This window comes from Ailuropoda melanoleuca, chromosome 3 (assembly GCF_002007445.2).
Source record: "Ailuropoda melanoleuca isolate Jingjing chromosome 3, ASM200744v2, whole genome shotgun sequence".
Lineage (NCBI taxonomy): Eukaryota > Metazoa > Chordata > Mammalia > Carnivora > Ursidae > Ailuropoda > Ailuropoda melanoleuca.
The window spans coordinates 24,640,879-24,707,675 of NC_048220.1; the positions used below are offsets into that span (position 1 = coordinate 24,640,879).

The following is a 66,797-nucleotide window of genomic DNA, read 5'->3' on the forward strand; positions in this document are numbered from 1 at the left end:
TTCCACGATTTAGCTATTGTGGACAATGCTGCTATGGAACATTGGGGTGCATATGGCCCTTCTCTTCACTACGTCTGTATCTTTGGGGTAAATACCCAGTAGTGCAATGGCTGGGAAGACTCAATATTTTTAAGTCAGTTTTCCTCATATAGATTTTAGATTCCAGGCCATCTCTAGCAAATTCCCAGCAAGATTTTTTGTAGATATTGACAAGATGATTCTAAAATTCATATAGAATGAAAATAGTAACCAAAACGACTTTGAAAAAAGGACAACTTGGAGGGCAAAAATTACCTGATTTTAATAATTAATATAAAGTTATAAAAATCAAGACAACATGATAATAGCATAAAGATAGGCAAATATATCAAACCAAATAAATAGTCTAAAAATAGATCCACACATACATGAACAATGGATTTTCCACAAAGGTGCAAGGGCAATTACATGGAAAAAAGAAGTCTCTTCAAAAGCTGGAGATGGAATTAATTAGATAGACATAGACAAAAAAAGCGAACTTTGGTTCACACCTTGTACCACACACAAATAATTAACTCAAATGACTCATATGCCTAAATGTAAAATGTAAAATAATAAACTGCATAGGAGAAAATATTTGTGAACTTGGCTTAGGAAAGGATTTCTTAGATTTGACATCATGATGCATAAAAGAACAAACTGATAAACTGAACTTTATCAAAATGAAAACTTACACTCTTCAAAAGAAGAGGAGAAAGAAAAACCAAAGACTGGGAAGAAAAATAGTTATAAGTCATATGTAGGAGCCAACACTACTGACTCCATCTCTCCATCTTTACCGCTCTGTTAGTTCTGAGTCTGATCACTAACAGTCCCCTTCCCCCTCCCACCACTAGGCCAGGATGGGGGGAGGCTTGCTTTGGCTCTCCGTAAATTTGTAAAAGATAACATAGTCTCTCTCCTTCCTGGCACAGGTGGTGCCACAAGATCTGATGGAATGTTTGATGTCAAGTAGGTGCACATGAACCCTTCTATCTCACTACACTGCCCTTCTGCCAGTCCCCTTGCACTATAAAATCTGTAGACTAAGGTCTATACTTTCTTTTTTTTTTTTAATATTTATTTATTTATTTATTTGATAGCACAAGCAGGGGGAGCAGCAGGCAGAGGGAGAGGGAGAAGCAGGCTCCTTGCTGAGCAGGGAGTCTGATGCGGGACTTGATCCCAGGACACCGGGATCATGACCTGAGCCAAAGGCAGCCGCTTAACCGACTGAGCCATCCAGGTGCCCCTAAGGTCCAGACTTGATGGAGAATAATTGCACAGCTGCTTTGTCACCCACCAGATCTTCCTTGTCAGGTTACCCTGAAAGTAACTCTGTGTTCAAACTGTGTGGAGTGGCCTGCTTTGTTTTTCAGTCTCCAAGTGCCTTCTTGATTTGGGGGATACTTTCTAGTCCCTCCCCCACCTGCTAACAGTCGTATATCTGATAGAGGAATTGTATCTAGAATATATAAAGAATTTTCCAAACAGAATGAGAAAAACCAGCCAATTAAAATTAGGCAAAAGATTTAAACAGACTCTTCACCAAAGAAGATGTACAGATAGTAAATACATGAAAAAAATGTTTAGTTTCATTATTCATTAGGGAAATGTAAATTAAAACTGCACTGTGATACCCCTAGATACCTATTACATTAAAAAGTGTGGGTGAGGTTGTGGAAGAAATGGATCTCCAGTAAACTGCTGGCAGGAATGTAAAATAGCCTCCTTGGAAATACATTGGCAGTCTTCTCTAGAAGATAGACCTATGCCTTATATGCAATGCAGCTATTGCAGTCCTGGGTATGTAACCAAGGGAAATGAAAGCATAATTGTATATAATGATGTGTATAGTAATGCTCACAGCACCTTTATTTTGCAATAGCCCCAAACTAGAAATAACCTTAGTGTCCATCTTCAGGTGAATGGATACACAAACTGCGGTGTATCCATACAATGGAATACTATGCAGCAATAAAAAGAAATGAGCTATGTATGATCCATCCAGTAACCTGGATGGATCTCAGTACAATTATGTTGAGTGAAAATAGCCAGATTAAAAAAGAGTACTACTCTGTGATTCAATTGATTCAATTTACTTAAAATTTGAGAAAATGCCGACTAATGTATAGCAGTGTCAGAAAGCTGATGCGGGAGGAGTTGAAGGAGGGATTCCAGAAGGACATAAAACTTTTGGAAGATGTGCATATATTCATTATCTTGATTGTAGTGATTGTTTCAAGGGTGTCAAAAATTACCAAATTCTGCTTTGTGTGCAGTTTGTTCATTATACCTCAAAAAAGCATTTGAAAAAAAAATGTCTGGGGGAAACTGTGGGTCGATCTGGAACTATGTCCATGATAAGCAAAAACAGAAGTTCCAAAACATTACATATCTGACCTCAGGTTTTAAAAGAACTAATGATTCAAAAGTAATAAAACCCGTACCTCTGTGTACTTCTTTTGCGTGTACGTATTGAAGGTCTGGTAGTTTACACAATAAACTATAGCAGTGGTTAGCCCCAGGGAATGAGATGTGGCACAGGACAGAGAGGTAATATATATGTATTTCACACTGACCTGTTACCGCTTTTGATATTTTAAGTTTCAACTATTTGTATATTAATAAAGGGGGTGTCCTTTCCCCGGGGAGGCTTATTTCTAGAAACTGGAACTGTAAGTTCACTGTCAGTTGGTTGGCCATCAGTTTTATGGCACAGGTGGTTACAGAGGTGTAGCTGAAGACCAGCAGGCGGAAGACCGCCCACCCAGCGCCGAAGGAGGCTGCCCGGGGACCTGGGAGCAGGTGCGCACCCGCGCGCGTGGACCTCCAGCGGGAGGGGGAGCTGGGCGCATGCGAGGGGGGCAGGGCCAAGGCGAGGCCGGGCGGAGGGACGCCGGCCGCCTCAGGGTCGCGCCTCCAGCTTCGGGGCAGCCAGTGGAGCGCCGTCGGTGTGGGCGGCCGCTGCCGAGCAGCTCCGGCCGCGGACGCAGGGACGCGCGCGGAACCTCCCGCGCTTACAGGTGTGAAGGTAGCAGTTCCTTGGGGGGGGGGCGGGTCGCGGTGGTCTTCGAGGGGTGCACCTCCGCAGACTTTGAGGGAGCCGCGGGCCGGAGCCGGGTTCTGGCTCAGGCGGCTGGCGATGTGGGGACGAGAGGCTCCGGCCGTCCCCGCGCCTGCTCCGGGCACGAGGACGTGGCCGCCCCGCGGGGCCGCTGCCGACCCCGACGCCGCTCGAGGCTGGGGGTGAGGGAAGCCCTGAGGAGCGACCCCACCCCAGACTCCCGGCCCGGCCGCCTGGCAATGCTGGCATTTGATTTGAGGGGGGCGGGGAGGGTGTCTTCTGGCAGGTGTTGCAGCCTCGCGCGGTTCGCGCCTCACCGTGTTTTTCCACAGGGGCCTGCGCGGGACCCGCGACCCCGAATTCGGTCGTTTTCTTCGTCTTGGAGGTAAGCTTTGAGAGGATTGTCTTCGCCCTAACGCGGCCTTCAAGCGCGCCCTCGGGGGTATTTTGAATACGGGTAGTTGCGGAAAATGAGCAGTGGCCACTGATAGACGTGGCCGCTTTTGCAGGACAGCTGGAAGGGTTTTAGGTAGCAGGAGGGTAGCGGGCGAGAGTTTGCGCCTGCCACAAAGAAATGGCCGAGAGAGGTAGACTCCAGCCTTTCCAGTGGCCTGGGAGAGTGCGCTCAAAGGCGGGCTGGTTTTGCCTTGGCACCCGTGCCCAGAGACTTTTCCCAAAATGTGAAGTTGAACGAATTGATTATGTTCTCAGAAAAACGTTGCAGAATGCTTTCTTGAATCCCTTGTATTAATTGTTAGATTCCTTAATGTGCCCAACGCTAGGATGGGACCCTCCCCAGTTCCCAAGGCTTCCCTGTAGAGGGCCTTTATTGTTTTTCAGAGTCTGGCTGGGGAGGTTGGAGGGGGGACAAGCGATGCAAAAGCTGCTAACAGCCTCCCCTCCCCAGTTCAGGGATTCTAAGGGCTTGCCTGGTTCAGGTTCTCCTAACCCTCGCTTTGCATCTCAAAAAGTGTTTTGAATCTATACATATTTTGAAAACTTGTTTTCCTATGAGTCATTTAAAAGGAAATGTGCCTCTTTAAAATTTAAAGTTTTTTCCTTTTTTTTTAAAATAAGTATGTCTTAATACCACAGAGAGGCTTAGGAGACAGTATAGAAAATTACTACATCAGTGGTGAAATATGAGAACACCAAAACGCTGGAAATCAGTGCTTTAGGAAAGATTAATTTGACATAATACTTATTCTGTTTGTCTTGTTGAACCCTTGGTGATACTGTCATTTGACTTTTGTATTTTTAAAAAATTGCAGTTTTTAGATTTAGAAGGCAACTAAGGTCATGTGGGCTGCAAAGAATGTAAATGTTTTTACAACACCTCTGAAAAACATCTTTTGTTCTGTGCTTGGTGGTGTTTATTGGGAGGAGGTGTTGGCCCTTAGCATAATTGGCTCTTTTATTAGAAAGTTGTGGGCTTGAAAGCTGTATTTTGAAGCAGATCTTCAGCTCCCCTGTCCAGGCCACACCTTCTGATTTGTGGTAATAGCAATAAGATTTCTAGTGTGCTGCTTTAAAAAGCAACTTAAGTAAAGGACATTTGGTAATTATTTCTGTTCATTTTCATCTTGGTGCTTCCAACAAATTTGTCTAGCCTTTTAGGTAGCTTTGAATCTTTATTCTGTTATCTGTAATATTTAGACAACATTTCTAGCATTGTGAGGATTGAAAACTTGGAACTTTTCAGAGTACTTGCTTTGTCTTCGTTTAACCAATCTAAGAATGTGATGACGCTGCAAAAGATGGTTGTTTCCACTGCTGCCCCCAGATTGGCTTTGGATATTCAGTCTTTCATTTAATCTGTCTTTGAAAACGTTCTTCTCAAGAATACTGTTGGAAGTTTCTTAGATACGCAGAGGATCCAATTCACATGGTCACCTGTTCCACCAAATTAGTAAACATAACAAAAAAGGAAATTGAGTTAGGATGGTCAGTGAAGCCACTAAGTGGACTTTGTTCCCAAGTGCTAATAAACCTTTTTCAAGCTCTAGAATTGCACTGAAGATCAGTGTCAGGCTCTCCTTTTTTCTAAGTTTGGCTTATCACTTGATGGGGTCCTATATCCTGGTTTTATGTTCTCCTGTCACTCAGAATTCCAGATAGTGACTCTGAAACAGCAATCAAGTTCCTTCGGTACCCAGGGAAGTAGTTCATCTGACTCTGAGGACTCCAGTGAGTTGATCTGAGATAGGTAGTTGCTTGTCATCTTCCTAGGGGTCTAGTGATTCACTGTTTATGTACCCTTACTAGATTACTGCTATATTCTCCAGCATACAGTATGGCCTGCAAACACAGAGTTAACTGTCTCGATAACTCAGTAGAAAAGTTTCCACAGTAAGTAAAATTGTGTGTGACATTGGATGAGGGGAATACAAGTCATTTGACTTGTTCCTTCCCTTATTTGTGATGTTCCTTTGAAAATGTGCCTTTTTACCTACTTCTGGAGTAGAATATAAAGTAGGAGAACCAACCTTGACATGACCTTGTAAATAGTGGTTTGGATAAGAGTGGAACATCAGGTAGTGGAGGAGGACATTAAACTGTGGATGTTGAGCTCAAGTACATTCTCCCTATGTGATCTCCAAAGCTCTGTGTTAGGAGTAGGATTCAGAGAGAAGTTGAGAGCTGGCTGGTAGTAGACATCAGTTAAGAGAAGTTTTTAGTGGCTTAATGGGTTATCTCCTCCACCTCCCCTATACTGCTGAATTTGGCTTATGAAGGTAGTAGAATGCATTTATTTATTTACTTTGACTTTACAACATTTTATTGGTGATGCCAAAGCAGTGAGTTTTATCATAGACCCGTTACTATTTTCTTCCATGTCCATAGACTGCTCCCAACTCTGGCAAGTTACTTTGCCTAAAATTGGTGAGGCCTCAAAGACAGTATGAATGAGTTGATTATGAATGAATCGATTATATCAGCATAAGTGAAAAACTTAAAAAAATCACAAAAAATCTAGTTAATAGATTAGTGAAACAATATTCAATAAAATTTATATGTCATATTTAATTATAACTGTAGTGGCATTATGTGCTCCTAAAACCTGGAATGGAATGATTGACACAGCCTACAGATAAATACAGTCTTAGACTACACAGACTTTTTGTAATATCTCTCCATACATGTTCATTAAAATAGAAATTTTCAGAGCCCTTTGACTGTTTGAGCCACACCTTTCTTAGTAGCTCTTCTAGCCTGGTTCCTGGCCAGGGTGACCATATTCCCACTAACCAGGCTAGTTGTTTTTATGGACCAGTTTCCTCCCCAGTAGAAAACAATTGTCTGGGAATCAGTAATTTCCTAACAAAATCCTTCAACATAATGGGATGACAGGTAAATATCCTAAGCATAAAAGTTATTGGGATTTTTTTACTTATCCATTCTGATGAATGTGTTCTTGTGGTATTTTGCCAAGCTAGGAAGTGAGATCAAATGGATGTTGGTGAGTACCCCCTGGCAACAGTGCGTCCGTTCAGAGTGAACTATAACTTGGAAGCCTTCTTTAGGTAAGAAAGTTGGCAGTTTGAAAAAGCAATCTTCAGTTTTTTTTTTTAAATGATCGTGTATGTTTAGGTTGGAATTTTTATATAAAGGTTTTAAACTAATAAAAATCAATTTGCCTTGCATTCTGAAATATATTTAACTGATGCTTATTGCTGTTGACTTATATATAAAATTTATGATTTGTGGATAAGTCTTAGACTCTTAAAATGAATGTACACAAAGAAAAAATTAAAATGTTATTTTTCATAGGATGACTGGTATTCATTTAATTAATGTCTGTTGTTTATGGTGATTCTGTCAGTGAACTGGCAATTTAATATTTTACTGAATAAGCAATTAAAACAATCTGTCCATGTTACATAGTCACTTTAATGTACAGCACATTCCTTTCATTTACAACTGCAAGGTAGTTTGCTAACCTGACATTTGGTAGAAATCTTATTTTACTTTCAGCTGTGCTGCTTTTCCAGTGAGGGATTATATTAGGGATAACTCTTTTTGTGATCATTTAGTGAAATTTTAACAATCCATTCTGTAAGGTTACCAGATAAAACATGAACAAGCAAAATGTCCATAGATATGCTCCATATCAGAATTTAGGATCCGTTGTTCATTCTTTTACTTTACCTGGGCCAACATATTTCATTTTAGGGAATTAAAATTAAAGAGTAGGGCAGCCCTTTCAAAATAAGCATATTTTGGGGAAAAAAACCAAAATAAGCATATTTAAAATATGCTTTGAATTATTGGTGTCAGCAGTTTGATATATTCTGTGTCTGGGCCAGTTCTCAGTTATGCATATAACTGGTTGAGTCAGACTAAGTGTGTGTGGTAGCTCTTTTGCCTAGTGCTTGAGATACAGCTTTGCACCTATTTTTGTTTTCCATTTTAGTTTTCCAAACCCTAAAGATGACCTTTCATTTTGTTCAGCAACTTTATAGGTCAGCCCTGCTTTGGGATCCAACTCTCTATTATGGCTAAGAAGTGTTTCATGTCAGGCAGGGATAATATACACTTCTAATATTCAGGGATGAAAAGAGGGTTAAGAGTCAACCAAAGTTAAATAAGGTTGAGAACACTCTTACCATTATCTTGTCTCTCAAATAATTGTATACTTCAAACACTTTGGATTCTTATGTAGAAAATGTGTACAAGATAACCCTATATACTTGGGTATATCTGGACCTGAAGCTTGTTGTAACGTAGTTGCGTCTCAGGCTGGCTCCTACCTGGAGATTCAGCATGCCTTTTTGTTGGGGAAGAATGCTCATCCCTTTGCTAGTTGCTACATCCAGCTTCTCTAGGGCTGCCGTGTCCTGGGTGTCACCTGAAAATTTTGCTTCCAATTAAGTAATGAAATTAGTTAAGAAAAATGTATTGGACAATTTAATACAACAAGAATGACTGCAGCATTCATTAAGCCGTTACTATACTCTGGTACTTATGTACTTTAGTCCTCACAACTCCCTTAACGAGATTAGCTACTGCTGTTTTCCCTGGTTTTCAGATGAGGAGGCTGAGGCTTAAATTTATTCAGACAAGCTCGCATGGTTAGTAAATGGCTGAGCTGGGGCTTTTCCAGGCCTCTGCTTTTGATAATGTTTTACTGTATTTCAGGACCCCAGGAGTTGTTAGCACAATTGCATTGTGATGCTTTCTTCTCTGTAGGAGATAGTAAGAATACAGTAATTGACCAGGAATAAACCTGTGAGACACACTGCTTCTATGGACATTCCCTTTTGGCAGCCTCCCCATCCATTCCCTCCCATACACAAACTCAATCACATGTCATTGCTTTATTCTTCCAGTCCAACTTGTCCCAATGTCAGGGATGGCATGTATCTTGGTATTTTACCGTTTGACCATGGCTCTGGGAGAGCAAGTTCCCTCTTACTTACCTCTGTATCCCTAGCATGCAGCAGTCCCTATCAATGCATGACAGTGGAAGATTTCCACTAGAATTTGTTTAACTGTTTTTCTTTCTAATGTTACTCTGTGAAATTAGAGTACAGATGTCTGATGGATATGTGGAAAATACTATCACAGAATCTCTTAATGTTTACAGAATGAAGAGGAACAATTTATCTGTCGTGAATAAAATTGTCCGGTCTTCACCAGCAATGAAAAAACCAAAAGTTGGGTTCTACTCTTCTCTCAACCACACCCATATGCACACTGTCCTTCTAGACTGGGGGAGTTTGCCTCACTGTGTAGTATTACACATTTTTCAGTATCTTCCTTTAATAGATCGGGCCCGGGCGTCTTCAGTATGTAGGAAATGGAATGAAGTTTTTCATATTCCTGAACTTTGGAGAAAGTTTGAATTCGAACTGAACCAATCAGCGACTTCATATTTTAAGTCCACCCATCCTGATCTCATTCAGCAGATCATTAAAAAGCATGCTACCCATCTCCAGTACGTCAGCTTTAAGGTAAGAAAAATAAGCATTAAATAGAAATGTGACGTTACATTACATTTAAGCATTACTTTTTGTTATTGTCATTTTTATGTATCTAGGTCCTTATGCTGCAGCAGTGAGTTTTGCGCAATTTTTACTCCGAGCTGTGTCCTATTTTTCGGTAATTGTTTGCATAGATTGAGGCGTAGAACTTGAGCTGTAACTTAAACCTCACTTTCCATCACCTGGATGGTACTACTGAAATTCTGGTCATTGCAAACAATTTCAAAGTATGGAGCACATAGAAAGTTACTTTGTCATCAGGTCTCTTTCTCACTTTTTGTCTGAGACCTTTTGTATAAAAGAAGAAATACTAATTTGTTGTATAGCTTGATGGGATAAATATAGTTTTGCAGTTGAATTCTGTTACATAGTTATATTGCCAGTAAGTTTCTGATAACTCACCTTCAGGAAATAAAGATTTAAAACTGTCTTTGTAGGTTGATAGTAGTACTGAGTCAGCAGAAGCTGCCTGCGATCTACTTTCTCAGCTGGTAAACTGTTCTATCCAGACCTTGGGCTTGATTTCAACGGCGAAGCCAAGTTTTATGAATGTATCAAAGGTAAAGATGCCGGGCTTTTTTGTGAGGGACAGAAAAAAATCTCAAATATTTCAATCTAGGCAAAAAGGATTCTTCTCCTAAAAACAGACCACATCCTCCTTTTGTCAAAGAATGACTTAAAGCAGTTTTCTATTGACTAGCCCTTGCTGTTGCTGAAATGGCTTATGCATCGTTTCATCCTTTAGTTATATTTTGTAATTTTAATCATCGTTTCTACAGTAGCTATCATTAATGTAAAATGTAGATATTATACTTAGAATTTTCAAGTGTTGGTTAGTTTCTTTGAATGTAGAGCGTGTATGGCCAATAGTGGGTGTTTTTCTTGTAATTCTGTAGCCTCTCCATTGAGGGTAGAACAACATAATAGCACTAAATGAACTATACCAGTTAGGATGATGTTGGATTCTGTGTAATAGAAACTCCGAAACAATTGTAGCTTAATGCAGCTGAAGTTTCTTTCTCTTGCATTAAAGAAATCTATGCATGAGCATAGCTGGTATGAAGTTGTTAGAACCCCGAGCTCCTTCCAGGCATCCCATGTTCTTATAGGCATTTCAGATGGCTTTCTGAGCTCCAGCAGTCACTCCTATTCTAGGCAGGAGGGTGGAGGAAATGGGGAAAGAAGGGTATGCCTCCTGCTTTTCAAGGACCCTAGCCATGAGTACCACATAATGCTTCTGTTGATCTCACACTGGCCAGCACTTAAGTGTGTGGTCACACCAGGTTTCTGGGAGATGAGGAACATTTTTAAGCTGCCTGGTAATGTGCCCAGCTCAAAATTGAGACCTGATTACCAAAGAAAGAAAGGATGAATGGGTGTTAGGAAGCCACCAGCAGTCTCTGCCACATATACTAATAACTGTCTTCATTCAGGCTTCATCTTGGATCCCATCTCCTCAGACAGGCCTTCCTTGATCAGTTTTGCTAAACCAGTGCCCCTTCCTCCAGTTATACTCTGCTATGTTACAGTATTTTCTTTATGTCATTCATGAGTACTTGAAATTACCTTAATTATTTAACATGTTTATTCTCCTCCCCAAGAACAAAACATACACTCTTTGAAGGAAGGAATTCTGTATCGTTTATTACCATCACTGACCCAGAGTTAGAGTAGTGCCTGATATATAATAAACTCTAAGTTATGATTGTCGGTAAAACTGGCTGTGGAAGAGAATAGGGGAATAGTGGCATCTTCTGTCCCATAAACTGGGTCATGTCTCTTGAGCATTTCCACTAGCCTGTTTATCTTTTTAAGAGATAGGGAAAATGGGTCATTTGGGGATTAGAGTAATATAAGCAATCAGATGAAAACTTACTACTTCTCAATAGTTATTTCCTTGTGTGTGAGTGATGGAGTCAGTTTAGCCTGAAATTCTTAAGAGTCTCAGCTGTCTCAAATGTCACACACCAGCTGTAGTTCTGGGTTAGCTGATGCAGTCACCGGGGTGAGGTACCAGTGATTAGCAGACTTCCTTGCAAACTCTGTCTCTACAGTAAGATGAGGTGAGTGGCTTTTGGCAAAGTCGTGCATCTCTCTGAGTGTCAGTTGTTTCACTTGTAAACTGAGAAAGATAGGATAAAAGTACAGTATTTGGCTAGGCGTTAAGAGTGCTAAAGGAATATATGGATACCATTATGAGGTATGTCCTCTGATGCTGACGTATATCCTTCAGGACTAAGAGCCCAATGAGAGTTGATTTAAGGGAAAGTATATGTTCTATTTTTTTAAGGAAAAAGTGATGCATTTCTCTAATAATTTTTGGCACAATAAAATTTAATAAAGAGATCTAGCCATCCACCATATAAAAATTTATATTAATCAGTTTACAATTAGTATAAACCAGTATGTTTTTTAATAAATGCACTGAGAGTTACATGCAATTCGGTCATTGTCATAGGAGTAATAGAACCTTTGGTACAATCCAGACTGACTTTGAAAAAGGAAAAATGATCATGCCTGGATTTGGTTTCAGATTTTCTATCTGTGTCAAAAAATACTGGATCTGAAAACTTGTGAAATTGTACCCATTTTAGAGTCAATCTGTAAATAAGCTTTTGTTTGTCAGTCTTCAAAACATAGAAAGTTTTTAAAACGTATCTTTATCGGGATGCCTGGATGGCTCAGTCAGTTAAACATCTGCCATCATCTTAGGTCATGATCTTAGGGTCCTGGGATCAAGCCCCAGGTCGGGCTCCCTGCTCAGCAGGGAGTCTTCTTCTCCCTCTCCCTTTGCCTCTCCCCGCTGTTCGTGCTCTCTCTCAAATGAATAAATAAAAAAAATCTTAAAAAAATTAAAACATATCTTTATTTAGATAACTTTCTAGCAAAAAGCGTATCACTGAAGAATAAGGTCATTTATGTATTCATCAACAAGTATTTATTGATCTCTTACTGTGTGCCAGATATTATTTTAGATGCTAGAAACATAGGAGTGAACAAAACATGAAAATTCAGCTTATTTTATGGAAGGGGCTGAAAAGGGTCAGATAGTAAGTATTATGGGCTTCCCAGGCTGTAGTTCGGAACTCCTCCACTCCATCATCGTAGTGTGAAAGCAGACATAGTACGTAAATGAAGGAGCACGGCTGCGTGCCAGTCAAACTTTAATTGTGGACACTGGAAGTTTCTCGTAATTTTCACATGTCACAAAATATCGCTCTGGACAAAATTTTTTCAACTAAAAACAGAAAAACCATTCTGAATTCCAGAGCCAAGACTAGGTTGGATTTGATCAGCAGATCATAATTTGCCAACCCCTATTCTATGAAATAAATATAATTATATCCTTTTAATATTGAAAATCAGATCCTTAGGATCAAAAATTATTGGAAGGTGTGTGTATGAAATCTTTGAGAAGTGTCTTTGACAGGCTAATGGGGTCATGAAAAATGCTAATATGTTGATTGCTTTTACTGTGTTATTGTTAGTATATGTTGATATGGTTTCAATGAACTATGTGATTGATGATGTAGATTTTTAAATAACATTTTCATAATTTTTTTCTTATTGCCATGCAAGTCTCATTTTGTGTCAGCACTCACTGTTGTCTTTGTCAACTCAAAATCATTATCATCCATCAAAATTGAAGACACACCAGTGGATGATCCTTCATTGAAAATTCTCGTGGCCAACAATAGTGACACTCTAAGACTCCTAAAAATGAGTAGCTGTCCTCACGTTTCCTCTGATGGTAGGTTATGTCTTTTTAAGCTTGCATGATGTTTTTTATATAGTATTAGTGTAATATATATTATAATATTATATATACTGTTAATGTATATAATATATAGTATAATAGTATATTTGTATGTGTATTATACTATATATAACATGTATATATGTATGTATACTATATATAATATATAGTATATATTATATATTATACTGTATGTGACAATGCAGTTTCATATTGAAAACTACATGCTTATGAAAAAACATAGTTGAAAAAAGTAATCTTTTTTTGAAAAGAAGTCTTAATCCATAAGGTAGACATAGTTTAAATTGCTTCTGAAAGTATTTTAGTTATATGTATGTTTTATTATGCTTGTGTTTTTTATTATTATATATATTTTTATCTATCTATCTATTTATATATATATCTTGACATCGTAAGAGAGAGAGATCTGGAGAGAGAGCTAGTGAGCAGGGGGGAAGGGCAGAAGGAGAGGGAGAGAGAATCCTCAAGCAGACTCCCTGCTGAGCACAGAGCCCAATGCAGGGCCCAATCCCAGGACCCTGAGATCATGATCTAAGCTGAAATCAGGACTCGGCCACTTAACCAGCCAAGCCACCCAGGCACCCCGTTTGATGTCTATTTTAGTAATTAATGAATAACTGATATCAAATTTAAGTTTATAAAATGTTGTATTAGTATCAGGGTGATTCTTTGTTCTTAAGAATTTTTCCCCATTTCCTGCAGGAATCCTTTGTGTAGCTGACCGCTGTCAAGGCCTTAGAGAATTGGCATTGAATTATTACATTCTAAGTGATGAACTTCTCCTAGCACTTTCGAGTGAAACTCATGTTAACCTAGAGCATCTTCGAATTGATGTTGTGAGTGAAAATCCTGGACAAATTGAATTTCATTCTATTAAAAAACAAAGTTGGGATGCACTTATTAAACACTCCCCTGGAGTGAATGTTGTTATGTATTTCTTCTTATATGAAGAAGAATTTGAGGCATTCTTCAAAGAAGAAACCCCTGTTACTCACCTTTATTTTGGTCGCTCAGCAAGCAAAACAGTTCTAGGACGGATAGGTCTTAACTGTTCACGACTAATTGAGTTAGTGGTATGTGCTAATGGTCTTCAGACTCTTGATACTGAACTTATTTGTATTGCTGAACACTGTAAAAACTTAACAGCCTTGGGCCTCAGTCAATGTGAAGTTAGCTGCAGAGCATTCATTGAATTTGTAAGACTGTGTGGGAAAAGACTAACCCAGCTCTCTGTAATGGAAGACGTTTTGATCCCCGATGATGAGTATAGCCTAGATAAAGTTCATACTGAAGTCTCCAAACACCTGGGAAGAATGTGGTTCCCTGATGTCCTGCCTGTCTGGTAATTGGTTACCAAAGATTCTTAATTTTTTTTTTAAATCATTAAGATTAGCTTCTTTCTTTCTATGCAAATATAAATTTTAAGATATATTGCTGAGCTATTTTAGGTAAAATATCTTATTTGCAAACTGTCTTAGTGGATTGCAGCAGAAACATTTGAAAAAATATGAGAAAGACAAAAAGCCAGAAATTTCCATAGATAGGATATAGACACTGTATTGTGGATTAAGTAGTTGGTAGGCTAAAAAGCACACATGGTTTGTAGATGAGTTCCTCAGCCTTTGTTGAAGGCACATTTTAGCTTGCTAAATAAATTTATAATATTGAGCTTTGGATCCCTAAATTATGACATGTATAACTTTATACTTCTTTAATTGCTTCTCTTTCATCTTAGTATTAATATATTTTACAAGATATGTAGTATTAAAATCTAAGAGTAAAATGAAAGTATAGACACAGAGGCTGACTTAATTGTACTTAATTTTTAGCACTATATAAGATCATAATATAACTCAATAAACAATTTCTTCTTTCTAACACTTTGAATTCTTTCTTACATTAACTTGGGAGAAAGTGGGCGTTAGATTAAAATTAAAGCTGATCATTTTATAAAGATACTGTGATTGTTAGTTGACTTGGCTAAGATCAAGTGAAAAAAGTACATTTTGCAGAGTGTCTTTGGGAGGGAATCTGCATGTACTGACCTACTAGTTTGTGTCTGGAACCGTGCTAGAGATCCTTTGCAGAAGTGATCTCATAATTTAATTAGTAATACAGCTAAGACTCCTTAGTAGTTATGGATTGCCTTTAGGGTGAAGATATATCCTTAAAATGAGCTACAAGACCCTACGTGGTCTGGCATCTCCCTGCTTCTTTGCCCTCATTGCTCACGGACCTTCTCTTTGCCCCTCTGCTCCGTTCTCTTGCATCCTTGCATCCTTAAGACTGCCATGTGCCCTGTAGTCAGAGTGCATGAGGATATAATCTCTTTCTGCTTACATCACTCTCTTTGCTCCCTCAGATCTTTCCTTAAGATGTCATTTCCTCAGGGAAGGCTCTGACTCTCTGCGCTCTCTGACCTCCATCTGTGGCACTTAGCCCCACTGTAATTTGCTATTTACTTGTATGATTATTCTCTGCTAATTCCACTGTACGCTGAGCTTTATCCATGCAAGATCACTGTCAGGTGTTGCTCACTGTTGAATCCTCAGCATCTAGCATGATATTTAGCGAATAGTAGACGCACCCAGTAAATTTTACTTAGGTACGTTCATTTCCAGAGTTGTTCCCTTATGTCTTCCCCCAATATCTTCATTTTCTTTCTAAGAAAGCAATTGAACTTAAAAAAAAAGTTCATTATTTTCCAGTTTTAAACGTTTTTTAAGTAGGAAAAAATTTTAAATATTATCAACTGTTAATAAAATTAGAATTAGGATACCTCATGATTTGTAAGTGGTAATTTTTTAAAAAGAGCGTATTTTATATCTCTTTTTTTTAGAGAGTTACTTGTGCAAGCATTCTCCACACTGTACCACATCCTTTTTCACAGTGAGCTCTGTAAGAACGGGCATCTTCCCTCCTTCACTTTTGTGATAGAGACTCTCAGACGGCTCTGTGGCACATTAGTATACCCTCAATAAACGTGAGTGGAGCTAAAGTACCAGTTAAAAAATCAGATTCTCGGGGCGCCTGGGTGGCACAGCGGTTAAGCGTCTGCCTTCAGCTCAGGGCGTGATCCCAGCGTTAAGGGATCGAGCCCCACATCAGGCTCCTCCGCTATGAGCCTGCTTCTTCCTCCCACTCCCCCCTGCTTGTGTTCCCTCTGTCGCTGGCTGTCTCTGTCAAATAAATAAATAAAATCTTTAAAAAAAAAAAAAGATTCTCAAAGACATTTTTTACTATTGCAGATCATGTCATTTATACCTTAAGATTTCAGGAGAGAACAGAAGCAGTATATCATAGGGCACTCAAGGTCTGGTTAGGATAACAGGACAGACATAAAGGACATGGCATAACTGAGATGGAGGGTCAGGCTGGTTGGAGGTCAGAGTAATGGTGGAAATACTGAAGAGGTGAACTCCGGTCTCACTGGGTAGCGTGACGTGTGATGGAGGAGTAGGGTGGAAGTATATATACCTGAGCGGTAAGGTGGTGGGATGCCAGTGGAGGTTTCACTAAAGAGCAAAATAGAGAGGGCCTAAGGAAGGGAGATCAAGGTGGAGTTTCTCCCTGTTGCCTGCTAGCACAGAGCAATAATGAGTCCCCGTGGCCTCTTGTGCATTGAAAGAGAAGTTGCCACGCTAAATGGTGGTCTTTAGGTGGTCTTCAGTAGTGGTCTTTAGTAGTCAGACCTAGTGAACTAAGCACTATAATAGCTCTTAAAAACGCAGTAAAATTGATCAGCTCAATTACGTGACCCTGGTTAGTCTAACTTACTAGCTAACTTGGGTAGCAAAAGTCTAACTTGAATAGCAAACATTTTTAGCTTAGCCAAAATCAAGACAAGAAAATAGAGAGTATTTTTGGTGCTTTATCTAATGAAAATGTCTCCATTTACTTTGGAAGTCTATGAAAAGTACTGTTTACATAAGATTAGAGGATTCTAGATTAAAATGGCCACTTACCTTGTTCTTCCATTAAATTACTCTCCTGCAGAAAACTCAAAATATTTTATAAGTAAAAATTAATTTTGTTTGCATTATTAACTTACAGGCATCAAACCTAGTATCTGTCACAGTTTTTAAAGTATATAGTCATTTGCACTAAGGAAAAATATGTGGTTTAGTGCTATCACATGTATGTCATTTGAACCTTAACAGTACTTTAAACTGAACTTTTTGACATTCGAATCTAAAAAGAAAAGGAAATTAAAAACAACCCCAAAAAACCCTCTGATGAAACACACCAGAGGGCGCTGTATTCTGGTTCTTCTTAAGAGCAGTCCTTGAGTCTAAAGTTTGCATTTCCATTCAACAGATATGAGAGTGCTTATGGAGTGCTAGGCAGAAGGCACCGATCTTGCTCTACCTTGGGGAAGCTCTCCGTTCCAGGTAACGAGTCTGGTTTTTAAAACAATCACTTAAGAAGGTTGATTACTTATTGTTCAAACATTTTAGAACTCCTTCTATAAATTGTTTTCAGAGTCTCTGTGCTAATTCCTATTTTGTGTTCTGAATGGGAGCATAGCCTTTGTCCTTTGAAAGAAAATTTAATTTCTGGAAACAACTGAAAGTGATTTGGTACCAAGGAGATTAATAAGGTAGATGATCAAACCAGACAGTGTTGGTTATAGTTTTTTTTTTAAACTAAAAATTAAATTCTTAATTTGCTAGCCATACATGAGATGTTATGATATGGTAGAGAATAATATGTAATTGGATATGAGACTGTACCAGTTGTGTTGTAGAGACTCTGAACTGAGAGTCACCATTAACTCTTTGTTCTTCCTGACCACCCGCCAGCAAGTCTTGTTACTACTATAACCTACTATCATAAAACATACTCATGAAATCACCTCCCAGCTGTAAAATGACGACACTGACATGACAATAACTTAAATTTTCCTGTGTGGCTTCCCTTACTTACTCCTGAGGTAACTAGTGTTCATTTTTTGATTGATTTCCTTTTCATATACTTTTATTGCATATATATGTTCCTAAAAGTTAAGTTTCGATTTTCATTGTTTTGACTTTATAAAAAGAGTATCCTGCTATATATAATCTTTAGCCCTTTTTTAAAAACTCAAAATTATATTGCTATGATTCATCCATTTTGTTATGTTTAGCTGAAGCTCATTTATTGTGACCACTCTATACTATTCCATTCTGTGATTAAATCACAGTTCGTTTGTTCATACCAACTGTAGATATGCATTTAAGTGGCTCCAGGGTTTGCCGTGACAAATAGCGATATCATGAACGTTCTTATACCTATGTCCTAGCATACAAATGCAGCTACTTCTCCAGTAATAAAGGTCACTTAATTATATTTTCCTCTAGTACATCTGTGCTAAGAAGGGAATATTTCTGCTTTAGTTTTCTACATTCCAAAAGGATATAGGTAAAAATTCATGAAAAGTTTCCAGAATAATAAATTCAACTTACTCATTTCTCAGTAACTAAAATCTAGGGAGCCCCTTATTTCTGGTCCTTCGAACATTTTATGGTCTTACTTCCCCTTACTACCTGTTGTCAACATAACTAAGAAAGAATAATCTAGATTAAAAATGGTGTGTAGATGTAAGTGGCTGTGGTATGCATTTGGCTAGATGAGGCTGAGTTTCCATGAGATACTTGGTTTTATGAGATACTTCAGGTTAAAATAGACCTCTTTCTCATCGTAGTAGCTTTTGTAGTGCAGTCCTTCTGAAATTGAGAATACTGATGTCTTTTCTTGGACTGCCATCATTTATGATTTAGAAAATGTTCTGCTCATAGAGTGTGGGGAAGTGTGGATGTGAAGAGGAGCAAATTCTGTCTTATCCATGCCAGCAGCTCACCCTTTGACCAGTTTGACAGACCTGAGGCTATTGCCGAAACTCTTCCCTCCCTTTACTCAAAGTTTAACTCCAGTTCGTTCACTTAATATTTATGAAGTATGTACGTGTGTCTAGTATTGTGCAACACTCTATTCTTGTACCAGGAAAGAGCTTCAGGCTGTTTCTTATTATTAGACAGAAAGGTAGCTAGTCTTAGAGTGTCAAAAACGCAGTCTGGAGAGGCTGGAATTCGTTTGTTTGTTTATCCTGTGTATTCAGGACTGAGGAACTTTTAAAAACAAATAAGTAAAACCCCTCAGATCCCATAAGTGACCGAAAAATCAGAGAACTCTCAGAAATTAGTTGACAATCAAACATTCAAGTGGCAGTGAGTTGAAATAAAAGTGCTCTTTTCTTTCTTGCATTCATCATGTTTTTATTTGGACACGAATTTCTTGAAAAGTAGGATATGCATCCAGGTTTTTAAGAAGATGATTCTCTTTAGAAGATCTGGTCATTTGTCTTCTACTTAGAGGTACACGGTAGGATCACTCAAGTCACAGTTTTCAATATGTATGTGGGATTGTATGCCTGGATAGACTTTCTGCAAGGGTAGTAGAGTTCCCAGTTTTTCTCCCTTCTTGATAGAGCCTTTATATTTAATTGGCTTAATGTAGAACATTTTAATACAGAAACCTAAAAGAAAAGAAGTTAAATTAGTTCTATTATCTGGGTTTCAGTAGCCTTGAATCAGAAATTCAAAAAATAAGAACAGAAATGAAAGAGAAGACAAAAAGAAATGAGACTTGATTGAACCCAGGGAGGGAGCAGAGGAAGATGACAAAATCGTATCAGAAGTGAAGACTAGGGGCGCCTGGGTGGCAGAGCGGTTAAGCGTCTGCNTCTCTGTCTTATAAAAAAAAAAAAAATCTTTAAAAAAAAAAAAAAAAAAAAAGAAGTGAAGACTAAACCTGCAAGATGCCCAAGGGAGAGTAGATTCAAATGAAGTAGTTTAATGAAGGCATTGAGGGATAGCAGAAAAACACTAGGCCACTGAGAAAAATCAAGACTTTTAACATATTTTCTTGTTCTCACCCAGAATAGTTTCAACTCTAAGACCTATTCTAATAAAATGATTAGACTTTAAAGAGAAAGAAAAATGGACATAACTGGCACAAGAATGCAAATCTTACTAAAAACTAAAAGGAAAAAAAATTAAAAACAAAGACCCACCAAATAGAGAAGTAGAATTAATTTAATACTATAATTATAATGCAGTACAACAATGTTGGGACCACATGCATGAGGTATATCTATAAATGTTAACTCGTCTGTTAAAAAAAATTTCTTACCTTGAAAAGCAAAACCCAGTTCTATGCTGTATCCAATAAAACACAATACAAGGGGCACCTGGGTGGCTCAGTGGGTTAAGCGTTTGCCTTAGGCTCAGGTCATGATCCTGGGATCCTGGGATCGAGCCCCACATTCAATGGGCTCCCTGCTCAGCGGGAAATCTGCTTCTCCCTCTCCCTCTGCCCTGCCCACCCGCTTGTGCTCTCTCTGTCTCTTGGTTACTCTCTCAAATAAATAAATAAATGGAATCTTTAAATAAAAAAAGAAAAAGGCAAAAAATTAAGGGCTGGATCAAGATTTGTCAAGCAAATGGAAATAATAAGTCAAGTAAGGGTTATGATTCTGTTATCAGAGACTAGAACTCAAGCTGAAAATCACAGAAACAAGACAAAGGAGGACAATTTATACCGCGAAATACAATGAAGATACAGCAGTTGCAACTGTCCGTGCACCAGATAACACAGAAACCATGTATAGAAAGCAGAGACTATCTGAAATATAGGGAGAAATAGGAACCCACTAGTAATAGAAGATTTTAACACACATCAGTGAAAACAGGGCAAGTGGACAGAAACAAGAAACACCTTAGAATTGTGCCGTCCACTATGGACGGCACATGGTGGCCACTAGCCACACATGGCTAGTCTGCACTTGAAATGTCGCTAATCTGAGTTAGATGTACTTTAAGTATAAGGTGCGTGCTGGATTTTGAAAGACGGTACAAAAAAGATAAAATATTAGTAATTTTTATGTTGCATTTTGAAATGGTAGTATTTTAAAGATATGGAGCTAAATATATCATTAAAATTAATTTTCCCTGTTTTTTAACTTTCTTAATGTAACTACTAGAAAATTTTGAATTATATTGACTTCTGTTAGTACTGCTATCGACAATCTAAACAAAATCAATACACTATGTCTTAGGTACATGTTAAACAGAATACGTGCACAGCCTCAACACTGAAAACCAATATGGCAACTAATATAACAGTGCAGGAAGACCTAAATAAATGGAGGATATAACATGCTTATTCATTGGAAGACTCATTACTTTTAAGATATCAGTTCTTCTTGATTTGATCTATATAATCACTGCAAACCCAATCAAAGTCCCAACAGAATTTTTGGTGGAAATTGATAAACTGAGTCTTTGGCGTATCTGGAAATGCAAGTGACCAAGAATTGTCAAGGCAATCTGAAAGGACAAAAGTTGAAAGATTTATACTCTCAGATATCAAGGTGTATTTTAAAGTTTCAGTAATTAAGACAGTGTGGTATTTGTGCAAGATTGACACACTGATCAATGAAACACAACAGAAAGACCAGAAACAGACCTGTGTATATTCAGACCGTGATTTATGACAAAAGATAACTACGCTTCAATACAGTGGGGGAGGAAACGGTCTTGTCAAGTTAATGGTACTGAGTCAGATAGCAGTGTGAGAAAAATGATCCCTATCTCATTCCTTACACAAAACCCAATCCCAAATGGATTGTAAATTGAAATATGAAAGATGAAACAACAGAGTTTACAGATGAAAACAGTATTTTTATGACTTTAGGGGGAGAAATGGGTCTTAAAGAGGTAAAAACTGTGTTAACAATAAAGGAAAATACCTAATTGGACTGCAGTAAAAATAAGAATTTTGTTTATTAAAAGACAGCATAAAGAAAGTGAAAGGTAGGGGCACCCGGGTGGCTCAGTCAGCTAACTGCCTGCCTTTCAGCTTAGGTCACGACCTCAGGGTCCTGGGATCAAGCCCACGTGTCCGGCTTCTTGCTCAGCAGGGAGCCTGCTTCTCCCTCTCCCTCTGTCTGCCCCTCTGCCTACTTGTGATCCCCCTCTCTCTCTCTGTCAAATAAATACAATCTTGAAAACAAAAGTGAAAGTGAAAGGTAACTTATGAAGTGGGAGAAGATATTTATAACACACAGATCTGACAGAGGACTCGTATCTGCAATATACAAAAAAACTCCTACCTACAAATAAAGAAAAAGGCAGAAAATACAGGGCAAGATACTTGAATAGGCACCTTGCAAAAGATAATATCCATGTTATCAATAAATATGAAAAGGTGCTCAGTTGCATTTGCCATTGGGGAAATGCACATCAAAGCGATGAGGTACCACTACGTGCTCATCAGAATGGCTGAAATGAAAAAGGTAGGTAGATAGCACCAAGTACTGTGCATGGAGCAGCTGGGACTTTTATCCACTCCTGGTCAGCATGTAAAATGGATGTGCTGCTCTGGGACACTGTGGCAGTGGCTGCTAACGCCAAAGGAGAACATAGACCAAGTGACCCAGCACGCCCCCTCCTATAGTATTCTGCCCTCACGGAGTGTGTCGATTCCAACTATGCGTGCTGGAACTGGGGAGATGGCCCCAGAGCGCATTTGTGGATGTCCTGGAACCACTGTCAGATGGACTGTGATGAAAGACGACATTGATCTCCTGACCCAGGAAGCCTCTAGTCTGACTGGCTGACCATGGCAGCCTTTTGTACGTCCAGGATTAGTGTCGTCTTAGAGTCAGTGTCCAATATTCTCTGAGAAGCCCAATTCTTTCTTCCCCAATGTACAGCCATCCTGCTAAATGGCTGCAGGTCCCTTTGAGGATAGCTCGAAGTAAGGTTTATGGTATAAATTTTTGGCCATGTGACAGAGCCCTTCCTCAGAGGGACTCAGCCCTGGTTTCTTCCAAGGGGCTCTGGGGTTGTGAACTGGCTCAAGTCTGGGAGTTGGTGGGGGTTAGGGGGAGATTTTGTGACCCACTCTTGGGATGGTTGAAGTCACAGTTTTGTTCATCAGAGTGTACCCATTTATACAAATAAATAAGTCTGTAGTAGGCTGCCCATTTATTCAGCTCTCGGGTCACCGTGATTAACTAGACAATGCCACAGGTCTCTGTGCTTCAGATGAATCTATGACTGCTTCAGTTCTGTTGCCTGTTGGATAACCATGCCAACCTTGGCCTTGCCTACTAAGTGGACCCTGTCCAGTGGCAGCAGTTTCTCTTGTCATTTCGGGTCTACAGAGAACGGCCACCATAGAGCTCCTCGAGGACCTGAGGTCCCTCACAAAGGGTTTCTTTCTCATGGCCGGGGTGAGGGGAATGTCCTCCAGGCCCACTCCCAATAGGAATGTACAATTATGTTCATTACAAGACACATGCAGGGAGGCTCATAGCATTTTCATAGTCACCTAAAACTGGATGCTACCGAAATGTCTATCTAGAGAAGGATAATTACATAGGTGAAGATGTATGCATATAATGGAACAGTCTACATCATTGAGAATGAAACCGCATGCAAAGCAAATTTTGCAAACATGATGTGGAATGAAAGAAGCCCCACAAAGAAGACTGCATACTGTTTAATTCTGTTTATATCATTTCCCAAGACAGGCAAAGCTAGTGTATGGTGGCATAGTGATTATCCTTGCTGGGAAGCATGAGTATAGGTAGCACAGGGGGGTCTCTGGGAGGCTGCTGATTTTTTTTTTCTTGATTTGGGTACTGGTTACAGAGGTGTATTCACTTTGTGAAAGTTCAGGAGCTATGCACTTATGCTTTGTGCACTTTTCTGTGTGAATGTTATACCTCAGTGGATTAAAAAAAATAAAGAATAGGCCCAATACGTGGAGTACTAGGTGACCCAATTTTACCCAGGTCATAGAGGCCTTTGAAAATATTTCCTAGTCAACTTTTGCAGAAATGCAAACATCTTTGAAGTGTAGGATTTTGGTAAATGAAAGTATCTATTTATTGTAGTAAATACTCTTGAAAGTGATTTTGTTTATAGACTGTTAGGCAAAATCACATGGGCCACAAGAAGAAAGTCCGTCAGTCAGCTCTGGGCTTAGAGCATGTGCATGAGGAAGATGATTTCAGGGGAAGAGCTGTTTTTGTGTGTTATCCTGTGTCTTTTCTCTTCTAGATATCATCATTTTGAAGGAAGTAGGAAACTTCGGTGTATGGCAAATACATTACATAAATAAGCATCAAACATTTCTAGTACCTGTCCCAGGTGTATACAGCACCTCTTACCTCTTCCAGATATCCGAACACCATTATTAATGGCATTTTTGTTATTATAAGGCTTCTCCTGGCCCACAATCATTCCGGTGAAAGGTGCATACACGGTAGATCCATCAGAGCACAAGACATCCACACCCTGGTGAGGCCTGTGATTTCTAGAATGTCAATAAGAACGAACAGACTGAGGAACTGCCCTGGGAACTTTATTGCCCAGAAACGTGGTGTTAGCTCACTGTTCCCCAGAGTAGGATATCAAACCCCGAAATTGGAGAACATGTTGGAATGTCCCGGGTTTCCTTACTCTTCTTTATCTCAATTTTAACCTCCCTCACTGCAGGTAGTAATAACCATATTGTAAAGATTAAAGCATATAAGATAGTATTTGGTATATAGAGAACTTTTAAGAATTTATTAACTATTATTATTATATGGCATTTTTGGGGAAATGAGATAGTCTGTGTAAGTAGATTTATAGATGTATGAATCTTGTTTGACCCCCTTCAAGACCACTTATAAAAGAGTTGTCTTTTTATTAGAACCTATCATAAAAGAATCACATTACCCTGGTCTTATTTTTGTCTCAGTAATCCAGAAGTCATTATCAACATCATTTACTGTTGGGGCATCTGGGTGGCTCAGTTGGTTACGTGTCCAACTCTTGGTTTCGGCGCATGTCACGATCTTGGGGTTGTGGGATGGAGCCCGGAGTTGGGAGTCTGCTTGGGATTCTTTCTCTTCCTCTCCCTCTGCCCCTCCCCCTGTGTGTGCACGCTCTCTCTCTCTCAAATAAATAAATACATCTTTTTAAAAAATAATTTACTGTATATGATATTTTAATACAGTAAGTGTTAACTCCTGAGTTTATTGAAGTGGAGCACACACACAAAATGATCCCAGCTTGTGAGATTTCTTTAAGTTGTCTCCAACAACCCTCACTGTTTGTATGCTCACTCTTACCAGCTTCTTCTCCTTCCTAACGGGTTAGAGCTTGAAAAATCAGGTTCATGACATTGTTATTTGTCTGTTCCCCTCTCTCTTTCTTTATTACATTCTGTGTCCCCCACTCAGAGCCCATACTTGAAGCAGAGGTCTTGGAAACTGCTCTAAAGACACTAGTACAGCTCCTTTTGTCTCCGAATCCTGCTGTCAGAGGGAGATGACTATGAGCACTTGAGGCAAGGACACTAAGCAAAGAGGTTAAGGACTGTAAGAATACCTTTGAGCAGTGTACTGACCACAGCCGTGACTGTCACATGTCCTGATCTCATTGGAAGACTTGCCAGCACAGATGTTAGCCCATGGTCCAGCCAGAGCTAAAAAAGAGAAACACGAGAAGCAGATTTTTCTGACTTCACATATTTCCAGTCTCTGTTTATCTTATATGATGTCTCCTAGATTCAAAAGTTCTGTTTTCACTATAGTTTTTCTCTAACTCTGTAGGTTATGGGCAGGTCTTCCTTTTAACTCGTGATTCAGATGGAAAATTAGTTTTTTCCCTGGCCATAAAATTCTGTTTTATTATATACAGAGTATTTGTAACTGTTTATTTATAAGCATTAATCTCCATCATTACAATTTGTTTCAGATTATTGACTAACGAGTGGCGTAGACTGTGCTTTTCAAATTTTCTTTGCTTATTACTTGGGACCATTATGTTTAGGTTAAGCAAAAATGAACAGCATGGACCAAGGAAGTAATTCTAGAAACGCTAAAGTAACTTTGAAATGTTCCTTTATTGCCAGTCCTAATAATCAAATCCAAGAAAGTGTTTGAATTAAAGAAGAAACAGAATCTGAACAAAGTTTATTTAGCACTAAATAAATCTCTTTCATATCTGGAAACATGGAAGAGGGAGATTGTCAGGCCAATTTAGCCTAGAGTGGAAGGAGAAGACAAGGGAAAGAAGGGAGTAGAAATAATTATATGAAAAATTGTATAGCAGTAAAGCATGGAGGAGGGGCTGGCTCTCTCAGTGTATTTTGTACCCGCTTGTTTTAGGTACAGCTTCTCTTTGGTCTGGTAAGCAGTAGATAAATACTCAATTGAATTATATTTCCTGGATTTCCAATGTTAACATTCACAGAGAGATGCAGTTAGCAAACTCATCCTTTTATTTTGAAATAAACTAACAAAATAGAAGCAAAAGCAAGAACCAGCTAATTTGTTGATTTTATTTAAGATATTTTACTATTCATTAATATACGTGCTATGAGAGGAGCTACAGAATATGGCCATTTAAATATATTCTTTCATATACTTTTTAGAAGATGGGTTTCAGATGTCTTATACCTTTGAGCCAAGCTTCAAGTCAACATCTTGATCGAGATATAATACCATCACTTTGGCAACAAATATTTATCCCTGTGAATTGAGGCAGATATTAAACAGTTTATTAACTAACTCATTTTTCTCTCCTGACTCTTAAGGGAGCATTTCCTTTGTCCTAATGCATATCAGTTGCTATGATCAGGAATTCTCCAAATCAAATTCTTACACAGACGTTTTATTCTGTAATGATGTTCCAGTTAAATCTTCGACCAAGAGTAACAGACTTTTCTTTAAGTCCTCCATTCCACTTTTCTGTTTCCTTTGTTAAAGAATCACAACATTCAGGTGGAAATCATAGAGGGTCCCCTCCACCCCCGACCATGTACTCTTCCTAGTCCATTTTCAGTAATCAACTATGTAAGTTTCTGTTGTGATTTTGATATTATTGACTTTTAAATCTTTTATTGAAAAAAATTTTTTAAATTAGTCAAGATTCTAAAATTGTTTTTTTACTTACCAGTTGAAATCAAGACAGCAAAAAGGAGGACTCCTGTGGACAACATTTGGCTTTTGCTTTCCTTGTGGTGTTTCTTCCTCTGATAATTTGAATTGCCCGCAGGCTCTTTGTAGAAGAGCCAAGTTTGAATTATTTAGCCTCACAGTGTTGCATCTCTCCTTTCTTTCATTTAGTATGAGGCACACACAAAAAATACGAGAATGAAGCGAGTCAAAGTTGAATATTCCCTGGATAGCTATTTGGTTCACATATAGGGCCTAAGTGAAAGTGTTTGATCTGAAGAAGAAAGTAATTTTATTGGAAATGCTGACTAAATATTAACAGACAATGATAAGGCTAGGTGACTATCTTCTGGGCTGTGGCTGGCTTCATGAATGGCTGTGTATATAGAAAAAATACAGAAAATTTGCACAGATTAACTTTAGGATGATAAGTACCTCTGAGGAGGGAGGGAAATAGAATTATGGGGGGCAGACAACTTTGAATGAGACCTTTATCTTCTCTGAGCTGTACTTCCTCACAAGGAAATGTATGTGGATGTCCGGTTACTTGTTGGGCTACAGTTACCTAAGGGTGTTCAGTGTTTGCAAAATAAGGTCAACTGTCAGCATTAAGTTGGCCTTTCATGTCTCCCCCATGCATCATGCCTGGACCATTTTATTTTTATTAGCACTTTCACCAAAGGTAGAGGGTTCAGAAGGAAGAGAAGAAATTCAAACTGGCCATAATTCCAGTTGGAGGGCAGTGGTATTAAAAACTACTTCCTGTATGGAGACTAACTAGAAGTTACTTGCCTCTTTCACCACATCATTCTACTCTCCTGTTAGAAAGCTTTGAGATAAAATAACTCGAGAGCTCATGCACTTGCAAGGCTCGATTGTTTCCTTCTGTCTTGTCCCTGCTTCTGTGTAAATCTGTCTCCTGCTTCCTCCGAGGTAGATAGCGAGCTTGCACTGAAATGCCAGAAAAGACTATGGATTTTAATAGAACACTAAATAATGGAAGAGTTGACGTTTTGGGTATGTCTGAGTGCTTCCACTTAGGAAAAATTACATGCAACCTTTTTTGGTTTTCCTTAGCTGTGGGAATAGTGGGTGAGAGGACAAAGATACAGTTTCTCAGTGGCTTTGATCTTTGATTTGATCTGCAGGTTGGAGGCCTTTGTGAAAGGGAGGAGGCCAGTGTGCTTTGCAAAGGGTTGTTGGCCTGGGTGACCTGACCAAACACATAGACTCTCTCCTCCTGTGTTTCACTGGAACAAACCTACCTAGAAACAGCATGCTGTGTTAAGCTACTGATTTATTAAACAAATGCATTCAGAAACCTGAAAGAACCACTAAAGTCAGCCCTAGTCATGATTAGAATGAAGGCATTAAATACATGTTTTGGCGAGTAGAAGCCTCTTAGCCTCATGATGAGGCCCCATTAGGCATCTTCCATCTCTGATTCAGGAATGCTGAGTGAACATTTAAATCTGTTCTACCTTCTTCAAACCCCGTCCCCCCTTTCCTGCCATCCTTCACAAATCCTCTGTGTAGACAGAGAACAGTAACAATTTTAAGTATGAGACATTAGTCACCACAGCTTTGGAAGGTGAAATTAGCAAGGGGGTGGGACTTGATTACAAAAATAATTTTAACATGGGGAATTGTTCCTAAGTTTTCTAATGTATGGGGTGGTTGACTTATCCTGGAAAACAGGAACTTAAAGAAGCATTTTCTAATAAGCCATTTACTTTTTCATTGATGGAATAATGGAAGGGATAGGTTGTGGTCCTTACAATGGAGCATTCAATTTTCTGTGCTTTAAATTAAGTTCTGTACTACTGAAAGCAGAAAGCTCTCTTTGTGGAATGTAGACACAGCCCTTCAAGGTTAGAGGGATGTGGCCAGGAGGTATTCTGGTTAGAGGCCTCTGAGGGAACATTGTTTGTGTCAGAGTGACAGCTTCACGGNGACACAGCCCTTCAAGGTTAGAGGGATGTGGCCAGGAGGTATTCTGGTTAGAGGCCTCTGAGGGAACATTGTGTCAGAGTGACAGCTTCACGCTACAATTAGCATGACTTTCCTGCCTGTGTCAAGGCAGACACTATGTATTAAGCATGATCGTCTGTCAAACTACTCAGACATGTCCTCACGATCTTGCGTATTGCGGGATCTTTCCCAACTGTTAATATATTGAAATTAGCATCTGGATTAAAATCTACTTGTCATTCTTGATTGAGGTGAATTTACCTTCATCCGGAGTCTGGCTCTTAGTTTTTATTCAGTATCCCAGACTCTGATGCAAGGCAAGTGATTCAGATTCATCAAGTTACTGGAGGTTAAGTAAATGAGCACAAAGGTAGGTAGGTAGGTAGGTAGGTAGATAAGTAGGTATGATTTTCAGGGGAGGTGGNTGATTCAGATTCATCAAGTTACTGGAGGTTAAGTAAATGAGCACAAAGGTAGGTAGGTAGGTAGGTAGGTAGGTAGATAAGTAGGTATGATTTTCCTCTCTACTGACAGGATGTGCTCCCTTCTTGATGTTAGAAGCTTTGGGGAAGTGGTTTGATGAATATAGAACGAAAGCAATAAGAGATAAAGAATTTTAAGGGATTTTCAACCATGTGGAGTCTTTTTTTTTCTCTTGATAAAATGGATTAGAAAATGTTTCCCTCTTGGGTGACACCAAATGGGCCTATGAACCTCTGTCTCATTGATTCCCTTTCTGGCAGCCAAGGCCCATGTTTTTCAACTGGGAGTACCTAGAGGTAGGCCAGGTAACAGAGAAGTGGTGACATTTGATATCAATATTTTTTCAGGATTTGGGAATGGGACAAGAGGAAGAGGAATAACTGCTGTATGTAGTAAATGTGTATTTTTTTATATCTGCGAATATATTAAATCTTCTTAAATTAATTCACAGATTATAAAATTTACCCTTTTAAAGTAGTTCAGTGGTTTCAGTATATTTACAAAATCATATAGTCATTACCACTATCTAATTCCAGAATACTTTTATCACTGCAAAATGAAAAACCTTACACGTTAGTAATCACTCCCCATTCCCACTATCTCCAGCACCTAGCAACTATTATCTACTCTTCCTCTATGGATCTGCCTATTCTGGACATTTCATATAAATGAAGTCATACAGTGGGTGGCCTTTTCTGTCTGGTTTCTTTCACTTAGCGTAATGTTTTCAACGTTCATCCGTGTTGTAACATGTATCGCTACTTTATTCCTTTTTATGATCGGATAATAAATAGTCCACTGCATGAATATGCAACATTTTGAGGTTGGTGGACATTTGGATGGTCTTCACTTTTGGCTATTATGAATATGGCTGTTTTGCACATTCAGCTACAAGTTTTTGTGTAGACATGTATGTTCAGTTCCCTTGGGTCTGTCTCTGGGAGTGGAATTGCTGTGTGTTTAACTTTCTTGAGGAACTGTTAAACTGTTTTCCAAAGCAGCTACATCAGTTTACATTTGCACCACAATGCATGGAAGTTCCATTTTCTCCACATCCTTACCAACACTTGTTATTCTTCTTCTTTTGAATTATAACTACCCGAGGGGACTTGAAGTGGTATCTCATTGTGGTTTTGATTTGAATTTCTCTCGTAAACAATGAGGCTGAACATCTTTGCATGTGCTTATTGCCCATTTGTATATCTTCCTTGGAGAAATGTCTAAGTGTTTTGCCCAATTTTTAATTGAGTTATTTATCCTTTTATTATTGAGTTGTGAGAGTTCTTTTCATATTCTAGGTACTAGTCTTTGTCAGATACATGATTTGCAAATATTTTGTCCCCTCGTGTGTATTGTCTTTTTATTTTCTTGATGGTGTTCTTTGAAGCACAGAAGTTTTTAATTTTAACGAAGTTTACTGTATTTTCTCCCTTTGGCTGCCTGTGTTTTAGGTGTCATATCTGAAAAATCTTTGTCTGATCCAAGGTCGTGAAGATTTATGCCTTTGTTTTAAGAGTGTTAGAATTTTGCATTTAGGACTTTCATCCATTTTGAGTTAACTGTTGTATATGGTGTGAAGCAGGGGCTCCAAATTTATCTTTTTTATACATAGATATTCCGTTTGCCCTGCACCATTTCTCAAAAAGAGTTATCATTTCCCTCATTTAATTTTTTTGGCACCTTTATTGGAATTCTGTACTGTTGATTATGTTTCATTGATTTATATGTCTGTCCCATGTTACTCCACACAGACTTGATTCCTATAGCTTCCTAGTAAATTTCGAAATCAGGAAGTGTGAGTCTTCCAACTTTTTCTTCTTTTTCAAAATTGGGTTATTCTCGATTCTTTGTACTTTCATATGAATTTTAGAATCAACTTGTCAGTTTCTGGAAAAACTGAAAGGCAGCTGCAATTCTGATAGGGATTGGATTGAACCTTCAGATCCGTCTGGGGAGTATTGCCGTTTTAATGATGTTAACTCCCCAAGTTTTTTAACATGATTTAGGTCCTCTTTAATTTATTTCAGTAAGTTTGGTAGTTTTCAAGGTACACATCTTGCACTTCATTTATTAAATGTGTTACTAAGTATTTTATTGTTTTTGATGTGGTTATAAATGGAATTGCTTTCTTAATTGCATTTTCATATTCTTTCCTGGTGTATAGAAATACAACTGCTTTTTGTATATTTATCTTATATCCTACAGTCTTGCCAAATCTATTTATTTGCTTAAAGAGTTTTCATTTTTTGATGGATTCCTTAGAATTTTTTTTTAAAGATTTTATTTATTTGACAGAGATAGAGACAGCCAGTAAGAGAGGGAACACAAGCAGGGGGAGTGGGAGAGGAAGAAGCAGGCTCCTAGCAGAGGAGCCTGATGTGGGGCTCGATCCCGTAACGCCGGAATCACGCCCTGAGCCGAAGGCAGACGCTTAACCTCTGTGCCACCCAGGCGCCCCTCCTTAGAATTTTTATATACACACTCATATCACCTGCAAATAGGCTTTTTTATTCTTCTCTTCCTCTGTTACTGCCTTCTTTTGGGTTCAGTAGATATTTTCTAATGTACCTTTTATTTCCTAGTCATTTCTTTTACTATATATTTTTCAGTTTTTTTCTTAATGGTTAGGCTGATTATAACTGAACTTATAACAATCTAGTTCAGTTTAATAGAAACTTAATTGCCACAGTATACAAAAAGTTTCCCCCTATATAGCTCCATTCTCTCACTCCTCTTCTGTGCTTTTTGTCATACAAATTATACCAGTTTGTATTGTGTGCTTATCAACACCTAGGTTTATAATTATTGCTTTATTTACTTATGTAGTTACCTTTACTGATGCTTTTNTTTTTTTTTTTTTTTTTTTTTTTTTTTTTTTTTTTTTTTTTTTTTTTTTGTATGGGTTCAGGTCATTATCTAGTGTCCTTTCACTTCAGCCTGAAGGGCTTCCTTAGCATTTCCTATAGAGCGTATGTGTTAGCAACATAGTCTCTCAGCTTTTGATTATCTGGGAATAGCTTAACTTCTTCATTTTTAAAGGGTGATTTTGCCAGATGTAGAATTCTTATTTGGCAGGTGTTTCTCTTTCACTACTTTCAGTTTTGTTTTGTTTTGTTTTGTTTGTACTATGTCATCCCACTGCCTTTTGGTCTCTGCAATTTCTGACGATAAATCAACTGTTAACCTCATTGAGAATTCCTTGTGTGTATGAATATTTCTCTCTGGTTGCTTTCAAGATTTTTTTTGCCTTTGTCTTTTGGTAGTTTGGTTATGATGTATCTAGTCTTCGAGTTTTTGTGTTTATCTGGATTTTGTTGAGCTTCTTAGTTGTGTAGATTAATGTTTTTCATCAAATTTGAGACGTTTTCTATATACGTATATATATGTATTTAGAGACAGCATGAGTGGGGCAGGGAGGGGCAGAGTGAAAGGGAGCGAGAAAATCTAAAGCAGACTCCGTGCCCAGTCTGGAGCCTGACATGGGGCTCAATCTCATGACCCTGGGATCATGACCTGAGCCGAAATCAAGAGGCAGATGCTTAACTGTCTCAGCCACTGAGGCACCCCTCTTTAAATATTCTTTCTGCCTTTTTCTCTCTTTTCTGTCCTTCTGGGACTCTGTTATGCATATACTGGTGTTCTTGAGGGTGCCCCACAGATCTCTGAGCTGAGTTCATTTTTCTTCGTTGGTTTTTTTTTCAGTTCCTGAGACTGGACAATCTTAATCAAAATATCTTCAAGTTTGCTGATTCTTTCTTCTCTCTGCTCAAATCTGATGTTGAGCCTCTGTAGAGAATTTTTTTTTATTTCAGTTATTGTGTTTCCCAACTCTAGAATTCTTACTTGGTTTATATATATTATGTATATATAATTTTTATCTCTTTATTGAAATTCTCTATTTGGTGAGACTTTGTTTTCATACTTTCCTTCAGTCCTTTACACATGATTTCTTTTGGTTCTTTGGACATACTTAAAGTAGTTGATTTATAATCTTTGTCTAGCCTGTGCAACATCTGTTTTTCCTAATGATAGCATCTATTGGCTGCTCTCTGTGCCCAGTCCTCTCATAAAGTTGTGTGGCTTTATCTAGCCATCTGAGCCATGACCCCATGGGAAGTGCTTGTACCTATAGAGAATGTAAATGTCCTCTCTCTTTCTTTCAACTGTGTGCTAAGGACAGAGGTCCTAAAATGAGGAGGTTACTCCTTACAACTCATCAGAGTACATTGTCTGCTTTCACAGCTTACAGCCACTAATATTTTACCTGAAGTTGCTCTCAGGAACTCATGTGAACTGACTGACTCTCCATTTCTGACAAAACTTTATAGCTAAAAAACATTGGTAGCCATCTACATAAAAATAAGATCACTCTAGCCTGTGAGATTTAAATTGTACCTGAACTTTTCCCAATAAAAGTTTTCTTTATCCCACTGGGTACAANGAGCCTGATGTGGGGCTCGATCCCATAACGCCGGGATCACGCCCTGAGCCGAAGGCAGACGCTTAACCGCTGTGCCACCCAGGCGCCCCTGACTCTCCATTTCTGACAAACCTTTATAGCTAAAAAACATTGGTAGCCATCTACATAAAAATAAAGATCACTCTAGCCTGTGAGATTTAAATTGTACCTGAACTTTTCCCAATAAAAGTTTTCTTTATCCCACTGGGTACAAATATACAATCAAGAAAGACTCTACACCTACTCTTTATTTAAATCCACCTTTTTTTTTTTCCAAATGAGGGTCTCTTGGTTTTAAAATCCTGCCTGAGAATTTTGTTTTACAACTGACCATTTGATTATAAGACTCCAGAATGTGCTAAGCCCCAGTCAATAGACAACCCTCACTCTATCAAATACTTGCAGACCCACAGTAGGCATATTTCATCACCCACTTTCACCATCTGCTAGTACTTTGACCAAGAGAGCAAACAGCGCAGGGCCACCTAGGGAAACACAGACTTAGATTACCTCAAATCATGGTAAGCAGATGTAATTGGCCCAGTGAGCTTTGAACCCTGAAATTGCACCACACACAGACATGATCAGAGCATTGCCAGAAGTTACAACACACACATTCTTGGCACCATTGTTCTGATTGACTCAGAACAGCTGAACATCTTAAGCTGAATGATAAATTAATTATAACAATGGAAGAAATAATACTCTTCTGTTCAGGGATTAAAATGTCTCTCTAGGTAGTTATACCCCCTAAAAAAGAAACTGTCTGTATGAATGACTTTCGAAGTCACAGTATTACTTTACTGTTCTATGACACAAGCCATCCCACATTTGGTGGGCAGTGCGTGCTGGGCACCGACTGCAGCACTGTGAGAATGGAAGATGAGGCTGGAGGCAAGCAAGCCTGGAAAGACTGAGAACCTGGGAGGGGCCAACCTGGACATGAAAATGAGGGTGAGAATGGGCCAGGTTAAGTGAAACAGGTAAAAGGAGTGTTGATTATCCCGTAGCTGCCTGAGCCTATGAAGGATTGCAGAGGACCTTATAAATCAAGCCTAATCTCATTGTTTGCTTGTTTCTAACAGTAGAGATGGAATTTTTGAATTTCATTTGACTCTAGAGAGATCTGGACCTGCTTCAGGAATATTTGTGTTGGATGCTATGAAAGAAGATAGGGAAGTAATTTTTGGATATGTAAATACATTTGTGCAAGGACAAGGTACATTTGTGTTTCTGTCTTCAAAGTTTATCTTTAAATTGTTCTATGAGAAGTTATGCCAGAGATATAAAAATTTTTTTTTGTGGTGGCTAAATAGAAACTATCAAGAAAAGAAACGCGGTTGGACCTTTTGGACATAAAAGACAGAATGTGACCTTCAGAGTAGATCACCCTACCTAAACTGAACCTTAGCCAGCCAGCAGGGTAAACAGAAGTTTTCGGGGAAAATATAATAGTTCTCAGCTGCAAGTATCTTTCATAATTTCAAATTCGGATACGGTTGTCCCTTAAACAATAGGGATCTGAACTCTATAGGTCCACTTATATGCAGATCTGGGTTTTTTTATCAAGATGGTACAGTACTATAAATATTTTTTCTCTTCCTTGACTTTCTTAATAACACTTTATTTTTATCTAGCTTACTTTATTAACGCAACATATATAAAGATACAAAATAGGTGTCATTTGACCGTTTACACTATTAGTGAGGCTTCTGATCAACAGTCTGTTCACAGTTAAGTCTTGGGGGAATCAAAAATTATACAGGACTTCCCAGGGCATCAGTGCCCCTAACCCTCATGTTGTCCCAGGGTCAACTGTAATTTCTTTCTGCTGGAGATGTTTTTCTTTTTGCACTTAACAAAAGAGTATCCATTTGTATTAATCAGGGTTCTCCCCAGAAACAGAACCAAACGTGTGTGTGTGTGTGTGTGTGTGTGTGTGCATGTGTGTATACAAAATAATGCTATTGTTATATATATATATGTATATATATATTCTATATATACATATATATATATATTCTATATATACAAAGTTAACCCTCTGTATACTAAAGAGAGAGAGAGAGAGAAATGCAAGAGGAATTATTTTAAGAAATTGGTTCATGTAATTGTAGAGGCTGGCAGGTCCAAAATCGACAGGCAGACAGGCAGGAGGAAGACCCAGAGAAGAGTTGATGTTGGAGCTCTGAGTGCAAAGGCAGTCTGGAGGCAGAATCGCCTCTTCCTTGGGTGACCTCCATCTTTTTTTCTCTTAAGATTTCACCTGATTGAATGAGGCTCACCCACATTGTGGAGAGTAATTCACTTTACTCAAAGTCTACTGATTTAAATGTTAATTTTTTTTAAAAAATGCTTTCACAGAGACATTTAAACTGGTGTTTGACCAAATGTCTGGATACCACGGCCTTGCCGAGTTGATCCATAAAATTAACCATCTCAGCACCTTTGCTTCAGAAATAAGAATTTAACTCTGTACTTTGACTTCAAGAGTTGAGCTAGAACAGAGACAAAACTTGGCATGCTGTGAGAGCCTGCAGCTGTGGGAGTCTTCATGGGACTTCAGGAAATTTCATTTTGTTGCTTTCATTTATGGAAGCTTTATGTCCCTAATTACATTGTCACTGAAAACTTTCCTTATGGTCTGTCCAATTTCAGACTTTTGATGAGGAGTTAGAGGAGAAATAAGACATAATGAAAACGATTGAGCCAGGGAAACCTTCTTAATTCCCACATTTCATTAGCATGTTTTGCATTTTGTGAGCACTCTGCACATCCCTTTGTGTTTTACCAGTGCCAAACCATACAGAAACAGAAGGGCTAACGGGGAAGAGCAGAGAGTGGGTGGTGTGCTGGAGCAAACAGAGAATCCCACGAGGGAGTATGCATTCAGGTTAGCCCGAGGCCCCCACATTTTCAAGAGCAAACAGCACAGGCTGTTCCAACTCATCATTGAAGAGTGATGTTAGTTGGAAGAGGGGTTTCTGGCCAGGGTTTTTGAAACAAAAATCACCTACTGCATGACTTAGTGCATTTGTTGATCATTATTAAATATTTTGAAACATCTTTTCATCATCAGAAGTTACAGTTTGTCCCCTTTTTCCCCAAACCTTGTTGTAAGAAAAGAGAAAAAAAAATGTTGCTTTGCCAAAATTAGAAGGGTTATGCAGAAATCCTCCATTTAACAATTTAGAGGACTTCATTCCTTGGTATGTTTCTTCTAAAAAGAGCACAGTACTTGTTTTGTTTCGTGTTTACTACCTCTTTTGTTCCTGCTCCTACCAAAACTGAGGCTCAGATGAGTTATGTGATGACTGTCTGACCTTGACTCCTGGGAAGCTCTCTTCTGCACCTCTAAGAATGGTCTCTTTTTCTAACATGATAAAATGCTATTTGAATACAACTGTGCTTAATAAAAAAAAGAAGTATTGGTTGATTATCCAGTAAATGGCATTACTAGTATATACTTATTTGGAGACCAGTGAATTTTGTCAGATTTTTTCTATTTGAGAATTTGAAACATGCTGCCCTGGTCACTTATGAGAAACTCAGAATATCTGTCAAGTAATTCTTATTTCCAGTATTATTTATCTCTCTGAACCATTTGATTCCAATAAATGTGCCCGGGAGAGCGGAATCCCAAGCACTTTTTTTTCACAGTTATTAAATTATGATGGAATCAAAAGAAGACTCTCTCCAGATATTTTATATTTCCTTGGATTAAGTAGAGAGCGACTTTGCACTTTGTTTTAACGTGGTGACTAGTATCTAGTAAAAAATAAATATTAAATTATAAGGTATGATGAAGGAGAACAGTTAGTGTATTGTATAGAAGATGAGTTTTCTGCATGGTCCAGAACGGCTGCCAACAGGTCAGCCCTACCTCTAATTAACTGGTGACCTTGGGCAAGGCACTTTCTCCTTCTCCTTCAGTTTCCTCACCCATGAGATGCATGAGTGGACTTTTGGCTCAAGCAGTATAGAGCTCTTGGAACCCCTGTGGCCAGCTAGTCTTCATGGCCACATTGTGGTCTTCCACTAGTGGGCGCCATTGAGCAGCCTTCAGAGCCTCTGCCCTCCAGAGCAGCAGGCAGCATTTCCCATCCTCACTGACGCATTTGGATCTGAAATGGCGCATGATTATGAAAGTCATTGGCATAATTCAATTCCATCAGCTATTCTGAAGGTCTTCCCTGGCCCTCTGGTTTTGAGTCATGCCCACACTGGAAGCTTGCAGTTTTGCCACCACAGCCTGTTGCCATCGAAACAGCCTATCCTCTGTGGAAAATGCTGACTCTTTCCCTTAATAGGCAGTTAATGTTTTTCTACATATTGAAGGCAGGCATCAACCTCCCTGGTCTCCCGGACTAAACTTCACAGGCAAAATTTTAGAGATGACTTACCTTGTAGAGGTTCAGAGCAGAGGGAAAGCTTAGGAGTCCATCTCGTCAAATCTTCTTGTTTTACAGTAGAAAGTCAGGTCCAGAGAGGAGAAGTGATTGGTCCAAAGCCACCCAGCCCCTCAGAGAGTGAGGCAGGGCTGGAACCCGGGGATAATTTGAAGCAGAGGTAGAACCAAAAAGGGACCTCAACTGTATGCTTCCTCTTTCTGGCAGCGTCAGTGATGTGGAGGGTGTGTGAGTTGCAGCTGGCATTAGTCTATTTTTGTATAGACCTTCTTCATTTTGCCTTTATGGGCAGCTCATTGTATGCAAAGTGCTGGGCTAAGCTCCCAAAACGCGTTAGGTCTCATTTAATCCCACACCGTGCAATCTGGGCTCACAAGGATGGTCTCTGGAGCCTGTAACCTGGGCTCAAGTCCCAGCTCCACTTCTGAGAGCCATGTGGGTTGGAGCAAGTGATATGCTCGCCCTGCGCCTCATTTTCCCCTGCTGAGTCTGGGGACGGTAATAGAACCTCCTTCTATTCATTGAGATAAAGCATACAAGCCACTTAGCACAGGACCTGGCCCATAGGAGGGACCCCAGAAATGTTAGCTATTGTTTCTATCATTCTTAGTAATTAGTGTCCTTCATATTGATACTCCACATGAGAACTATCTATGTTCTCTTTCGCATTTATAATGTAGATGAAGTATTCAAAGTCTGTATAGCTATCAGTGTGTTAATAACTGTATTATTTCTCCTTCAATCTACAAATAACGTTACTGTGAAATGAATGAATACATAAAACCAAAGTGGTATAATTATCCTAAAAGGAAAAAAAAATCTATGATGGGGCGCACGTGTGGCTCAGTCAGGTAAGCATCTGACTCTTGGTTTCATCTCAGGTCATGATCTCAGGATTGTGAGATCCATCCCCAAGTTGGGCTCCGTGCTCAGCTGAGGCTCCGCACTCAGCTTGGACTCTGCTCTCTCTCTCCTTCTGCCCCTCCCCCTGCTTGCATGCTCTAAATAATTAATTAATGAATTTAAGACTCTGTGCTAGTCTTCAAAACCAGTTTATTTCCTCGTGATACCTCTCTTTACCCTCACATTTAAAGAGATCAAAACAAAAACAAGAAAACACTCTGCATCAAAGGCATCATCACACTTCTTCCTGACAGTCTCTCTCTCTCTTTATTCTTTTAAGGATTGACACCCTGTTATGGCTCTGACCGTAAGTCCTTTTTGGCTTTGGGATTTTATACTTTTTAATCGCTATGAGATAATTGTGGTTCACTTTTTTCTTCACAGAAGGGCACAGCGAAGGACAGTGGAGACTTTGATTCCCTACACTGGTTCATGTGGTGGTGATGTCTGAACTGTACATTAGAGCCCCATAACAATATCCCCACGTGTTTACAAGTTACATAAGCTCCTGCCTCTGGACAGCCATCAGAATTAATGCATCCCAGACGAGGATTCCGCTTGAATTCTCTTGACAGGCTCAGCATTCAGAGCAATAGCTGTGTTTAGTTTGTTGCATTATAAACCTGAAAGCCGGGGTTTTAGATATAAATAGTACGCACAGTTGGACAACAGCATTGCCATCAGGGTGAGATCACTTCCAGGAAAACACTGAAATGTAGCAATGGGAATAACATCTGGCCTTTCCACAGTTGCATTTGATTTAGCCTTGGACATCCTACATAAAATAGAGGCTGTATTTATTAATGACTTCAGTTTCCATGCAGTTCATTTTAAGTTGAAAAGCAAGATCTCCATAGCTATTTGTCAAACCAACTATGTTTAGGGTGTGGATACAAAGCTCACTGGACTTTATAATTGTTTGCTTGCCTGTTCCTCCCTAGTGCATCCATTCTCACCTTATACCACACCAAAGGAATAGAGGCAAAGAGGACCCTAGGGAGCAAAGTTTGTCCTTTTTTTGGGGTAGTGGTGGCGGTGATAAGATGGAAAAAATGTCCATTCAACAAGATAAGATCAAAATGGAAATCTTTTGTTTCTCTCTTTCCATTTCAGTATCTGGATATCATTTTAGTTTTCCCTGTGTAGCAATGAATCCTTCTTTTTTTTTTTTTTTTTCTGGCTACATGGCCAGCCAAAATAAAGCCTCCACTCCCAGCCTTCTGTGAAGCTAGATGTGAAAGTAACAAGTTCTGGCCAATGAGATATAAGCAGAAATAGTGCTTGCAAATTCTAGAAAGTATTTTTTAAATGAGCTTGTAAAATCCCTTTTCTTATCTTCTTCATCCTGTGTTTGGAATGTGAGTCCAACAGCTGGAATTTCCGCAGCCATTCTGAAGCAGGGGTGGCCTTGAAAATGGGAGGTTTATATAGTGAAAGCACAAAGTAGAAAGAGTCTCAGTCTCTGACACCATGGAGGATCTTAATCATCCTAGACAGAGAATTTCCAGATTACTATGGAAAATAGTATAAAAACAGTAATGTGAATAAAATAAAAATATACAGTTCAGTGATTCATCAAAAAAGAAAGCTCCATGTAACTACCACTTGGTCAGTTTTTGTAAATATTCCACATAGACTTGAGAAAACAAAGTATCTCTTGTGGTTTGGCGTGAAGACGATGTGTCCATGGCATTAGTTTGCTAATCATGTTTACATTCACTGTTTCTTCTGGCTGTTTGCCTGCTCTCTCAGTTATCCAAACACACGTGCAACGGTCTCCCACCATGATTGTGTTTGACACTTTATTCAGGCATTAATATTTTGATGCTATTTTATTAGATGCCTACAATATGCGAATAGTTATATCATCTTCTGAATTGAACACTTTATTTTTTAAAAAGTGTTTATCTCTGGTAATGCCCTTTACCTTCAAGTCTCCTTTTGTCTTTGGATATTAATCGAGCAAAACCAAATGTAATTAGTGACTTCCATGTTAATCATCTCTCAGTCCTTCGCTTTCAACCTTTCTGGATCCCTGTGTTTTAGACACATCTCTTGTAAATGGTATATGGTTGGGGTTTGGATTTTTAAATCAGGTCTTATAATCTTGGTCTTTTAATTAGAACATGTAAACTGCCCTAGCCACACTGAAGAAGCACGATAGGGCCGTACCCAAAATGTGTTGGGTGTTGAGACTGATGACACCGGGCATGCCTGCTAGAGGATAGGGAACGGTTTATTACTTACATGATTGAAGCTGTCTGGGAAAACAGGTCAGGCTCCCCAGGCAGCCCTGCAATGGCTTAGGGAGAGCAAGGAAGGGAGGCAGTGGTTAGGGGATTAGGTTGGGGGCTTGTGTGGTTTGGTTCTCCTCCTGGTACCAAAGGAGGGAGCACCAGCTTCTCACTTTTCGTAGATATGAGGTGGAGGGTGAAGACAGTAGGGTGTGGCTTAGGAACTGTAAGCAGTGAAATATCCAAAAATGGAGGCGGACTTTCAGTATTACCTAGACCAACGCATTGAATGTAGAAACTGACACTTTCATTTTCAATCCACCGTCTTACTCAGTTGCTTTCTATTTTTCTTGCCAGTTCTGTATTACCCTTTCTCTCCACTCTTGCCAAACTTTTGACTATTTTTATATTTACATTAATCCCTCTGTTAACTCGAGCATTTTATGTGATTTTTAATCATTCTTTTTTGTCCTTTTTTATTGAAGTATAGGTGCCATACAATTTTATATTTGTGATGTACAACACAGTGATTTGACAGTTCTAGACATTATGCAGGGCTTACCACAGGAAGCATAGCTACCCTCTGCCACCTTATGTTATTATAATATTATTGACTATATTCCCTTTGTGATACTTTTCATCTCTGTGACTTACATATTTTATAACTGGAAGTTTGTACCTCTTAATTCCCTTCCTATATTTTGCCCATCCCCCCAAATGTCTCCCCTCTGGCAACCACCAGTTTGTTCTCTGTATTCATGAGTCGGCTTCTGTTTATTCATTTGTTTTGTGTTTTAGACTCCACATGTAAGTGAAATCACATGATATTTGTCTTTCTTCGCCTGACTTATTTCACTCAGCATAGTACCCCCTAGGTCCATCCATGTTGTCACTAATTGCAAGATTTCATCCTTTTAAAAAATGGCTGAATAGTATTCCATTGCATATGTTACCACATCTTCTTTATTCATTATCTATTGAGGGACACTCAGATTGCTTCCATAGCTTGGCTATTGTAAATAATGCTGCAATAAAGATACGGGTACATGTATCTTTTCAAATTGGTGTTTTTGTTTTCTTTGGGTAAATACCCAGTAGTGGAATTACCGGATCATACGTATTTCTACTTTGAATTTTTTGAGGAACCTCCATCCTGTTTTCCACAGTGGCTGCACCAGCTTGCATTCCCGCCAAGGGTTCCTTTTTCTCCACATCTGTGCCAACACTTGTTTCCTGTGTTTTTGATTTCAGCCATTTTGACAGGAGTGGGGTGATATTTCATTGTAGTTTTGATTTGCATTTCCCTAATGGTTAGTGTTATTGACCGTCTTTTCATGTGTCGACTATATGTCTTCTCAGGAAAAATGTCTATTCGATCCTCTTCCAATTTTTTTTAAAGATTTGTTTATTTACTTGGGTATGGGGAGGAGCACAGGGAGAGGGAGAGAGAATCTTAAGCATGGATCCTGACGTGGGGCTCAGTTGCCTGACCCTGAAATCACAACCTGAGCCAAAACCAAGAGTCAGACGCTTAACTGCACCACCCAGGCGCCCCTCTCTGCCCATTTTTAATTGGATTATTTGAGGGTTTTTGCTGTTGAATTGTATGAGTTCTTTGTATATTTTGGATATTAACTCCTTATTGGAGATATCATTTGCAAATATCTTCTCCCATTCAGTATTTTGTTTTTTCGGTTTTTTTTTTTTATGATTTCCTTCACTGTGCAGAAGTTTTTTATTTTGATGAAGTCCCAATAGTTTATTTTTGCTTTTATTTCCCTTGCCTCAGGAGGCATATCCAGAAGAATGTTGGTAAGACCACTGTTCAAGGAATTACTGCCTATATTTTCTTTTAGGAGTTTTATGGTGTCAGGTCTTACATTTATGTCTTTAATCCATTTTTAATTTATTTTTGTGTATGATAGAGAATGGTCCATTTTCATTCTTTTGCATGTAGTTGTCCAGTTTTCCCAATACCATTTGTTGAAGAGACTTGTCTATTTGCCATTGCATATTGTTGCCTCCTTTGTTGAAGATTAATTGACTATATAATTGTGGGTTTATTTTTGGGTTCTCTGTTCTGTTCTGTCGATCTATGTGTCTACTTTTGTGCCAGTACCATTCTGTTTTGATTACTACAGCTTTGTGGTATATCTTCAAACCTGGGACAAGAGATTATAACATGCATCATGACTTAAAAAATCCAATATTAATTGATGTTTCTATTTCTTTCTGGACAATGCAGTGATTTTTATTTAATGCTTTAGCTCTCTGCTATTGGTTGTGTTTTAATTTTTTATCTTTTAAGCCTATAATACATTATTATTATTTTACACATTTGAACGTCATTTAGATTTACCCACATGTTTTCCACTTCAATTGTTCTTTTGTTTCCTTCTGCATCTCCAGACTTCCATGTGGGACCATTTTTTCTTCTACCCAAAAGATACTTTTTCATATTTACTTCAGTGCAGGCCCACTGGAGAAAAATTCTCTCATTTTTAATTTGTTGGCATTTTAACATGTCACCATCTCTGAAGAATATTTTTGTGGATATAGAATTCTAGTTAGCTTTTACATTTTTTCAGTGCTTTGGAGATATTCCAATGCCTCTTGGCTCCCATTATTTCTGTTTAGAAGCCTGCTCTATGTCTAATAGTTACTCCTATCCAGGGAACCTGTTTTTGTGTGTTTCTTTGGGCTGCTTTTACAATTGTTTTTGTTCGCTTATTTTTGTCTGTGGTTTTCAACAGATTTGCTGTGATGGTCGTAGTATGGAACTCCTTTTTTTCCCTGTGTAGAGTTCCTAGAGCGTCTAAGAATCTGTGGCTTGATATCTTGTGTCAGTTTTGGAAAGCTCTCAGCCACTGTCTTTTAAAATACTGCTTTGGATCCAGTCTCTCTGTAATCTTGTTCGGAGATTGCAGTTAGACTTCCCCCAGACCGGGTTCATTGTCTTCGCTCTGCCTCTTATGCTCCCTTCTGTGTTTTTCATTATTTTTTCCCCTTGCTTCATTCTGAGAAATTTCCTTCTTCTGACCAACATTTCTCAAATTTTAATGTCTTTAAAATCACCTAGGGATCTCATTAAAATATAGATTCTGATTCACTAGGCCTGTACTGGGGCCCAAGATACTACGTTTCTAAAACGCTCCCAGACATAAAGAGAACATTAAATAAAAACTCAGGAGGTATGAAGAAAGTCTGGGGTTTCATTAATAACAACATATGAGTATTGTGTCATTAATTGTGACAAATATACCATATCAAGTTAAGGTATTTACTGACTGTAGGAATTGGGTGTGAGTTATATGAGAACTTCCTGTACAACATTTGCAACTTTTCTGAAATTCAAAACTGTTTTAAAGTTTAAAAATCTACTTTAAAAAAAACTGCCAGGTTATGTCAATGCTGCTGGTCCATAGATCATACTTTAAGTGTAATATTCTCGTCTATCTTACAATTCTTTTTCAGTTGTATCTAATCTGTTAAACGCATCTTTGGAGTTCTTAATTTCAGCTATTGTATTTTTAATTTCCCAAACTTACTTTGATCCTTTTTATAACTTTCAGTTCTCTGACAAAAATTCTTAAACTTATCTCTTACCTCTTTGAACGTAGATAGCATAGTTGCTTTAAAGTCTGTGTTGTAACTCTAACATCTGAAGCCCATGTGGGTTTGTTTCCTTCTCTCTATTGTTTTTCTTATTTTTCTCTCATGCTGTCATATCTTGGAGTGGCCCTGGTTATTTTTCATCTTGTGTTAAACATTGTATTTACAAAATTTTTTGTAGAAGTAGAGGACTGAGATGATGTTATAATTCTAGAGAAGAATTATGTTTGCTTTTGCCAGATCCCAAAGCATCCCAAGAAGCCAGAATCAGCTCAAAAGAACTCCAAGATTGAGATGAACTGTATAGTCCCTGCCAAGGCCTACCTCCTCCTTTCCCTCCTACTCCCTCGGGTGCAGCTCATGAGTGTCTTGGCCCAAAGCAAGGGGGGGGGGCGTCTATCTTCCTCTAGTTGATAGGCCCTGGATGCCACTGTTTGATTCCCTAGGCTGCATAAAGTTTGTTTAGACTCTATGTCTAAATGGTAGGTTGCATCACTTCAACCAGGGGCCATTGAGAGGAATTCCTTTCTCTCATTCAAAATAATTCCTGTAATGTTAGCAATATACTCCTTCTCTCTCAACTCTTCATAGTGTGGAAGTCCCTCACTCAGCCCAGTACCAGTGACTTCATGTGGGAGATTGAAGAAAACCATGGGCTTTATTCTACATCTATCTTTCTCCCTATCCTAAAAAGGCACAAATTCAGGTTGAAGAATAAAATTGGAAAAGATGTGACCTTTCAAGGCAGAAAATTAAGTCCAGCTATGTGGTTCTCGAATGTCAGTGCACATAATAATCCTTGGTGAGGTTGTTGAATGTGCTTATGTCTGGGGCCCATCCCCAGAGGATTTTGAGTCAGAGTGTTTCCCACAAACTCTGGATGGTTTTGATACAGGTTTTATCATGCGGTCTTCTCAAAATGCCTCCAGAGACAGTGGCTTCCCAATGCACTAGACTGATCTGTGCCATCTGGCCCCAGTCCACCCATTTCTTTAATCCCATGCCACCCACTCTCCACTTCCATGTTATGCTCTTCAGCCATCTGGACTTCTTCCTGTTTCTTTAATATGCAAAGTTTAGTTCTGCCTCAGGGCCTTTGCACTAGCTGTCTCCTTCTTCTGGAATGCTCTTTCCTCTGCCTGACTTATCTTTGTCCTCAGATGTCCTCACTTTAAAGGACACAAGTCTTCCCTGACCACTAGCACTCTCTGTCATCCTATTTTCATTCCTTTAACAACTGCTGCTATTTGATTTGTTTTGTTGGTTTTTTATTATCTGTCTCCTCATTATAGTTAAACCCCTTGTGGGCAGGAATCTTATTTGTCTTGTTCACTGCTATATCCTCGGTTTCTAAAAGAATACCTGTCACACAGTAGATGCTCAGTAAATATGCATCAGTTACAGAAACTGAATGCACACAGGCTGTTTGGAGATGCTGTCCTCTCAGCTTCTTAGCAAAGTCTGGAGCTGACTTATTTATTCGGCTTAGCCAGTCACTGCTGAGCACACAGTCTACATAGGCTCCGTCAGAGGTGAGAAGTGCACACGGTTCTCAACCTATAGGAGCACAGACTGATGGAGAGACAGACAGACACATGGACAAACACGAGACCATATGAAAAATGCTGGGATCCAGCTGGGGAACCAAAGAGAAGGCCACGATCTTTCCATTGGGCTCAAGCCCTTCAGGCAGCCAAGTCAGGGAAAGCCACAGAGAAGGAGCATTTGGGATGTGTGCATTTCCCTCTCTTGCAACATCTTGCTTAATATCTCATTCCAAACTTTAGTAAGTACCATGAAGGACAAGAATATGGTTCTCTTAGACTGAATAACAAGGAAGCCTGGCCTAGCCTGAGGCTCAGGGAAGGCATCTCTGAGAAAGTAATGGCCTGAGCCAAGATCTGCAGGAAGGGCAGGGGAGGGGATGAGAGGAGCTGGTTCTGGGGCAGTGTCAGGGGGCAGAGAAGAGGAGGGCACCCAGGCACAGGGCATAGCTCAGGCCTGTGCCCTGCCAGAAGATGACCTGTGTGTCCTGAAGGGGGACGAGAGGGAACTGTGGTGTTGGAGGAGCCCGCAGGTGGGGGGTGGGGGCAAGAGTGTAGACGCCCACCCCATAGACTTTGTAGACCACATGAGAGACTTTGGATTCTGTCTCAAAATAAAATGGGAACCCCCAAAGGTGTTTAAGCAGAGTAAGAGTCATGATCAAATTTGTGTTTGAGAAGAGGACTCTGGCTCAGAGAATGACAAAGAGGGACAGAGAAAGGGCATTGGGGAGGACATTGCAGTATTAGTGGCTCGGCCTTAGCTGGCAGTGGAAGTGGAGAGAAGCAGACAGTTTGGAGACATTTAGGGAGGGAATAGAGGCAGTGAAATAACAGAAACACTCCTCTGCCGTGCTGTGCTCACTGCAATGTCTGTCACTGCCCAGCAGAAAGTACCCGGGTGAACATCCATAGTGCTGTCAGCCTCCTGGATTAGCCCAACACGTCATTCAGAAGGGTCACTTCCCACACCATGCCTTGCAGAGTGACCACAGCAAAGATATTTCCATCTGACACAGCTCAGGTGTGTGAAGCTGAAAGGTAGGCATAGGTCCTCTGCACATGGCACTGCAGAGAACAAGGGGTTGTTGGTTCTTAGCTCCCACCACAGCCAGTAGAGAGAGAAAGCTTTCTCCCATCTTCTCTGTGTGCTACAGCACCCCTTCCTTCCTGTCCCCTGTTGTCAGCTAGCTCCATCTGTTCCGTTCCTTCACAGGGGAGTGGGTTTTGATTAGCCTTAACATGGCGGCTGCACGAGCCCAGAAAGGGTTAAATCAGCCCAATACATGTGCTGAGTCAAGTTGTCCATCTCCACCCCGCTCATTCTATTCCATTTTATGTTTCCTCTCTCTTCTTCATATTTCTACGCAGCTTTTTCTCTGGATTTCCCATCCATGGGGAGAGCAAATGACATGCTAATGGGTTCAATTGGTATCATATGTGGTGGCTTTGAGAGAAGGTGCCAGAGTATGTTAGGGAAGTTGTAGGGCAGCGGAAAGTATCCATGGCAATGTTACCCTGTTTAGCAAACATACTAAGAGAATTTGTGCTGAGAGAATCAAAGCATAACTTAAAGGTATGCTTTGGCAGGTCCAGATTCAAAACTGGTATTTTCCACTGGTTGACTATAAAGCAAAGATAATTTTCATACAGTTTATGCCTTGAACTTTATAGCAATAGTGAGGCAGACTTTCTCTGACCATGGATAATTATCAGTGTCATGTGACTTTGGGGTGTATCCAGGACTCACAACAGCATTAAATTTCATTTAGGCAAGTCCACACATCTTTGCCCTGCAGCAAGATGATCTTTGGTCATTCCTGTTTCACCAGGTATTTCATTTTTGTTGTTGTTTTCTTACAGATTCTCCAAGTATTTTGAGGTAGAAACATTCACATGAAATCCAAAAAGGCTTACTCAGTGCAATCAGTATTTATAAGGAGTTAAGTCCTTGGCCATCACTCACCAGTGCGTGTGTCCCTACAGCTACTCATTGAAGTCCCCTGTGTCCCCCCAGCAGGTGTCTTACATACCTTGGTGCATTCCACATTGCCCAGAGTTTATATCTTCTCTAAACTTGGCCCAAGAAAAAAATATGAAAAGCAGTAGCATGATGCAGTTTTCTGGAGGAAAATGGAAGGTCTGGTTTTTGTGTTGGCTTTGATTGACATAAATTCCATTTTCTTGCACATAAAATACATCAAAACACATTACGCATTGACATAGGGTTTCTCTGGGACTTAAATTGAACTCGTCCACCAAAGAACTATGTACTGCAAAGGTATGCAAAAATCTGAGAGGATCTAAGTTTGGGGGCTTTCTAAGAGGTAGAAACTTAGATCACCCAGCTTCCATTGGCAAATACAGTATGTGACCAGTGGGCAGCAATTTGTGTAGTTATAGCAACAAATACCATGCTGCCCTTGCTAATTGTAGATGAGTCACTGTTGAGAGGACTTTTTTCTGGTAGCCTGAGGTAGACATTTCCTAGGTAGTGGTATATATATTTTTAAAAATGCTGTACAAACCCCCAAAATTGCCCATTATCCAATTACCCTAAGAGCCATAGCTAATATTTTGTCATATGTTCTTACAGTCTGTGTGCCTTTTTTGTGATTCAAACTACTTTTTTTTAAGACTAGCAATATATTATGAATAATACCCTATGCTGATAAAAACCTGGAAATCTGTTTCTTTGGGATGTCACGTGATCACTGAGCTTTGCACAGGGCTTAGTACATAGTAAGCATTCAGTACATTTTTGAAACAATAAAATGATGAGGGCAGTGTGGTCTAGCTTTGGTACTGAGTTTTAATAGGCATGCACAGGTCTGTCTAGAAAATAGGTTGATAACATCTACTCTGTTTTCGGTGATCCTTGTAATTACCTCAGCCAGAAAAGTGATTTTCGGATTCATGGCATTCTTGTCATTCTTTTTTGTCTGTCATTCACTCTGCCAGACTGAACCCAGGCTACTCTAACATGACACAAGCCAGGTGCTGGGGCTGCCTTTCCAACCCCAGAGTCTACCCATGGAAGAACACTGACCGTGACCACTGACCGTGGGCGTCTGCACCCAGGTGCTCAGTGCGGGGTGGAAAGCCTGTCAGCATCTCCCCATCCTCCAACCCCAGCTTGCACTCGGGGAGCCCTTGGTATAGTCTTGTTTCTTCTGCCCACCCACCGCAACTCTCTCCTGAAGTCACAGATAACCACCCGGCTGATGATGGTGTGTTAAGTTACTCAGAACACCTAACCTAAGGTGAGATCAGCAGAGTTAAGCAGCCTTATCCTGTCTCCGAGTCTAACTGAGTCATTGTTTGGATTAAGTCATTGTCCAATCCGTTCATCCACCAGACCTCCCACGTTGAATGTTGTAGCTTTACTTCTTCATCTTCCATTGTTACGAGAGAGAAAAGAAGAAGAAGAAGAAGCTAGTGATGATCTGGACTATGGCTCTGTGATGCTCCACTTGGTAACTTGAAAGGGTGGAAAAACACAGAAAGCCAGAGTCCACATGAAACACAACATCAGCTGCTTTGTCTTAGAAGCACAGTGGCCTTTAGAAGGACATTCTGTCTCCCTAGAAAATCATTTCTAGAGAACCATTCCAAACAAAGACTTCAGATGAAACAGGCTCTAAGAAGTCCACACCAACAAAACAGATGATTTCAAAATCTTTAAACTGCACATAGCCAAAGATCTCTTTTCTGTCGTTGGTAGGGTTCAGCTTTAGCTCCCATTTACCACTTCCCTCTCAAGCTGCAAGCCCATGGAGGGCTGCCGTGAACATGCCCTGGGAGAGCACTCTGTCAGCCAGCAAGAGGAGAAAGGGCATGAGACCACACAGACCGAGAAGATACTGGAAGGCTTCTCCCCAGTGGCCCATCCCCCTCCTGCCCAGAAATGCCTGCACACTCTGCTGTCTGACTCATCCAAGAGCAGACAATAAGCAATCACGTTCGTTGATTACAAATCGGCCTATCTAGAATATAAATATTCCTTTCAAGTAGCTCTATTACTCTATTGGTGAAGCATGTAGGATGTCTGCTGTGTGTCATTTTTCCATTAAAATGCAGTCCTAACAGAATTCCAGCTACCCAACCCTATCTCCACATCTTCACATGATTCATATGACCATGTGGCCAATTCCACATATATAGATAGAGTCTGAGAGGGATCTTGTTCCAAATATGAGCAAAAGTGGAAAGATAGGTAGTTCATTACATCATCAAATTTGTTTTAAATCTTAGAACACCGTATTGTCAACCACATTTATCACTTCATGTCAGGGAAACATAAGAGGGCTGTAGATGTGGTGTGGGTGTTCCTTGTAATTAATTCTGAATATTTTACCTAAGTTATTTCCACGACAACTGCAGTCCAGAGAAGAAACACATTTTATCAACTCCGCCCTACAGCTGGTGAAACTCGATGGTCACATAACACATCAAGTAACCAGCACCCCATTCTTCTGACTCTCCGCTTACCTTTTGGTTGATAGTCTCCTCTCATGGTTATAAAAGTGTTTCAAATAAAAGTAAGAAGAAATAGCTGACCATATTTGATGGAGGGGAATGACAGTGCCCCTCAAATGTCAGCAAGTTCCTGTGTCAGCGTGACCCCGTTCTTTGGGAATTTTGTGTTCCCTTCCTCTGGCTGCTGGATGGGGAGTGGACTGTGCTTGCGGGGTGCAAGGGGAGAAGTGAGGAGGCTGCACCGCTACTCCAGGTGAGAGACCATAATGGCTTGGCCTCGGGTGCTTGCGCAAACACCCAAGTTTGCCCTGTGAACAAAGAGCAGGAGGCTAGTTCTAGAGTGACGTGGAAGGCCAAACAAGTGGACTTTCTGATTATGAAAGATGAGGGAACCAGAGGATGGTGAGAAGGGTGGTGCTCGGGTTCCCAAGTGGATGGTCTGACCATTCATTAAGATGGGAAGTTCAGGGAGAGGCCAGGGGCCTGATCAGGAGTTCAATGCTTAACAGACTGACGTGAGGTTGAGGCTTCACACGTAGAGGCCACTGGGAAAGTGGGCCGGGCTTGGGCTCCACCCCCCCACCTGCTCCTGTCCATGTGATAGATTAGTGTTCTGTGTAAACAGTTCTTGGAGAAAATAGTCTATAACCACAGAAAATACTGAAAAACTGTGGTAGGCAATGGGGAACCGCCAAAGGATTTCAATCAGAAATGAATTGAATAGATTTGTATTATGTCTGCCTCAAAGCGGGAGAGAAGAGAGGGAAGAGGTTTGAATTGTGGCAGGGGGCCCTCACCAGCTGTTTAGATTTGGGTAAATTAACCAAACCCTCTGATCCCCAGGTTCTTTGTCAGCAAAGTGGAAATGGGACTGCCTTCCTCACAGGGTTGTTATGAGAATTGTAATTAAAATGTCTAGGATAATAAATACTTCATATGTGTTGGTTCCCCACTCCGCTACTGAGCACCTGTTAGCACAGATCAGCAAGTGGGGTGGCCGGAGATTAATTCCAGCAGTCTCCCCAGGGAGGGGTGGGCAGGGCCCAGACTGCCGGGTTATGGGGCAGGTGGGTCAGAGCCAGACTGACGAGTGTGGGGCTGGGGGCCCCAATGCAAGGTGGTCCTGTTGATTGTGTTCAGGGGTTCAGGGAGAGAAGAGGAGCAGGGAGCATTTGGGACTTAGGTGTAGGGGCCATCTGGCAGCCATTTGTGTAAACAGGCCCTGGGTCCCCACTAGACCACAGAGCTGCTCTCCACTCGCCTTTCCTCATCAGCACCCACTCTTCCCCTTTTAGTCTCTGCTGCGGCTCCTTACCACAGCTCAGCGCCCGGCCTCCTCCTTCCTCTTCCTGCCCCGGTGCTCACAAGCTCCCAAGGCTCCCTGCTTCGCACAAGGCCCTGGCCTATGTGCATACTCTTTCTTTTCCAACCTCAGGATTTGGTTGCTGCCTCTTTACAGTCGGGGGTGCCAGTTGCTCAGGTATGAGCGCTTTCCTTCCAAAGATGGGAGTGTCGTCTTCTTATCTGGCTCTTTGCATGCCTGGAACCCTGCTGCTTTCTCCTTGCTTTCCAGTCACTGCCCTTGCTCACCCTCCCCTCCTGGGCAGTGTCCTGGGAAGTGGGATAATGGTTGGCTAGCCACAGGCCACACAAGACAGCACGACCTGGGCCATGGCCCTCTGGCACTTAATCCAGATGAGGATGCCTTTCGTTGGTGGGAAGCCACATGCCCCCTGTTCAGACTATAACCAGGCTGGTGGCTGGGACGTGTGAGTTCAGAGCAACATGCGGTGGCCCAAAAGCTCTTCCTCTGGGCCTGTCTGAGACCTCCGCGGGAGCCCCACCTCACTGCACAGCACGGGAAGAGCTTGTGAGTGGCCAGACCATCTCTCTTCCAGATCACAGGGCCACTCTTTGCATTCCTCTTGCTCCTTTCTCTGGGCTTCTGTTGATTCGCCTTATAAGCCACGTCTTTGGTCTCAGCCTGGGAGCTCATCTGTCTGGGAGAGATGGCTCTCCCGGCGTTCTAGGGGCTGGCTGCCTGAACAGGAGTCTGCAGGCATTCCCTTGGGCTCACCCTTTACAAATCCTGTGCACGTCGCCCTTTCAGAAAAGAAGGGCCTATGACATTTCCAACAAAGTCATAGTTGACTCAAAATATACAAAGAGCTTTTTCATGTTAAGTCAACCTCGAGGCATAATTTACATATCATAAAATGCATCCGTTTTAAATATACTATTTGATGAGTTTTGACAGATGTGTACTTCCATGTAGCCAGCACCACAATGAAGATACAGAACATTTCCATCACCCCAAATAGTTCCTGTGCCCCTTGCCAGTGATGCCCCTGGCCCCCAGCCCCTGGCAGCCACTTATCTACATTCTGTCATAAATTAGTTTTGCTTTTTGCCAATTTTTATATACATAAATCTCATCGTATGTACACTTCCCTCTCTTAGGTTCGGCATAATGTCGTTGTTCATCCGTGTGATAGCATGTCATTAGTAAATTATCCTTGTTTTAGCTGAGCAGCATTCCGCTGTATGGAAATCCCACAATGTGCTCATCTCTTCACCTGATGGTAGACATCTGCGTTTCCAGTTTGGGGGTATTATGACTACAAATGCCTTTTCTGATCCGCATGTAGCACCTGGAGTGACCATGGTTGTTGCCCTGAGAGAGTTTGGAACCTTGTGGAAAAGAGGTTTGGGTGAACTGATACTCGTGGTGGTTTATTATTGGTTGTAATCAATGCAGAAATGCTTAAGAGTTGTGCCAGGGGTAATGGAACAGTCAGAGAGTGCCAGAGTAGAGTGGGCGGGAGTCGCTGTGAGGGGGTTTTTTGTTTTGTTTGTTTTTTTTTAAGATTTTATTTATTTATTTGACAGAGATAGAGACAGTCAGCGAGAGAGGGAACACAAGCAGGGGGAGTGGGAGAGGAAGAAGCCAGGCTCATAGCAGAGGAGCCTGATGTGGGGCTCGATCCCATAACGCTGGGATCACGCCCTGAGCCGAAGGCAGACGCCTAACCACTATGCCACCCAGGTGCCCCATGAGGGGGTTTTTTGATTGGGGGGTGGCATGTTAAAGCTCCGTCTGATGAATGGGGACCTGGGGGCAAGGGGCAGGGGGAGGTGCCCCTGGGAGCAGCCTGGAGGGGAATGCAGAAGGGAGTGATCCTGGCAGATGGGAAGGGCCATGCAGGTACCATCGGACCTGGAATAGAGAACTTGTGTTCAGTGAGAGGGTGAGAAAGGGATGGAAGGCTTTCAATGCTGGGATTAGAAGCTCAGAATTGATGTCCCAAACAAACAAACAAAAAAAATGAAGTTGCTGCAAGTGTTTGAGCAGGGAAGGGCATGGGCAAAACCAGTGTTGTGCAAGATTCCCATCATTGGTGTGCAAGTTGGCTTGAATAGAGCAAAGAAAGCAAGAAAAGAGATAACAAACAGTAGGTATTTATTTGAGCTTGTTTTCTTGCCAGCTTCAAGGGTGGCCTCCCCAGCTGCAGAAGCATGCCCGGTGATAGATTGGAGCGGAGACGCATGGGGGCTGGAAGTTACAGAACGTTCCACGGTCATGGTGGATTTGTTTTCTGTTGCTGTATGACAATGACTTCAGATTCAGTGGCTAAGACAACACATTTTTTTTTAAAATCTCAGTTTCTTTGAATCCGGAGTTGGGACATAAGTTAGTTGGGTTGTCAGCTCACGGTCTCACCAGGCTGAAATCAAGGTGGTGGCTGAGGCTGAGTCCTCATTTGGAGCTCAGGATCCTCTTCCAAGCTTCTTCAGTGTATTGGCACCGTTCAAATCCTGTACTTGTAGGACTGAGGTCCCCATTTCCTTGCTGACCCAGAGACTGCACTCCGGTTCTAGTCATGGGGGCCCCCTCTGTAGGTCATGACAACATGGCTGTTTGCTTTCTTCAGATGAGCAGGAGAGAGCCTGCTCCTGCTTCTTCTCTGTGAAGGGTGCTCCGGATTAAGTCAGGCCCACCCAGGATAACCTCCTTTTCAGTTGACTCCAGGGAACTTTATACATCTGCAGAATCCCTTTTGCCATATAAATTAACATAATCATTGGAGTGATATCTCACATTTATAGGTCCCACTTATGTTCAAAGGGAGGAGATCAGGCAGGACGTACACTGGGGAGTGTGTATCTTGGAGCCATCTTAGAATTCTGCCTACCACACATGGTTTGGTTTCTCTTTGACTGCCTGTTTCCCCACTTCTAGAGAGAGTAGTTCTGGGCTAGGTCCTCTCAGAGGTTCTGCTCTGAATTTTCCCTTATTTCATGATGATGGAGTCAAGGTGGAAGCACGGTCACCATTCATGGCCTCCAAAATGTGACTTAGAGATTGTGGTGACCTGCTGGGCAGAGATGGCTGACGGTCATTGAGAGGGGTGCACGCTGAGGGAAGGGACAGCTGGTTGACTGTGGGTATGTCATGGAATGGGTGGTTGATTGGTGGAGTTGTTAGGGCTGTCCACACATACTCTTGTTCCCTCTCCTTCTGAGCAGCACATGGAAGGACTGTACCTCCCAGCCCCTTTGTGAGTCACCTTGGCCATGTGACTTAAATTGGCCAATAGAATGTGAGCGTCTGTGATGTATATCATTCTGAGCAGAAGCTCTAAGGGCCAGTGTGTGTGTTTTGTCTCACTCTTTTTTTCCTCTGCCACAGGGACTAACACGATTTGGGATAGTGGCCGCGCCATTGGCCTGGGTCCCTGAGTGAGGGTATGCAGAGCAAAGTCCCAGCCAACCCACAGTGGACTGTGGCATAAATGAAAAATAAACCTTTGTTGTTTAAAGACCCTGAGAGTTGGGGTTGTTACTGCAGCATAACCTAGCCTATCCCTGGCTGATACAAAGGACAGTGTGACTGTTAATCTTGCTGCCACCTTCTCTCTTTTTTAATTGAAGTGTAATTAACATGCAATATTATATTAGTTTCATTACAACATAATAATTCAATATTTGCCTATATTGTAGAATTATGACTATAATGAGTCTACTTAACATTTGTCCCCATTCATGGTTACCAATTTTTTTCTTGTGATGAGAACTTTTAAGATCTTCTCTCTTAGTCCCTTTCAAATACGCAATGTGATGTTATTAACTCTAGTCGCCATGCTGTATTTTACATCCCCATGATTTATTTATTTTATAACTGGGAGTTTGTACCTTTTGGTGCACTTTACCCATTTTGCCCACTGCCCCCCAGCCTCACCTCTGGCAACCACCGGTCTGTTTTGTGTATCCATGAGCTTGGTTTTGTTTTTTGTTTCTCTTAAGATTCCACAGTCAGAGCAATCATATGGTATTTGTCTTTGTCTGACTCATTGCATTTCATGTGGTGCCCTCAGGGTTCATCCATGTTGTTCCAAATGGCAAGATGTCCTTCTTCTTTATGACTGAGCAGTATTCCATTGTATCCAGATATACCACATTTTCCTTATTCATTCGCCTGTCAATGGACATTTAAGTTGTTTTCTCTGGGACTTATCTTAGCCAGGCCCCCTGATCCATTTATTTCTGTGCGATGAAGCTGTAGGACCCAACCCAAAAGTCTGCATGAAAAGTGACTGTATTACTGCATAGTCGTGTTTTTTTCGTCAAACAACTCCCCACCAGCTCACTGAGAGAAGGTACTCTCTCTCTGGGACCTCAGCCCTCACGACAAATTAGCTATTTCTGTTTGAGAACAAATAAGGATAATTAGCACATCCAGGGAAAGCTGCCAGTCAGACGCACCCTCACCTGATTTGGACATACTTGATGCAGTTCACTTGTCATCTCTTTCTGAAAGGCTCAGTTGCCATGCCGTCTATGCAGACCCTTGCTCCTTTCTTTCTCTGCGCCTGGGATTTGTTTGTGCATCATGCTGGCATCTTTACAATTCTTGTTTTTACAGATTTTGATGTTGATGATGTCTCTCTCTTAAGTCTCTCTTTCCTGCCACCACCTCCAAAAGGCCATTGAACTGTCTCTCCTTCCTGAATGTTTTGAAACTCGATGCCTTCTCTGATGTCTTCTCAGATTGCATTCGTCTCCTCAAATGCTTCCTGCGTGCTCCCCTTCCTCTGGGGACCATTTCTCCCTTTTCTTCCTAGACCTGCTTCTGCAGCCCTCTGCCCTGGGCTTTCTTCTCCTGCTCTCCCATATTTTAGGGCTTCAGGGGACATCCCTCTACCGGGACTACCTTCCAGCCACTCCCTGGCTCTCAAGACTGTTGTCCCTACTGCACAACTGCCTGATGGGGGGGAAACTCAAGGCTGTTGGGTGGTTACACAGGGATCACATATGATGATCTGGACTCATCCCAAAAACAACATAAATCATGGGTGACTACAGGTGGAGAGCCACGTGGGGTACAGAGGCAGGGACCCCCCCCAACAAAGATTGAATACAGTTGCTACTATGAGAAGAAATAAGGCCCCAAAGCCTGCCAGGTGTATTATGCTATGGTGTAAAGAGGAGGGAAATAAGACAGAATCTGGCCATTATAACAATAATAGCCGACTGTCACAAGCACTTATTATGTGCCAAGCACTCCATGGGCACTTCCTGTGGATTATCTCCTGCAGTCATCTTATTTCCTCTGAAATAATAGAAGTTTCACCCTCATCTGTCTGGTGAGGAAATAGAGGCTCAGAGAGTTTAAGTAGCCAGCCTAAGGTAACACAGCAAGTACGTGGAGAACTGGCATGACATCCTGGATGGGACCGCTGGTTCCAGAGCCCAGGCCTCTATCCAGGAAAGCAGAGTGCCTCAAGACCAGGGGAAGGAGGAGCCCCATGGGCAGGACGGCTACCCGCTGGTTGCCAATGTTGATAATGATTCCCTCAGCTGCAGGGTGTGAAGGCTGCTGCTCCCTGGCCCCTCAGCTTTCCTTCCTGGCTCCTGTACACAGTGCAAACTGAGGAATCCCCGGTTTGAATTCTTCCCCCTTCAGGTCCTAAGAGCTCAGAGCCTCGGGGGCCAGGCCACAGATTGAGGGGTTGTCTTGCTTCCGCCCGAGGTAGTGCGAGATGGCCTTGAGTTTGCAGCTGGGCCAGGGCAGGCACCCAGTGAGGCTGGACAGCCTTGCCTTTCAGAATAGGAGAGAATTGAATTATTGTTACATCAACTCCCCCGACACTTTGAAAACTATGGCCTCCTGCCCTCCTTCCTCTGCAGCTTTTCTCTGCCTATAAAATGAAAAGCAGATTGCCTTGCCGGGGGCTCCAAGCAGGCCCTGCATCAGAGGTGTGTGCAGAGGGAAAGCACAGCGTGCGCACGGCGTCTGGGCCATCTGCTTCTCATTGACCGCCGTGCAGCCGTGGCGAGACAATGGGCCAGTGTACAGCCTGCACCTGGCTCCGCCACAGCGATGACCCCGGGCCTGCTTCCTGGCAGGCTGTGGGGAGTGGCCCTCCTCCGCCCCGCAGCCCCAGAGGCTCGGAGCTCGTTTCCTAGAGTGTGGGGGTGGTTCCCCCTCCTCTGGACATTTCTTCTTTCTTTTCTTCCTAGAAAGATGGGTTTCAGCTGTTTCCTTAAGACTCCTGGTAGCCTCCTTCAAAAGCGGTATTTTTTGTATGTGTGTTTTAACATTGTTACTGCAGTCTGCATTCGGTGCAGAAAACCCAGAAGGGGAAGAAGAAGCAAAAACTAGTGACAGTCCCACGACCGAGGGTTAGTATGTGTTCTGCCAGTCTATTTTCCATGAGTATTTTTCAGCCGTGTTTTTAAAAACGGCGATGACCTAATATACACTTCTGAGTTCGGCAGTGTACTAGGTACTTTGCCTGGATGATCTCAGGCTGCGTATAGTTAGATAAGCACTTTCATTACCACGATTTTTACAGATGAAGACTGCAGTTTAGATGGGGCAGAGAATCAGCCCAGGATTCTCCAGGGAGGTCGGTGGGGCCAGGATTCAGTAGCAGGCTGGGCACTCCAGATTCCGCAGCCCAAAACCACCCACAACACACATCTGTGTGCAATGCAGATAGTGTGTCCTGATTTTTCACTAAACAACAGATATGGGGGTGGGCTGGTGCCTGGGTGGTTTAGTCAGTTAAGCATCTAACTCTTGGTTTCGGCCCAGGTCATAATCTTCTGGTCGTGGGACTGAGCCCCGTGTCAGCTATTCAGTTAATAATCGTCTGCACGTGACTCTTACAGCTCCCTATATCCCATCGCATAGGCTTACCTTAACCTTTGTAGCCATTTCCCTGATTCTGGGTTGTTCCAGATTTTGCCATTATGATCCTGAGATGATCCCTCAGTCCAGATATCTTTAAGCCCATCTCCCATGATTTGGTAGTAGTGAAACTCTGGGTGCACAGACATGCATGCCTGAAAGTTTTGAAAGACGTGGCAAATTGCTGTTAAGAAAAATTATACGTTGCATGGTGCACTGGGTGTTATACGCAACTAATGAAGCATCAAACTTTACATCGGAATCTGGGGATGTACTGTATGGTGATTAACATAATATAATAAAATTAAATTTAAAAAAAAGAAAAAAAATTATACGTGCAATACTGGATATTCTAATCTTTCATCTATTGAATTGGCAAGGATTTTTTAAAATTTATACCTCTTTCTAAACTTCTCACCCATTTTTTTAGTGATCAAGCAGTGAACTTTCTTATTCCTTCATTGTCAATTTTAATTTATTCTTTTGTGAATTTACTGCTTTTGGTCCTTACCTAGTTTTCTACCGTGGGATTCATTTTCAGATTGACTTGCAGAAGCTTATTACATTAAGGACATTAATCCTCTGCTGCCCAGATTGCAAATACGTGTCTCTGTTTGTCTTGCTTTTACTCAGTGGCATTGTAAGATAAAATTAAATTCAATTTATCTTAGGATGTTTTTGCCTTTTTGTCAGAGGCTTCAAAATGTGATTCAGCTGATCTATCCATCTTTTTCTTTGCACCTCCTTCCTTTACCGTTTTATTTTTTTTAAAAAACTTCCTTCTGTCTCCTCGGCAATATGACATAAACATTCATGTTGAATATAGATTTTATCCTGCTGTTTGAAATTGAACTTGCTACAACATGAACTCAAGAACTGAGATGTCAGAGTGGGTGGCTCAGTGATGGAAGAAAGTGAAAGGAAGCTCTATCAGCTGATTGCCCAGGAAAATGAAACCAAGTAACCCATCAATCCAGAAAATGACATGTTTATATGTTTATTTTTTGGCTCCATCAGGAAGATCTTACCATTTCTTACCGAAGTGATGGAACTTGTAAGTGTTTTCTTTAAATATCAGAAAGTGTGGCTTAATTTTCTTCATAATTATCATAAAGCTAACATTTTAGGACTTTAAACATTTTTTAGCGTAGAACTGCACGCAGTCTCAACATGTTCAGAGTTAAGATGTCATCTTTATTCTGCCACGGAGCTCAGAAGCAGGGCATGCCTTCCTGACACCTACCTGGAGTCCCCAGGCTAGATGCCTCCCTGCCTTCTCAATGTCTTCCCTGTGGAAAGGAATAGAAACCTTATGGGTCAACAAGTTTGGGGTAAATTCCAATTTGTGAAACTTTTATAGATGACCTCATTTATTTATATACACGGGAAAGAGTATCCAAAAGGCAGGAAGGAGCAGTAAAATACATGCATGAGCGATCCACCATACGGTTGAGAAATAACCACCGAATGCCAGTGTTAGTCCAATGTTAAATTTCCCTGGCCTCTCTTTGTTCCCTTCCTTTGATCTATTCCAGACACCCCCATTGGCCAAACCCAGCCAGAAGGCAGAGGGCAAGAGAGCCTGGGCAATGTGGTTTATAGAGGTCATAGATCCAGGATCACAGCGCAAGGTAGAGAAAACTGGAGAATGGATCCCATGGCGAGCAGGGGCACAGAGAATAGCTAGGATAAGTAATAGAAGAAAATTAAAAATCCTTCAAAAGTCCACCAACCAGGGGGGCACCTTGGCGGCTCAGTCAGTTAACTGTGCCTTCAGCTTAGGTCGTGATCTCAGGGCCCTGGGATTGAGTCCCATGTTGGGCTTCCTGCTCAGCCGGGAGCCTGCTTCTCCCTGCACCCCTCCCCCTGCTCATTCTCTCTCTCTTCCTCTCTCTCTCTCTTCCTCTCTCTCTCTCTCTCTCTCTCTTCTTTCGAATAAGTAAATAGGGGCGCCTGGGTAGCTCAGTCATTAGGCATCTGCCTTCGGCTCAGGGTGTGATCCCAGCGGTCTGGGATCAAGCCCCACATCGGGCTCCTCTGCTGGGAGCCTGCTTCTTCCTCTCCCACTCCCCCTGCTTGTGTTCTCCCTCTCTCTGTTAAATAAATAAAATTTTTAAATAAATAAATAAAATCTTTCTTTAAAATCTACCATCCAAAGTTAACCTTGGTTAACACTTTTGTAAGTTTGCAATGACTTTGTAAAATGCATGACTTTTAATGCAGTCGAGATCTAGTTGCTTTTTAAAGCATAGTTAGTTAACCAGGGAACAGTTAGAGATCCAATCAAAAACTATTTAGGGAAGGGTTTGATGACAGATGATCTTTGCATTTGAGTGTTTTTTTTTTTAACTCTACTGGTACATACACACACACAGACATACATACACGTACAAAATGACCCACGTCATTCAATGGGAGTATTCCCATTTTCAAATGCAGAAAGCTATCAGTCAGGCTTCTTGAAATGCAAATGCTCTTTTTTCTAACACTGTGCAACTATTCTTTTGTGGGCAAAGTTAAGGTTTTTTTATTCATTAATTTTTAAATGGCAGTATCCTGAGCATGTGATGAGGGATGACAAATGAGTGATACCTTTACCACCGTGTTCTATTTTGTTGCGCCAAGACCGGCATCCCTCATTGATCCCGCCTTCTTTCTTCCCCTGGAGCGCCCATGTGGGCTCAGAATGCTACCCCGCACGGCAATCCTTAGTACAGTAAGTCTCATAAACTGGGGCCTATTGATGTCCTTTAAGATTAGCAATCTTTAAGAATAGAAGTATACTGCCTGATAGTTTCTATGGCCATCAACCATAGCAGAGGATTCCTCCTAAATTTGAAGTGTGGGAGATGGCACCAAAAAACTCATTTCTTGGTCTCAGCAGAACTGCAGAGGCAGAAAAACACTAGGGGAATATATGAAGAGATGAGGCCAAAGTTGTAGAATTCTCCGATGGAGCAACCCAACTGGATTTTGAGGTTGGCATCTCCATGAAAGAAGAAGTGCATATCCAGAATTCCCTCTTCTCACATTCTTGGAGTTTATTATCTCAGTCATTAGTGGAAGTCATTTTGTATGCTTACATATCTAAGAATGTCTGTCTGTTGCCCTTACCCTGAAAGCTGCAAAATTATTGGGTCCCAACTCTTTCCCTTCAAAATCCTCTGAAGGCTGCTTCACACAGAGTGGTGAAGGGAGTCTGAAGCCAACCAATTTTTATATTGTTTATAAGAAGTTGTGTTTTTCTTCCTTGATGCTTATAATATAAAACTAAATTATTCTTAAAATTCAAATATTTTGCTAGAATGCATTTTAAGTGAAGCCCCTCTGTGAGGGGTCCTGGAGGCCATCTGTCACTTAGGTTTAGAAATTCACCAAAATGACTCACAAACTCCACATGAAGTGTCCTCATGGCTAAGATTTATTACAGCAAAATCATGGGAAATATGCTACTAGCTTATAAGGGAAAAAGCACAAGCGAGTGTGGCAGAATACAGGTGCAGGCTGCTTTTTACTCTCTCCGTCCTGTGAGAGGGTCACACAGAGCTCACTCTTCCCCTGGCAAGGAAAACAGAAGAACGTATGTGTGATGTGTCTGCCCAGGGAAGCCTGTTAGAGACTCCATTCTCAAGTTTTTATTGGTGTCTGATTATATAGGCACTCTGCGTAGTGTGGACCAAAAGTCCAGACTACCAGCAGGAGAGCAGGTGTTCAGCATAAACCACAGTATTTGTTAAAAAACAAAAACAAAAACAAACAAACAAACAAAAAAACAGTTTAGGCATCGTGCGCCATTCTTACCAGTTAGGCAAAGTTTTCTATCAGTATAAGGAACTACTGTCCAGCCGAGTTCCCAGACACCAGCCAGCAAGGCTCCCTAAGGTAGCAGTTGCAGGCCTGCTTTGTGAACTCTTTTCTGCACAGCCCTCTTTAAGTTTATTTTTCCTTCGAATGCAGTGAGCCCCTTCAAGTTGCTTACTAAATAAAGTTTTCTTTATTATAAATTATATCTTTCATTATTACTTTTGTTCCGGTTGTGTGAGTTTCTTCCTTAAGAGTTCTTTAATTTTTTTTTTTAAGATTTATGTATTTATTTTAGAGAGGGGGAGAGAGTGTGTGTGCGAGAGGAGGAGGGGTAGAGGGAGAGGGAGGATCCCCAAGCAGACTGTGCTGAGCTTGGGTCCTGACACGGGGCTCAGTCCCACGACACTGAGATCATGACCCCAGCCACAATCAAGAGTCGGATACTTAACCGACTGAGCCACCAGGCGTCCCCATTGGTTGTTCTGTAATTCTTGGATTTGGTAAAATAGTGAAGGCGAAACAAGCTCTCCTCTTTGTCCTTGTCATTTCCATCACTTTGCCTTTCTCCTCTGTCTTCTCTCTCTGAGTATCACACTTGTCCTTCTTGTTACCCATTCACTTTGGTCTGGCATCGGCCCTGCTTCTTGTGCCCTGAATGAGGATCAATTGGTTTTTTCCTGGTATTGCGTTAAAAACGTTTAAACTGCATACCTGAGGGCTTTTTTTTTTCAGATGTTATTTTCTTGTTGTGGTTTCTCCCCCTCTGTTCATCCTCCACAGTGAAAGGTCTATCTAGATCCATTATTTCCGTGGAGAAGGTCGTGGCGGCTTACGCTGATTGCTGCCTCTGTCATCGCAGGGTGTCTGTCAAAAGCCCTATCCGTAGTCAAGTTAGAGATTGTGGTTCCCAGTGACCAGCAGGTTTGCACTGATTGAACATCCGTTAACTGAAATCCTTCTTCTCCTGCCCCACTGGAGAGCTCTCTGACACCAGGAAGAAATGGGGATCATGGGAAGAACAGTGCCCTGGCGTACCTGCCTCCAGGCTGTGCCATCTGTAGGCTGTGACTCTTATGTCTGTGAAGACTCCCCTCCTGGCTACTGCGGAACCTTTTTCCTCTCCATCCACATTTCCCAGGACACGAGCAGAGGGGTGCCTGCAGACGCAGAGAGCACTCTGGACCGTGTCCCGATCTTTTGGATAGGTCAGCCCTGTGGTTCTGGTTTTAGGGACTGACTCCCTGGCTCACAGAATGGGAGATCCTGAAATGGCATTTTTTAAAAAAAATATATTTATTTATCTGACAGCACAAACGGGGAGCAGCAGAGAGGGAAACAGGCTCCCCGCTGAGTGGGAGCCAGACCTGAGGCTCGATCCAGGACCCTGGGATCATGGCCTGAGCTGAAGACAGATGCTTAACTGACTGAGCCACCAGGTGCCCCTGAAATGGCATTTTTAATCCAGTTTCTTGCCTGGCATTTGGTGGAATATTGATCCTAATTCACAGACTAATGTTTTTACTGTTTCCGGTGTCATCTATGGTATTTTCATGGGAAGTTGAGAAGGGCTCAGTAGGGAGCTATTAACCAAGCATCAATTAAAAACTCAAGTTCCAAGGAACCTTCTCATTAAGGGGCTGCCGGGCTCACAAAGAATAAAGTACTGTAAGTAGCCAATGGAGATTAGAGTCTCATTAAGGAGCTAGAACAGATACACATGGAAAATAAGCCACAATCCCAGATGGTATGTTTTGATGGGTGCACTGGGAGTACACTCTGGCTTCTGGGTCCCGCCTCCAGCATGGACTTGCTGTGTGACCTTAGGCAAGACAGGGCACCCTTCTGGAACTCTCTTGTCTTGTTTCCAGATGAGAGGATTGGTCTAGAGAGTTTCCAGTATGCCTCCAGCTCCAATGTTCACCCTCTTTTTCGGCTGCTGTGATTCCGTGGGAATTCTGTAGAAAGAAGGGATGGGCTGTCCTTGGGCTGATAGATCACCTCTAAGGGCCAAAGAAGCAGAAACTCAGAGACCTTCCAGAGTCCAGCCTCCATGGTGGGAGTGCCCTGCCTCCTGCCAGGAGTGCTCAGCTCTAGCCTCTCTTGCTTGTCTCTTTGCTAGATTTCCTTACACAAAATGGCCTGTAAATGATATCAGTGTGCAGTTTACAAAGGTCTTGTCTGTTTGAATCATCCTGCCTGTGTGCATGTGTGTGTTCAATGTAGCAGAAAATGGATGTCAGGCCCCTTTTGAAAAGTGAGGAGTCCATTCTCCCTTTTATAACTGATTCATAATTTCGCCATAAAGAGTTGGGCGTTGCTTCATTCTGACAATCAGCCATGACCCTTTTATCAGGCCGTGTTTAGACAAGGAATCTAAGGCCCGAGTGAGTAACCTCTGATACATCAGGGTGTGTAGAGACCACAGGACCTGTCCTGGAGCGTCTTCTGCTCCAGGTAGATTTCTTCCTGTAGTCAGAATTCCGTATTCTCAATGAGTCTGACGGGCAGAGGTGAGTCAGCACCCATGGTAAAGAGCAGGGGGGGCCCTGCTGTCTGAGGAGGCTTAGGGGTGACCCCCCCACCACGTTGGGGCAGTGGGATGAAGCCCTGGGGCCTCAGGGACTGTCCTACCCATGGGGACGGTGCTGGCTGGTTGTCTTCCTGAGCAGGAGGCCCCGCTTCCCTCCACTGGGTCTCCTGTGAGAGCTCCGTATCCCCAGCCAGGACTGGAGGGGCAGTTAGCTAATTTAGCAGATTATAAGACACCACCAAAACCAGATATTCGGGTTAACGCAAAAATTCACTTTTGGGGCATAAATAATCTAATTTGCTGTTGACATGCAAACAGAATAGATAGCCAGAAGCTCTCCCTAGAATATACAAGGAACTTCCTTGAGGCCTAACTGCTCACACAGGTGCCTCTCACTTATACCCATACTTGAGGGAGAGACAAGAGTGGGAAGAATTGTTGTTATAATTCGTGTCTGTGAGATGTTGCAAGAGAGGGAAATGCACACATCCCAAAGGCTCCTTCTCTGTGGTTTTCCCTGGCTTGGCTGCCTGAAGGGCTTGTGCCCAACGGAAAGATCATGGCCTTCTCTTTGGTTCCCCAGGTGGATCCCAGCATGTTTCATACTGTCTCGTGTTTGTCCATGTGTATGTCTCTCCATCAGTCTGTGATCCTGCAGGTTGAGAACCATGTACACTTCTCACCTCTGACAGAGCCTATGTAGACTCTGTGCTCAGCAGTGACTGGCTAAGCCAAATAAATAAGTCAGCTCCAGACTTCTCTAAGGAGCCGAGAGGACAATATTCCCTGGAAGACAAGCTGTGTCTGTCCACCCAAACAGCCTGTGTGTGTCCGTTTCTGTAATTGATGCATGTTTACTGAGCATCTACTGTGTGCCAGGTAGATACCGAGGATATAGCAGTGAACAAGACAAATAAGATTCCTGCCCACAAGGGGCTTAACTATAATGAGGAGACAGATAATAAACAACCAACAAAACAAATCAAATAACAGCAGTTGTTAAAGGAATGAAAACAGGATGGCAGAAAGAGCTAGGGGTCAGGGAAGAGTTGAGTCCTTTAAAGTGAGGTCTGAGGACAAAGAGAAGTGAAGCAGAGGAAAGAGCATTCCAGATGGAGGTGACAGCTAGTGCAAAGGCCCTGAGGCAGAACTGAACATTGCATGTTAAAGAAACAGGAAGAAGTCCAGATGGCTGAAGAGCATAACATGGAAGTGGGGAGTGGGTAGCATGGGATTAAAGAAATGGGTGGGCTGGGGCCAGATGGCACAGATCATTCTAAGTGCATTGGGAAGTCACTAGATGCTCTGAGCTGGGTGGAGGAGGGTGGCACA

The 66,797-nt window shown here is 41.2% G+C and overlaps 2 protein-coding genes across 2 annotated transcripts; one reads left to right on the forward strand and one right to left on the reverse strand.

The window, feature by feature from the left end:
- The first annotated feature begins 8,673 nt into the window (after positions 1-8,673).
- Positions 8,674-14,193, forward strand: FBXL21P. The gene is made up of 4 exons (XM_011224602.1): positions 8,674-9,039; positions 9,507-9,629; positions 12,649-12,820; positions 13,550-14,193. Exons 1-4 carry the CDS (start codon positions 8,674-8,676, stop codon positions 14,191-14,193), a joined length of 1,305 nt encoding a protein of 434 aa, XP_011222904.1.
- A 4,882-nt stretch (positions 14,194-19,075) lies between these two features.
- Positions 19,076-27,104, reverse strand: LECT2 (leukocyte cell derived chemotaxin 2). Its single transcript, XM_002912927.4, has 4 exons — positions 26,842-27,104; positions 25,273-25,369; positions 24,066-24,211; positions 19,076-19,361 (listed from the first exon to the last, which is right to left on the reverse strand). Exons 1-4 carry the CDS (start codon positions 26,885-26,887, stop codon positions 19,195-19,197), a joined length of 456 nt encoding a protein of 151 aa, XP_002912973.1. The 5' UTR covers positions 26,888-27,104; the 3' UTR covers positions 19,076-19,194.
- Between the last annotated feature and the right edge of the window lie 39,693 nt (positions 27,105-66,797).

Bases quoted from the DNA above. Each gene is read 5' to 3' on its own strand.
- FBXL21P (XM_011224602.1), top strand. From the start codon at position 8,674: ATGAAGAGGAACAATTTATCTGTCGTGAATAAAATTGTCCGGTCTTCA. The intron at 9,040-9,506 runs GTAAGAAAAATA...CTGTCTTTGTAG, and splicing joins TCCAGTACGTCAGCTTTAAG to GTTGATAGTAGTACTGAGTC. The intron at 9,630-12,648 runs GTAAAGATGCCG...TTGCCATGCAAG, and splicing joins GTTTTATGAATGTATCAAAG to TCTCATTTTGTGTCAGCACT.
- LECT2 (XM_002912927.4), bottom strand. From the start codon at position 26,887: ATGTTGTCCACAGGAGTCCTCCTTTTTGCTGTCTTGATTTCAACTG. The intron at 25,370-26,841 runs GTAAGTAAAAAA...TCTCTTTTTTAG, and splicing joins TGCTGTCTTGATTTCAACTG to CTCTGGCTGGACCATGGGCT. The intron at 24,212-25,272 runs GTATTCTTACAG...TTGACATTCTAG, and splicing joins GGTCAGTACACTGCTCAAAG to AAATCACAGGCCTCACCAGG.